At 37.5% G+C, this 72,089-nt stretch overlaps 2 protein-coding genes across 2 annotated transcripts; one reads left to right on the top strand and one right to left on the bottom strand.

The window, feature by feature from the left end:
- The first annotated feature begins 21,520 nt into the window (after positions 1-21,520).
- LOC122042445 (probable protein phosphatase 2C 24) lies at positions 21,521-50,546 on the top strand. The gene is made up of 4 exons (XM_042602574.1): positions 21,521-22,250; positions 22,416-22,754; positions 23,456-23,561; positions 49,972-50,546. The coding sequence occupies exons 1-4, from the start codon at positions 21,738-21,740 to the stop codon at positions 50,349-50,351; spliced, it is 1,338 nt and encodes a 445-aa protein (XP_042458508.1). The 5' UTR covers positions 21,521-21,737; the 3' UTR covers positions 50,352-50,546.
- A 53-nt stretch (positions 50,547-50,599) lies between these two features.
- Positions 50,600-52,418, bottom strand: LOC122042446. Its single transcript, XM_042602575.1, has 3 exons — positions 52,036-52,418; positions 51,448-51,572; positions 50,600-51,354 (listed from the first exon to the last, which is right to left on the bottom strand). The coding sequence occupies exons 1-3, from the start codon at positions 52,231-52,233 to the stop codon at positions 50,760-50,762; spliced, it is 918 nt and encodes a 305-aa protein (XP_042458509.1). The 5' UTR covers positions 52,234-52,418; the 3' UTR covers positions 50,600-50,759.
- Positions 52,419-72,089: the final 19,671 nt, after the last annotated feature.

The following is a 72,089-nucleotide window of genomic DNA, read 5'->3' as shown; positions in this document are numbered from 1 at the left end:
GGATATCCTACTCCATGGAACAGCTAGCTCAATTGTATCTCAAGGAGATCGTTAGATTACATGGAGTCCCACGAACCATTATATCAGACAGAGACAGTAGGTTCACGTCACACTTCTGGGAGTGTGTACAGTCAGCTTTGAGCATGAAGTTAAAGTTCAGCACAGCTTTCCATCCTCAGACAGATGGACAGACGGAGCGAGTAAATCAGGTACTCGAAGATATGCTCCGCGCATGTGCCCTAGATTTCAAAGGAAGTTGGTGCAAATATCTGAGTCTAGCAGAATTTGCATACAACAACAGCTATCAGGCCACTATCGGTATGACACCTTACGAGGCTCTCTATGGGCGGAGGTGTAGATCTCCAATCTGCTGGTATGAGAGTGGTGAACAGAAAGAGCTAGAGTTTTAGACAGATCTAGTGGCAGATACCACAGCAGCTATACAGCAGATCCGCCAGAGGATAGAGACAGCTCAGAGCCGCCAGAAAAGCTATGCTGATACACGACGCAGACCTTTAGAGTTTTCAGTTGGGGATTCAGTGTTCCTCAGAGTAGCTCCCATGAAGGGAGTAATGCGTTTTGGGAAGAAGGGCAAGCTAAGTCCCAGATATGTGGGACCATACCTCATCAGCAGAAGAGTGGGCAAGGTAGCATATGAGCTAGAGCTACCCCAGGAAATGTCAGCTGTCCACAATGTATTTCATGTCTCTATGCTGAAGAAGCATATCCCAGATGCCACCCAGGTGATTGAGCCCCAGTCGGTACGGATCCGTGAAGACCTCAGCTATGATAGTCGGCCTATTCAGATAATAGACCGAGCAGTTAAGAAATTGCGAAACAAGGAAGTACCATTAGTCAAAGTTATTTGGCACAGTCACACAACAGAAGAGGCAACATGGGAGACAGAAGCTAGTATGAGACAGAAGTACCCAGAGTTATTCTAAGTTCGAGGATGAACTTTTAATAAGGTATGGGGGATTGTAACGCCCAAAAATTCTCAAAATAATTATTAGAAATATCCTAGTATTTTTCTGGAATTTTAGGATATTTTTATGGAATTTTTAGAATAACGGAAGTAGCAAAAATAAATAGAAAACGAAAATAGCCTACGCGGGAATTGAACCCGAGACCTAGCGAACCCTATGACTTATAGATAGCTTTAGTAAACCAAGTGAACCCAGCAGGGCCGTGCTGAAAGGAAAGGGAAATAATTTTATTTAAGTTAGAATTAGGTGAATTAATTCCTAAATATAAATAGGGATTTAAGTCAGGAATTGTTATTTTTTCTTAAACGTGGAAAAACCTTTCCCTCACCCTAGTCACGCCGCCCTCTCCCTCTCCTCTCCTCCTCTCGGCGCCAACCACAAGAACAAGCAAGGGTTCCATTCCAAGGGTTCCAAGGGCAAATTCCGGCGACGACTTCGACACGTGGACCCTCCCCTCCGCGAGAGGAACGCTTAGACACGAGAAGATCGTCGAAAGGATCGTCTCCTCCGGAAATCTAGCGATTAGAATCGTAAGAAAATATAAACAGGAAGTAAGAAACCCCTCACCTGCAGTATAAGTAGCTTTCGTGTGAATTCCATGTCTTAGTTTGGTAATATGTAGACTATCGACACAAAGGATGCGAATTAGCGCATACCAAGTGTTCGATTAAATGTTTAGCACAGAAAAATACAACTTAGGCATTTTAGTAACTTAGATAAATGCAATAGAAGCATTTTATAGCTTATTTAGTCTTGCTCTAGCTTTTACAGGACTAGATGTTCAATGGGTGGGCTCCCACAGTCGCCTCTAGGTTTAGATAACCTAGTTCTAGGTTTAGACAACCTAGTAAAAGCAAGACGAGAATTTATTAGCTTATGTTCAGTATTTTACTTTTCAGTGGCACTGTACTGGATTAGATATCCATTGGGTTGGGCTCCCACAGTCGTTCCTAGGTTCAGATAACCTAGTAGCCCTACTAAATTCGGGACTTGCAAACCCGGGTCTAGTTAGGGATGCGCGCATAGCACGTACAGTTGTCGGGCCCAAACAGCAGCATGATTATGTATTTTCATCTATTATATGTATAGTTTTTAAACTCTCACAAATCAGTTGTGTATACGGTTTAAATTCAGTACTAGCTTAGTTTAGTTTAGCTTAGTTCATACTTCAGCTCAGCTCTTTCCTTTGATTATGTATGATAGTTCTATGTTTAGCTTCTGTTACACATATTTAGATGACAGTATGCCATGATCAGTTTAGCTTTCTATGTGTTGTATGCCATGCCATGTTTAGCATATCCAGTACATATTTCAAATGACATGTTTTAAAAGCATATTGCATCGAATGCATGTTTTAGTGAGGTAGATGGTTTCTTACTAAGCGAAAGCTTACAGATACTTTCTTTTCCTAATACTGCAGATAAAGGTAAAGGAAAGATGGACTAGCGGAGGCTGGAGGGCAATGCTACGAAGATGTGTGTGGATGGAACTTGGAATAGAGATCCTAGGGAATTTCAACAAGCTTGGTTTAAGCATTAGAACCTTTTAGCGTTTTGGTTATTTTGCACCTTAGTAAGTTAAATGTTATGAACTAGTTAATCATGCATTCTATCATGTTAGAACACTATTTTATGATGTTAGAATGTTTTGTATTTGGTTTAGAATGGTTATAAGTAACTTTGGCACGAACAAGTGCTGAAATCAGGCCTTTGGCACGAAATTAGAAACTCGAATCGATCAGCTGATCGATTCGGGAGTTTCCAATCGATCGAAGGATCGACTGGGTAATCGGACTCGCGAACAGTAGGCCTCTGGATCGATCAGCTGATCGATCCAGCAAGTTCTGTCACGAACAGAAGGCTCTGGGATCGATCACTGGATCGATTGGCCAGTCTGGATCGATCAGCCGATTGATCCAGAATATTGCCCCGAGCGCAGTAGCGTGCTGGATCGATCACTGGATTGATCCAACCCACGTCCCGGATACAGTAGCCCTCTGAATCGATCGTCGGATCGATTCGACCATTCCAATCGATCGGTGGATCGATTGGGAGGCCTGATATTAGCTAGAAACTCTTAGTTTGGTTCCTTAACCATTGGGGGATGTAATAGATGTCATGAATAGCTTAGATTACACCCCTTAGCACATGGAGAATAAAGAAATGAATAGTGTAGCAAAATTTTGATCAGTACAGCTTCCGCATCTAGATTTAATGATGGTCATGGATTAGTTAGCACAGCATAATGTGACGGTCCGACCTTACAGCTTAGTTAGTAGAAGGCGGGTCGTTACAGAATGAGTCTGATCAGAGCTCCTAGGTCCATCAATAAATTTTAATTGAAACCTATTGATCGATCTAGGAGACTTGGATTTCTAAAATTTTATAATGAAATAGAAGTGTGGAGTATGTAGAAGGGATATATGGTGAGAAATTCTAGTCCTAAGTCTTCTACATGAAGTTATAAGCTCGTGACAATTTGCATAAAATCTTAAACTTTCTAAACCTTTTGAGTAATGTTAGAAATCCTTTAAGATGATAATAGAGGGCATATTTAGACTCTTAGGCATTATAGAAACATACATTAGTTGGAATGAGCCCGATTAGAGCTATCTAAATCTATCAATAGATTTTAACCAAAATTCATTGATGGACCTAGAGGACTTGGATTGCTAAAAACTTGAAATGAGATGGGAGAGGTTTGTATATAGAAGATATATATAGTGTCCAAAACTGGTCCTAAGTCACATAGGCAAAATCAAGGTCACGTGCCAACTAGAATAGATGTTAGTGTTGATTTTCGAAGATCAGCACTATAGTGATGTTGGTATTCAGAAACCAACACCACAATATTGGTTCTGATCATAGATTGTGATGTTGATTTATGAAGACTAGCACCAAAAAAGTGTTGGTTTCGAAAGACCAGCATCAAAGTGGTGTTGGTCTTTGGAAACCAACACTATAGTATTATGAAGGTTTCAAATCATTTTGAGCACTATTGGGAGAGGTTTAAAAGACTAAATAAGGGCTTATTTGGACTCAAATTCACCTAATAAATCTATAGGAGTTGGAATGAGTCAGATTATAGCTCTCTAGATCCATCAATAGATTTTAACTGAAACTCATTGATAAACCTAGAAGACTCATATTTCTAAAATTTTACAATGAGATGGAAGCGTGAAGTGTGTAGAAGGGATATATGGTGAGAAATCCTAGTTATGAGTCTTTTATATAAAGTTATAGGCTCATGTCAATTAGCACAAAGTCTTGAACTTTCTAAACATTTTGAGCAATGTTGGGAATCCTTTAAGATTATAATGGATGATATATTTAGACTCCTAGATATTCCAGAAACCTACATGAGTTACAATGAGTCTAATCAGAGCTCTCTAGGTCTACCAATGAGTTTCGACCAAAACTCATTGATGGATCTAAGGGACTCAAATTTCTAAAATTTTACAATAAGATGAAAGTGTGGAGTATGTAGAAGGTATATGGGGTGAGAAATGTTAGTCCTTAGTCTCCTAAATAAAGTTATAGACCCATGCCAATTGATACAAAGTCTGAAACTTTCTAAATCTTTTAAGCAATATTGGAAATCCTCTAAAATGATAATGGAGAGTATATTTAGACTCCTGAGCACTATAGTAACCTATATGAGTTGGAATGAGCCTAATCAGAGTTTTCTAAGTTCATCAATGGATTTTCACTGAAACTTATTGATGGACCTAAGAGACTTGGATTTCTAAAAACTTGCAATGAGATGGAAGTATAAAGCATGTAGAAGGGATATATGGTGAAACATTCTAGACCCAAGTCTCCTACATGAAGTTATAGGTCTGTGTCAAATGAAATAAAGTCTAAAACTTTCTAAACCTTTTGAGTAATGTAAGTAATCCTTTACAATGATAACAGAGGGTATATTTGGACTCTTAGGAACTGTAAAAAATCTACATGAGTTAAAATAAGCTCAATTAGAGTGCTCTAAGTCCATCAATGGATTTTGATTGAAATCTATTGATGGACTTAGGGAACTTGGATTCCCAAAAACTTAAAATGAGATGGGAGAGGTTAGTGTGCAGAAGGTATATATGGTGTCCAATATTGGTCCTAAGACACATAGGTAAAATTATGATCATGTGCCAACTAGAACAGACATTGGCATTAGTTTTCGAATATCAGCACCATAGTGGTGTTGGTCTCCCGAAACCAACATCACAATGTTGGTTTTGATCATATTGGGGTGCTGATTTCTGAAGACCAACACTACAGTGTTGGTTATGGGTGAAGCATGTGAGAAGGGTAGAAAAAGGGACACTAAATTTTTTGTACTTTGGACTTCAACTAATTATTATTTTAGTGTCAATACATATCATCAAACAAATTGGAATATAGATTCCCCTATAGTGCTACATAAGAAAACCAATGAAAGAATAAAACATAATTTTGCATGTAATGTAGTACGTCCATTGAGATCTAAAATGTTTCACTCACCACACTACTAGCATCCCTTCCTCTAAGCAAAAGAGGACCATCAAAGAGTGCACTTGCAGTTTAAAAAAAAATAAAAAAGAATAGAGTATCAATTAAAGTTTAAATAATTAATTTTAAGGAAAGAGAAGCAAGGAAAGATATTACATGCAACAACAAATTAGAAGAGAAGAAAGAGAATAGATTAAATGGGAGGAAAGAGAAAACGAAAAGTCAATAGTTGACAGAGGGGTAAAATTGGAATCAGTTGAGTGTCTTAGGAATTCTGAAACTTAGGTACACTTTTTGGTAAAATCAAACTTGAAATACTAGCTTGGGGAAATTGTCGTAAAATAATTGAAGGATTCCTAGCAAAGTGAAGAAGGTTCTAGGGAAGGAAGTATAGACTAATTCTAAGTATTAAGATCGATAGAGTATGTGGTCAAATGGCCGTTGAGTAGTGCTTGACATGCAATTTGTAATTATATATTATTCTTTGATACGGGATGTTATGGACGAACCCAGGTATGAAGTGGTAGTCAAAGTCAAGGTGACATGACAATCAAAGTCAAGGGGAGGTGGCAGCCAATGTGTCACTCTCCACAGGACTTTGCTCTTCACCCATCGCTAAGGCCTTTAGTACGAGGATGACCAACCCATGAGCCTGTTAGACCTAGAGGACCTAGTGCTTCATTTTTGTATTAAGACATCTATTATTTATCCAATCATTTGATAGCCGATCGAGCGGCTTAAAAGAAGTACGACTATACAGTTAGTCGATTTAAAGATCTGGTTGAGATACACTTAGTAGATAATATAGTTAGAGAATCACAACAATCTATCAGAGTAACAACCGTTTATCAGAGAATAATCCTCTATTGTAATATGAGCATTCACTACAACCTTCTTCGAAGGTAACTTTATACTTTCCATTAACTGATATATTATGACAGCATAACCTTCAACCGCCTCATTAATGGTGTAAGTTATAAAGAGGTACAATTATAGATAACAGAAAATTCCTCGGACGATGATGATGTATCTACCAGGTCGTACATCTTCCCATACCCGACAACCTTTGACACTCAAGATTCTTTGCCACCTCATGATTGTAGAGGTTATAAGAGGTGGCATATAAAGGGGGTTCCACTCTGTTGGCTAGGTACACGTCTTACGATAGTCTTACTTATGCACACGTATTTTACTATTCATCTCTCCATTTTCCTGCTCGGACACCGTATTGACATGAATGTCAGAGAGCCCACGCCCAGGCCCAAAAATGATGCAATAATAATAAGAGGCAATTGGTAGTACTTTATTGCACAACCATGCTGCATCAACAACATGCCCTTACACTGAACGAGGAGCTCGAGTGGGAGGCCCAATAGGGCCCTAGCCAATCCCTCTGCCGGTTGTGTTAGTGCCACCACATATTCCACTAGTCAACTTGCCGCCCGTGCCACCCTTGCCTACGCACCGTCGGGCACTATTCCGTATGCCGCTCAAGGGTATGGGCCGAGAGGAAAGGCCCTAAGCATTGCCTTCTAGGGATGCCCCTACATGGGATCTATGTAGAGGAAAATCCCCCATGGTTAGCAACTCCCCTGAACGCGTTAGCATGCCATTCTCACAGGGGATACTGGAGGACAAGTTGCCTAAATACTACTGTCCCCTAACAATAGGGGAATATACATGGGCAACTAACCCCGAGGATCACCTCCTCAAGTTTGAGAACACCGCCCTCCTTCACCAGTATACTAACGGTGTGAAGTGTCAAGTGTTCCTCACTAAACTTTCTGGCTTGGCACAGAGGTGGTTCAAGCGATTGTTGACCGAGTTCATCTGTTGTTTTAAAGATTTTCGCAAGGATTTCCATCATCATTTCTCTAGTAGTTGTCGTTACCACAAAACCCCCTTAGCCTCTTTTCACTAAAATAGGGGCCCAAACATATGCATAGGGCCTACATGAAGAAATTCGATTAGGTGGTCATGGATGTCCCCTTGACCACCCCTAAAATTCTTGTGAGCACCTTTTCTCAAGGGCTTGCAGATAATGATTTCTTTTACTCCTTAATCAGGAGGCCTCCTAGAGACTTCCACCATCTACTCGGTCGAGCGATCAAGTATATCAATGTCAAAGAGGCGCAGTTCACCCGGAAGAAGAATGCCACCACGCCTGCTCTGGGCTCAGCTCCCGAGTATCGAGTGCCACCACCTCTTCCATATAAAGAACCCCGGGTGAGTCCTCAACCTCATCATCAAGAGCTGTGGCCTTATGCTGTAAGCACATTGAGGCCAAGCGGGCAAGATCTCCTGAACCCCCTTGATCATGGGCTCCGTGAAAGTTTTGTACATACCACTGATCAGAGACCCATAATACCCGGGATTATTACAGTATGGGGAATTGCCAAGCAGTCAACCAAGGGTTTCGCCAGTGCTCACCATCACCCAATCATCATCATTACCAGCAGCTGAATGCATCTCCACTAAGAGACTACTAGGGCACTGAGCGGTGTCAAAGAATGCCCTAATAGTAAAAACATCGGGCCCAGACCCCTGCTTGAATCCAACAGGAGCACCCCTCGACGCGGCAAGAGGAAAATTACAGGAATTCCGCTCAGGGAGATATTGGCATAATCGCAGGAGGCTTGGCTGATAAAGACTTCATCCATGTGAGGAAGTCTCATGGCCATCGACTGGATATCCACACGATCAGTTGCAGTCAAGAGCAGGCCTAGGGGCCTAAAATAATATTTGAACCCAAAGATTTGGAAGGGGTCGAAGTACCCCATGACGATGCTTTAATAATTAAGACTATTATAGCCAATTATAACATCTATCACACCTTTGTCGATATAGGTAACTCGGTTAACATCATCTTTAAACAAGCATTCGAGTAGCTGCAGATTGACAAAGGTGAGCTCCAGCCCATGATGACTCCGCTATATGGATTTACGGGTAATGAGGTCCAACCGCTTGACCAAATTAAACAGGTCATATTGTTAAGGGAGGAGCCACTAATAAGGATACACCGATCAACTTTTATAGTGGTCGATGTGCCCTCAGCCTACAATGCCATTTTAGGTCGACCAAACCTAAATGAATTATGAGTAGTCGTGTCAACCTTCTGCCAAAAATAAAGTTTCCCGTGTATGATCAGGTCAGGGAAGTTAAAGGAGATCAACTGTCAACATGAAAGTGCTACGTTGACATTATCAAGACGAAGACTAACGTCGCTCAGAAGATTAACGGATGGAGGTTAACACCATTCGTGAAGCTCCTCCTACACTCATCTATGAAGAAAAAGAAGAGGTGCAAATTTGACCAGGCCGACTCGAGGCTACTACTCAAATGGTGGTTAACTTGTCCCCAAAGCTTAAAGCAAGACTCATTGTGTGTCTAACACACAACAATGATGTCTTTGCTTGGGAGCTCAAGGAAATCATAGGCATCTCACCTACGGTCATGGAGCATGTACTCCTTGTCTATCCAGACGCCTAGCTAGTCAAGTAAAGAAAGTGGGATTTTAGAGTTGAGCAGAATAAAATCATCTAGGTAGAGGTGGACAAACTACTGGAGGTCAGTTATATTCAGGAAGTACAATTTCTGAGTTGGATAGCAAACATCGTCCTAGTGTCTAAGCTAGGAAATAAATGACGGATCTACATCGACTTCAGAGGCCTCAATAAGGCATGCTTTAAGGATTTTTATCCCCTAGCTCACATCCACTAGGTAGTGGATTCAACCTCTGGATGTGAACTGATATGCATGCTAGACATGTATCAGGGCTATCATCAAATCTCGCTCGTCAAAGATGACCAAGAGAATGTTAGCTTCATAATCGCTTAAGGCACTTACTGCTATAATATTATGTCGTTCGAATTAAAGAATGCAGATCCAAGCACAAGAACCTAAAAGCAACGTGGAACAAGTCCTCATCCAAATCCTAGCTAGAAGAATATGTTGGGTTAGCACTAATGGCGGATCACCATGAAGACATTGAAAACTCATCCAAAATGTGCATCGAAGAAGGAGGATATATGACAAAAGAAAGCGGTGATAAAGGAGAAGCAACAGACTACGAGAATAACACAGTAAGTAAGGTATGCCCCTTACCTTCTGAAAAATTATACAAGTTTATAAAAATATTGTCTAGAAGTATGTATAGATTAAAAACAAAGCATGCATAATTAAAAATAAAAAAAATATCAAATTAAAAATTACCTTAGCAAAAGCATGTTTATTAGAAGATTATGATAAATTAAAAATTAAAAATGATAAACTAAAATAGAAAATAGAATTACTGAATAATAATAATACATGCTCAAATTTTTCATCATCTTCAAAATTTAGAAATAATGTAGAACTAGATTGATATTTTCGATATCACAAGGGTTAAATTATAAAAGTAACATGAAAAAATATTATAAAATTTTATCTAGTTAATCCAATAAGTAGAAATTTATATTGGGTGCCCAAATCAAGTTTCGTTTGATTTAATTAATTTTTATGAGTGTTAAAATAAAAACTTAGTTTAATCCTATTATTGATTAGGAAAATTAATTATTTTATATACCTATTCAAATATTTTTCTGTGATAATAGAATTCATTTTCTATTAAATTAATTTTTTTTGATAATTTTGGCAATTATCTTATTTTTATGAATTTTTTAATCAAAAATGTAATTTAAATTTTAAATTTCTTTCAAAGATTAAGTTTGAGCTTTTTGATTTTTTTTTTTTTTTTTTTTTTTTTTTGAGATTACCGCTATATTTTGAACATTGAGAAAAATCAACAATATTTTTGAGTTAAAAATCTATTTTTAAATATTTAAATTCAAAATCATTATTTTTGTTTAAAAATAATTATTCTGGTCAAAATAAAAATAATTTTATCGTGAAATTTTTTTCTTGATCCCACTTTTTCTCTTTGACCATGACAAAATTTTCAATATTTTTTAAAAGTTAAAATAATTTTTAAATTATTTTTACTAAAACTAAGGTTTAATTGATAAAAATTATTATTTTTGAAAATTAATTTTGAGAAAAAGTAATATTCCTGAAAACTCTATTATACACCCAAAGAAATTTTCTAAAATTTTTCTATAAGTTTTTGTATTTTTTTTTCTCTTATTTTTCATATGATCAAGGGGGAGAAAATGGAGGGGTTAAGTTTAGGAGGAGATATTGAAATTTTTTTTTTTTTTTTTTTGCATATCATGTTTGTATTATTGTAATTTCATTTCTATACTTAATAATTGTAAATCTTTTTACTTAATAATTCATATGTTATTTTATTATTTATTATCATGACTTAACTAGGATTGATGCACATCAAAAAGGGGGAGATTGTAAGTACCCCGAATTGATTTTGATATGGTCAACCAAGTCAAGTTAAGTCTTGTTATTTTTTATGTCTTGTGTCTAAGTGTGTAGGACTTAGTGTTGGTGCATTTAACACCAATGATCAAACCTGAGTTTTGATGAATGACAAATGTATTAAAGTTAGATTTATTATTGATTTAACCTTATTATTGAGTGTGCATGGTTGACTAACTTGACGGGTCAAGAGGACCTTACACCAGGTAGGAAGTCTAGTTGGGATGTGTGATTCCCGATTAGCGAAGTCCAAATGTGGGATTATGGCAGGAGGAAGTTTAGATGTGGGATTCTGATAAGAGGAAGTCTAGATGTGTGATTTCGACAGGAGATCGGGATGTTCGATTTTCGGTTGGCGAAGTCCGAATGTGTGATTCTGGTAGGAAGACCTGATGGATCAGATTGGATATTGGAAAGGTAACTCGATACTCGGTAAGTGAGGTAAGTTACTGGAGGAGAGTGACTAAATGAGAATGCGTCCCGGTTGAGGGGACAGTAGGTGTAGGTCCAATTTAGGTCCATTTCAAAAACTTAAATTGAAACATAACTAGATCCTGGTCTGGAGGACAGGATTTAAGTCATAAATTAATCATATTATTATTATTATGCTAACTTTATTTTACAGGATTGATATTATCGTGTTAGACTAACCTAACTTGTAGGGCAAAAGGAGTAAAAAGGCCTTGGGGTGAACAATACCCAAGACACTTTTAAGCCATTGGAAGAGGCCTTCGGACTATTCATGGAAGGCACATTTGGTGCTATGGAAGGTGCATTCTATCAGATAAAATATATCTTATTCGGCCATAAGGATTAGCACTTTTCGGGATAAACTTTTATCTATAGAAGGCACCTTTAGCTCTATGGAAGGCGCCTTCCACACCTTATAAAAGTGTTGCTAATTTTTTAAAATAATTTTTAAGTTAAAATAATTTTTTTAAAAATAATTTATAAGTTAAATTAATTTTTTAAAAAATAATTTATAAGTTAAATTATCTTTTAAAATAATTTTTAAGTTAAATTAATTTTTAAAATAATTTTTAAGCTAAATTAATTTTTTTTTAAAATAAATTTTAAGTTAAATTAATTTTTTAATAATTTTTATGTTAAATTAAAATAAATTTTAAGCTAAATTAATTTTTTAAAAATAATTTTTAAGTTAAAATAATTTTTTTTAAAATAATTTATAAGTTAAATTAATTTTTTTAAAGTAAATTTTAAGTTAAATTAATATTTAAAATAATTTTTAAGTTAAATTATTTTTTAAAAATAATTTTTAAAATAATTTTTAAGTTAAATTAATTTTTTGAAATAATTTGTAATATAAATTAATTTTTTGTTAAAAAAATAATTTTTAAGATAAAATTTAAAATAATTTGAAATTGAATTTTCAATTTAATTTGATTTGGTTTAATTTAATTAGATTTAATTTAATTTTAATTAGATTTAATTTAATTTTAATTAGGTTTGATTTACTTTAATTCGATTTGATTTAATTCTATTCGATTTGATTTGATTCGATTCGATTCGTTTTGATTTGATTTGATTCGATTCGTTTTGATTTGATTCGATTCGATTCCATTTGATTCAATTTGAATTACTTAGTCAACTCACCCGATCTATGTTTTCAATCAGGGAAACTTATAATTTTTGTGAGATAAAGTTAAGTTCAATTCTAGAGTTTGGTTTAACTTTGTGTTAGATTCAGGTTTAGCTTTGGGCTCAATAAATAGACATTCTCTGGATAAACTTCTGGGCTATGGTGAGTCACTTGGACATCATTAGAGTAACCATGCCTTCAAGGTTTTCCAAATAGTCCTATCTACTGAACTTAGTACAAAATTTTGGTCTAATTAATTAGAATCCGTAAGGGGTAGCTTCAGTTAGTACTCCTAAGCCAAATGCACCAGGTCGAAGTCATATCTTCCTAGACATGTATAGACAGAGTTTCTCTAATGTACTATTATCCAAAACTTCATCAGTACCATAGGTCAAGTTAAACTGTTGTCCCTTTTTAAACTAGTCCTAATTACCCTACCGGGTAGGTTAGTTTTTGGTTACCCCTGTCGGATAGATTATTTTTGAAGGTGCCAACTATTTTGGAGCCTCCCCTTGAATTATTAATCTGATTTAGATTTTAATTTTGGGTTTATGTCGATTACTTTTATAATTGTATTTAGTTTCATGATAATCTAATTTTTGGTAGGTTCTAAAATAATTTGTTTTTGATTTAGTTGGTTTAGGTTTGTATTTTAACTTTTGATTTGGTTTATTTGATTTTACATAATATATTTTATCTTTGGGTATATAATATTGGTTAATTCTTACTTGCGTGGTTAAGCACACTTTCGGAACCAAAGCTTTAATTGTTGTTTGTGTTGAGTTATTAGAGATATAAACGACTTATTTGAATTCAACTTGTATCCAAGTCCAGATTTATTGTAAATAGTTTTTTGATTATTTAATATAAGATCTAAATTTTTAGATCTAGTTGTAAATTTCTCTAAAAGCCTTTTTAATTTATTAATTTCAGCTTTTAGTGTTGAATTTTCCTCCTCAAGTGTTAAAACTTGAGTTGGATTAGAATTTGTGATTTGTTCCTTGAGGTTTTGGTTTTCCTCAAGGAGTATTTTTTTTTTCATTTTCAATTGCAGTTAAGTTTCTATCTAAACATGCAATGATTTTAAAAAAGTTCTTATTTAAACTAAGGTATACCTCTTTGGGACCTTCGGAAACGAGTACGGACTCGTGGCTCGATTCGGGTTCGGACCCGTCTTTCGATTCGTCCTCTAATTCGTGGGCCATTAGCACGAGGTGGCTTTGGTGCTTCTGATCTTCGGCCTCCGATTCTGTAACACCCACGAAATTATAAGATAGGTGTATGAATATTATTTTTTTTCCTTAGAGCATAGAAATGAAAAGAATAAGAGAAAAAGAAAAAGAAATAAAAAAAACAAAAAGAAGAAATATAGAATAAGAAGAGATGAGGTCAAGGATTGAACCTTGAACCTCCCACAAATGATGGAGATAGATTTATGAATGATAACCATTAGGATAAGAAGAAATAATTGGAATGAAAGGAATGAAAAATTTAGTTAAAGAATAAAAGAAAACTAAGCAAAAGAGCAAGAGAAAATCAAGTTGCTTACCTCCTTTTCTCTCATGGTTAAGAAAAGGGAGCAAGCAAAAGAAGGATAGACTACTTTCCTTCCCCTCTCTATTTTCGTGGGAATTAATGGAGTGAGGGAAAAGAAGAGTTGGGGGAAAGAATGGGGACATGTCTCATTGGCAAGGGATAAATAGGATTAGAGAAGAAAACAAAGGGATTTAATTCATTTTCTTCTTCCTCCTTCTTCTTTCTCCATTCTCACCGAACCAAGAAAACTCCTTTCCTCTCCTCATACCAATTTCTAAGTTAAGTTCTTCTCCAAGAAAGCTAATTACCGAGAAGGAAACTTCAAGTTCTAGCCCTTACAAGCAAAGGAAACAAGAGAAGATACAAGAAGAAGAAGCTTCCACCTTCCTTATCACTAGAACACCTTTTTCTCTAAGGAAAAACCACAAGCGAAAGGATGTAAGTTCCCCTCACCTGTGGTACAATAGCTTTTATTTTGCTATGAAGGTTCGGTTGCATATAAAAAGAAAGAGAAAGCTAAGAAAACATCATGAAGGAATTCTAACCAAGATAAGATCAAAGGAAGGATATAGAGAATGAAAGGATCTAGATTTAATATGATTGAATATTTCTCTTGTAGCGTGTATTTTATGGTAAGGATTTATCTATGTTAAAAATGTTTGGAAAAACCTAGATCCATGAGTATTCGGCCATGGTAAAAACTAAGGGCCTAGGAGAGCTTTAAGTTAAAATTAAGTATGCCGAGATCCCCTTAAGGTAAGTCATGAAAGTATTATGATATGCCATGATTATATGTTTAGTTAAACTCTATTCATGTCCATGAAGGTTCGGTTATGTTGGTTTTTTTTAAAAGCCTAGGAGAATTTAAAGCAAAACCTAAGATGCTCATGATCTCCTTGATGAAATGTTATGTAGCTAATCTAGTAGGCTCATGTTTATTGTTGTAAGGAAATTAAATTCATGCTCTATATCATTCGGCCACTTCATGATTTAGTACTTAGGGAACTTAGAACCTAACCCAACTATGCTCATGTTATTCCTTGATATATATGCTATGGAAGTTGTTTAAGGTTTCCATGCTTTTAGGACACTTGAACCTAAATTTTTAGTCCTATAGTATTCGGCCATTACATGATGTATAACTTAGGAAACCTAGAACCTAACTCAATTATGCTCATGTTATTCCTTAATATTTTTTCTATGAAAGTTGTTTAAGGTTCTCATGTTTTTAGGGCACTTGAACCCTAATTTTAAACCCTACATGTTTCGGCCACATCAAGACCTAGGGCTTAGGGAACTTAGAACCTAACCCAACTATACTCATGTTATGCCTTGATATATATGTTATGAAAGTTGTTTAAGGTTTCCATGCTTTTAGGACACTTGAACCTAGGTTTTTAGTCCTATAGTATTCGGCCATGTCATGATGAAGGACTTAGGGAACCTAGAGCTTAACTCAACTATGCTCATGTTATTTCTTGATATTTTTGCTATGAAAGTTATTTAAGATTCTCATGTTTTTAGGGCACTTGAACCCTAATTCTAAACCCTATATGTTTCGGCCACATCAAGATCTAGGGCTTAGGGAACTTAGAACCTAGCTCAACTATGCTCATGTTATTCCTTGATATATTTGCTATGAAGGTTGTTTAAGGTTCTCATGTTTTTAGGGCACTTGAACCCTAATTTCAAACCCTACAAGTTTCAGCCAATACATGATGAAGGACTTAGGAAACTTAGAACCCAAACTCAACCATGCTCATATTATTCCTTGAAATGTTTGCTATGAAAGTTGTTTAGGGTTCACAAGCTTGAATGATAGTCTTTAACCCAATGCATGCTTGATAAGGTTCGGCCATGATAAGTTGTAAGTCTAAGTAACCTAGAACTCTACCTAAACTTACTCATGATAGTTCGTATGGTATAAGAAGTGATGCTTGCTTAGGGTTCACATGTTGGGATGAAGTTTTCACCATAAACCCAACCTATATGGTTCGGCCACAAAGAGACATTAGGGTTAGAGATCGAATTATGTTTTCCATGTATCTTATATGCCATGATTGTAAGATTTCCATGCTTCTATGTTTAATTATGCACACTTATGATCTATACATGATGGAAACCCTTATGCTATGGTGTGTATTATTTATGATGAAGCTATGTGCCCAATTTATGCATGAAATATATGATGTGCTGTGTGCCCAATTTATGCATGAAATATATGATGTGCTGTGTGCCCAATTTATGCATGAAATATATGATGTGCTGTGTGCCCAATTTATGCATAAAATATATGATGTGTTGTGTGCCTAAATCTTTACATACCATTATGATGAGCTGTGTGCCCAAAAGTCTATATGGTATGATATGATAAGTGACATGATGTACAAGAAGAGATAAGAACCATGATATGTAAGAACATGCTATTTTACTTTATGTATGACTTGTACCAAGGGTGGGCTCCATAAGCGCCCCGGGGTCGATGGACTAAGAAACGGGCCTCGTTAGGGATGAGCTCCTAAGTGCCCCTAGGTCGATGGACTAAGAAACGGGCCTAGTATGTATGCCTTGTAGGGTTCAAGACTTGCTACCTTGGACCTACATAGGACGCACACATTTATGTATGTGGCACAAGCCAGGGCCCTAATCATGTTAAGATTATGTTTAAGTATGTATATTATAATTTTTCAAAGGACATATTACATATGTTTTCATGATACATGGTTAGGAATTTACCTTGCATATACCTTATGATTATGCCATGATATTTATGATGATGTTATGATATGTCAGGGTGAAATTGATGATTTTGTTATGTTATGCCATGATACCTTACGCTTATGTTATGATATGCTATGATATGCTGCATGATATAATGAATTGCCTTCATGTGTTATGTCTTGTGATTTTGATATATGTCATACGGTTTTTGTGAGTAGGAAAGGAACTTACTGAGCCATGAGTGCTCACAGCTTACTTTCTTGTACCACAGATAAAGGCAAGGAATGGATGAACTATGGGAGCGGAGGGGCTGGAAGGATGTGTGTGGTAGTGTCCTGGCAAAAGGAGAAAGACCTGTTTTTGTTTAATAAGAACCATGCCTAGTTATGTTACTGCTTTATGACTCCATGACATTTAATTTTATGTTTGGACATTATGACTTACAAATCATGTTAAGTATGCTATGTGATTTCTATATGTCCAGGTGATTAGTCATGTTGATTCATATAGAAAAAAAGAAAGAAATGTTTCTAATCTTTATAAATAAGACTTCTGCTGTAGTAAGTAGGTATGTATATGTATGTGTAAGTAACCCCCGTCTCCTTAGCAGGAGGGGCGGGGCGTTACAGATTCTTCTGAAGATGAGTCGTCCCACGTCACTTTGAGTGCCTTCTTCTTGGTCATTTTTGACTTCTCGTTCTTCAATTTTGGGCACTCGTGCTTGTAGTGGCTCTTCTTGTTGCACTCGAAGCAGGTCACATTTCTTGGTTCAGTTGTGGAGTTGATCTTCTGCAAGTCTTTTCTGCTGAAATTCTTCTTCCTCCTGGTGAACATCTTCCTTACCAAGTTCACCAGGTACTCTTCGTCTTCTGAATATTGGTCAGAATCATCTTCTGGTTCAGGCTTGGTCTTTGTCTTTTCCTTGGAGGAGCCTGCAAACAAAGCGATACCTTTCTCGGTTCTGACATTAGTTTGCTCGTGTAGCTCAAGTTCACAAAATAGCTCGTCTAATTTTAACTTAGAAAGATTCTTCAAAATCTTGTAGGCATCCACAATGAATGCCCACAATGCATTTCGAGGAAACGAGTTTAGAGCGTACCTGATCAAATCGCGATTCTCCATTTGGTGGCCTATCACGTGAAGTCTGTTGAGGATGTCGTTGATTCTCGCGTGAAGTTGACTTGCTGTTTTTTCCTTGCTACATTTTAATATTAAATAATCTATTTAAAAAAGATCACGTTTAGTTACCTTGGCGTCGTTCGTTCCTTCGTGTAGTTCGACGAGATTGTCCCATAGTTCCTTCGCATTTTGGTGTGGGCCCACCCGGTTCAGCTTTTCCTTCGTCAACCCGCATTGTAGAGTGTTGAGTGCTTTGAAATCCATCTGAGCTTTCTTCTTCATGTACGGATTCCACTATTTCGGGTCCAGTGGATTTCTGGAGTTGTCGATCGACGCCTTGTATCCTCTAGTGACGCTAAACCACTGGACAAAGTCGGTCTTCAGATGGACCTCTATTTGCTTCTTCCAGTAGAGGAAATCGTCACCGTTGAATAGAGGGAGACGAATTGTGCTGAAGCCTTCGATTTGAGACATTTTACCTTACACACAAAAAAACAAGAAAAGAGAAATCCCAAGACTTAGTCTTAGATTAGCAGTGTTGGAGAAAGAAAGAAATTTTAAGACTGAATTGGTGTTGCACCAATTCAGTTTAACTTGCTACGAAAAAAAATCCAAAAAGGCAATAATACCAGTTTGGATTGTTTCGAAAAACTCAAAATCGAAAAAGAAAAAAAATTCACCCCTTTTGTCTGATTGGTAGTTGCACCAAATTAGAGCGGTACTTACTTTAATACCACTTGTTGGATCGTGAAAGCGCTAGAAGGAGGGGGGAGGGGGTGAATAGCGATCGAAAAAATTTGTAGTTAAGTAAGAGTAAGCAGCGGAAAATTAAAAGAGAATACAAACGCTAACACAAACAAATTTACTTGGTTCGGAGCCTTCGTCGACTCCTACTCCAAGGTCCGCACTCGTCGAGTGCTTTCGTTAGACAATTCACTAGTAGTTCGAAAAGATGATTACAAAATTAAGTATAAGTGTAATTAAACAGAAATACCGACAACAGAAAGAAAGAACACTTTAGCAGCACATTGTCGGAGAAGCAGCGTTATAGGAGCGCAGCGCAGTAGAGCAGTCGTTGGAAGACGTTGGTGTATTTTGCTCCAGGGCAAGACCTCCTTATATAGGATGCTCCGAGCACCCGAATCCCTTCCGGGCGCCCGAACCATGACATAGGCCCAGCCAATCAGCGCGCTCCCCGTGACGACAGGATAGATTTTTGCCTTCCGGACGCTCGGACTGACTCCAGGTGCCCGGATCCCTTCCTGGCGCCTGGACCACCTTTCTCCAGAAAGTCCTCCTGCAAGAAAGAGTTAGTCCGAGGCAAAATAACAGCTAAACTACCATGCAAAACAGAAGTTAGCACAATTATAGTAAAAGACTAGTAATTAGATTCCGTCTCACTGAGACCGGAATCTAGTCACGATCTCAACTTAGATTCCCGAAATGGTTTTAAGTTGGATTGACGCCTACTGTTCCCTCGAACGGGGAACGCATCCTCACCAAGTGCCTCTCCTCTAGTGACTTACCTTAACTTACCTGTTAGACGTCTGGTCAGCCCGTCGACCTATCTGGACTTCGTACCAGCTATCAGGTCAACCCGTCGACCTAACTGGACTTCGTGCCAGACATCAGGTCAGCCCGTCGACCAGTCTGGACTTCGTGCCAACTATCGGGTCGGTACGTCAACCTAGTTGGGCTTCGTGCCAACTATTAGGTCGGCCAGTTGACCTAGCTAGACTTCTCCTGCACACTTATTCAAAGTATTAGATCATAATGAGACTAACTTAATCTACTTTGTCATTCATCAAAACCTGAGTTAGACCTCCAGTGCTAACCACACCAACAGAGGTGACCAAGTCCATGGGCCTGACCAGGTCTAGGCGTCAAGGAGCTGCCACGTCAACCAACGACTACACTTGACCAGTGGGTTATAAATATAGTCCTGGTCTTTGAAGTTAGAACAAGACACTCATTTTAAATCTCTGTATCCTTTTTTTAGTTGTTAGTGCTTTCAACGGTTGTAAGAAGTTACTCCGTCTTCATTGAAGAAATTCTATTTAGTAAACTTACACTTGTCTTGTATTAATAACCATCCAGATTGTAACCAAGTAAACCTTAAGTCTCTTACTTTCCTTTTATATTATTATTTTTTATTAATTAATGTGTGTTCGTTCTTGCTAAGTTTAGAAGTGAGAGAAAGTACTAATTTATTATTGTAGGCTATTCACTCTCCTCTAATCGTCCTCATCGGGACTAATACTTAACACCCATGTTCCTGATGAACCTCCTTCCAAGGATGTTAATATGGTGGTTTACAAGGATATATATATTAGATTTTTAGATTTTGTAGCCTAAGGAGGCTTGTGTCAAAATTGTAATATTTTGTATTTATATGACGTAGAAATATTACGATGATAAGATTTTTTTTTTTTTAAGGTAAAGAGCATTATCTAGGGAGTTTCATCGTAATCCTTAATTATTAAGCAACCTATGTCTTAAGCAACCTCTAACCTTGGTCTTTGTTGGGTCGACTTAAGTGATTGTTTCCAAGAGCCAAGTTGACGATTGCCTAAAACACACTTTTATCGAGGTAGCTAGTAGGTTAACTTAGGGCTAGATCGGCCTAAGGAAGCTAGTAGCTCGACAAAGGTTGGCAATCTTAACAAACTAACTTACGGAATACAAAACATCTTTGATCTACCTCCATCTTTGTGTGAGTGTCAACGATTAAAGACCATGGACTATGCTTTATGTATAGGGTAGGTAGAAATTGAGTTTTATCAGCTCGTAGTTAGTGTAGAAAGTTTCTTGACGTCATTTATTCTATTAATTATATTTTTATTCACGGTTTAACTTTTTAAAATTTTCATTTCACTTTAAAATTCTGCTTATATTTTTTAAATTTTTGCAAAATTGCGTTTATCTGACATTCACCTGCACGGTTCGGTGCGGGAAGGGGCAGATGTTTTGCCCGATCCGAATACATCCGACCCGAATCAGACACGGCCAAAAGGTTAAAAAGGCAAATCAATTCAAATTGCAATTGTTTCGGGACGTGCGAAGCCACTCCGTTGAGATTCGAGATCGCCGCCTCGCTTCGACACGTCGCCATGCGCGCGACGCTAAGCATTCGGGAGGCAGCCACGTGGTATCGGCGACGGCGGACCCGGCTTAATTGAAAGCAAACGCGGGGTTCGGAAAGTGGTGGAGCGGGTCCCACCATCCCTGTCTCGTGGAGCGCTGCCACTCGCCGCTGCAAGAATACGCGTCGCTCATCTGATGGCCAGCAGAGTCGTACAGCATGCAACGGTCAGTTATAATTTAAGACATCGCTGTCTGTGTGTAGAACATAGAAACAGAATGAAACTTCTCTTCACATTATTATGATTTACTACTTAAGGAATAAGGAGGAACTAGAATTTATTGAATTAATTAACTTAACAAAGTTAAATCCGGATTTATTTATTTATTTATCGTATTCATTTAATTACATTAATAAAAGTGAGAAAGAAGAGGCGTCTAAGCAGTTGCAGTTTCGACGTGCCACGAAAGAGGACGACGACTGACTTTTACACGTGTCGCAGCATCGCGGTTCGGGAAAGAGCCACCTCGAGCTGGTTTCCACGAACAAGGCCGCCCTGGTCCCACTACTCTACATTTCTCTTCCTCCTTTCCTAAACCCAAACTAAAACGGAAATCCAAACCAACAATAATCATGCTCTCGTCTCTCTCCCTCTGTCTCAGTTGGGTCAAGTCCATGTCCTCCTCCTTTAAATAGAAATAGAACACAGGTAATCAACCTCTCTGCTCTCCCCCTTCTCTCCCACTCCCCACCCCCTTCTCTCTCTGCTCACCTCGCCAGATGATCGACGACGGAGATCGGAGTTACTCGCGGCTCTCGGTTTCTCTGGCCGATCCCAGCCGTTAATGGCCGCTCACTTCTTGGTGATGGCCGGCGAAGGCGACTCACCGGAAAAATGCCGCGAGCCGCGCCGGCGGCGGATCGAGACGAGCCCCCTCGAGCCCGATAGGGCAATTGCATCTTCTTCGAGCACAAGGGCTGCGGTGAGGAGGCCGGAGATCGGAGAGGTGGTTGAACTGCTCTGTCCAGGCGATGCGGGAAGCGGGAAGAGGTACCGGGCTGGCCGTAGCGACCAAGCACCACTTCCTGTATCTCTCTCGCCGCTGCATACCTCCTCGAGTTCTTCATCGTCTACTTCTTCGCCATCTGGCGGAGACGCTAGCATTCCGGCGATCGCTTCTAGTTCTATGTCGGCACCGGCACTCGTGGAGACCTCCATCATGTTCGGATTTATATCCCTCTCCGGTAGGTCTAGAGAGATGGAGGACGCTGTATCTGTCCAGCCGGGATTTTTCAGGCGTGATGGACGCGCTCCGCTCCATTTCTTTGCTGTCTTCGACGGTCACGGCGGCTCCCATGTAAATATTGAAACCTTTACTCACCTTTCTTTCTTCGTTCCTTTAAACTAAAAGTACTGTAATCCGCCCTTTAAATGATCGATCGACAAAGTTCGAGGCTTTATGTTTTTAAAATCTAACTCGCCTGAAAACTAATTTGGTTGCTTACCGAATCTTGTGGCCTAGGTTTCGGCTCTGTGCAAGGAACGGATGCACGCCATATTGGCTGAGGAGCTAAGCCAGGGGGAGGCGACCGACGGCGAGGAAGTGGCTTGGATGAGGGCAGCAGTTGAGAGGAGCTTCGCGCGGATGGAAGACCTGGCGCTGTCGGCGTGCGCGTGCGGGAGGGTCGGGCTTCCCCTCTGCAGGTGCGATCGCTCCGGGATCGAGTCTGACATCGTCGGATCGACAGCGGTTGTGGCCCTACTCGACGGGAACAGGAAGCTCGTCGTGGCCAACTGCGGGGACTCGCGGGCGGTGCTCAGCCGCGGGGGTCAAGCGGTGCCTCTCACCGATGATCACAAGGTAAGTCCAGTGACACCTCATGTAATTATGTTGCCACGAGTATTGCGTCTTCAAATTGGGAGCTAAAGTTTCTAAAAGATGATTCCAAGAGCGTGACACGTGTTAAGTTGGGACACGTTGGACTAGAGTGGGCAGTCACGGGCCCGTGTTAAACTTTATGGAGCTAAATATTAGAGGGAAAAGTTCAAAGATGCTAACTTCTAAAATCACTAAAGTACCTCTTAAAGTCACCTTAAAACTAAACTTTTTTTTTTAAAAAAATATTTCTATAAATATAAAAATATATTATTTAACTAGTTTGATTCAATAAAAAAAAATTCTAAAATGAATAAACGAATTCTAATTTTGTAAAATAAAAATTATTAATAAAGGTAAGATAAAAAAGTTAGATTTAGGATTCTCAATGATAAAAAAAAAATCAAAAGATGTATCCTATAGTGTTGTTAAATGCTAGGGGTGCCTCTTTGCTTTTTTACATATATGGAAAAAAAAATGTGTGGTTGCGCGTCTCATTTGGAGAAAAAAATTCCTCCACATGCGTCGTAGATGTGGATCGAACATAGGTACCTAAGTAATAACTTAACGCCTTTCTATTGCACCATAGCCTTGAGGCCTTTTTTACATATATGGGATAATATGAAAGATGGTATATAATAGTTTTTTTGTATTATTGATTGTTATTAATGTTTCTTGTTTTACAGCCCGATCGCCCGGATGAGCTGGCAAGGATAGAAGGTGCTGGTGGGCGTGTGATTTATTTTAATGGAGCTCGAGTTAGTGGAATGCTTGCTATGTCACGAGCATTAGGTATGATTTTCTCTCATTGTTGCCCTTTTTTAAACTATGATAAAATATTAGTAGATTTAAATTTTATTAGTTTCTCACAAAATCATATTCCATTGTGTACATAACATGTGGCAAAAGGCAATTCGCTCGCCCCCAACGCCCTCGTCAACCCGTCCCTAAGCCAACACGGAGGAGGTAAATCACGGGTGGCTACTAGCCATTAGTGCAAATGGTCAAGATATGAGGGAGGTTATGCTCGGTCACGCCGAGTTTCGACCCCAAGACCTCATGTGGCAACTCCTCGTGTCTTAACCATCGCACCGCCCCGAGGGGACCCATTGTGTACATAACATGATCTTTGTAATAAATGTTGAAAGTAGGGTGATAAATTTGCCATGAAAGGGTTCTAATAAAAGTTTTAGAGCTTTATTTTAGTAAAACTTATAGGCGAACAAAAATGATTAAGACTAGTATTTTTTTTTTTCCATTTTTACTAGTCCAATTGTGAACTTATGATTATAAAGAAAACCTTAAAATGATTTTGTGTGAGATAATAAAAATATGAGTAATAGCAACCGAAAACAAACTAGTATTAACACTTGTTAAGGTCGAGATCAATATATAATTCACACCTTCCAATTTTTTTCACTAGAGCAAGTCTTCCATAGGGCCAAGTTGGAGGAATATGAGCAAGGGACTTGAGGCAACTAGAACTAGTGAATGAATGAATGTTGGTTCGAGAAGGATTGGTTAGGGGCATGACTAACCATTAGGGTATTGGTTAAATTGGTCAAGTTGAAGTTCATGTTGCTGAGGTGGATTTTCTCAATTTGAGGTCGAGATTCTATTGTGAAGCCTCTCTTTTTGTCTGTTTATGAAAAGGAAAAAAAGGTCTCCCTCTCTTTCCCCCTCTAAGGTTGTAGTTATAGGCCTTGGAATTTGTGATTACATCGTTGGGTGTCACCATATATCCTAATTGTGGCATCACCCTTATGTATTTTGTCGATGATGTGATAGGTTGTCAAGCTAATTCCCACGGTAATGCCCATGTGATCTAACAAGGATAGGGTGGGGCATGCCTTGATAGTTGGTGGGGTGCGATAACCCTGCATCCGTTACTCCTCGCATCGAGGCTAATCATGATGGAGTTTGAAGTGAAGAATCTTATGTGTATATTATTCGGCAATTGATCAAAGGACGCACTTAAAGTAGCATAATTCCTAAAGGGCGCACTTAACTTTTAGATTTCCCAAATAGCACACTTATTTTTCATTTTACCCCTTCTGCCAACAGCCGACCAAATTTCACTTTTTCCAAAGCATCCAAGGTGGTGCTGACTTTCTAAAAATAGAACCACACTCCTCTGACTTCTCTGTCTTCAAAAATAGGGAAGTACTGGTTTCAAAATACAACACTGTGGTGGTGATGGTTTTAGTATTTATGCAGCACCACAGCAGTGTTGATTTTTTAAATGCAGCATCACAGTGGTATTGACTTTTGAAATTCAGTGTCACAATAGTGTTGATTTTTGAAATCTAGAACCCTGTTGTTCTGAATACCCAATAGTAGCCATAGGGTGGTGTTGTTCTTTGAAATCCAACACCAAAGTGGCTAGTGGGGGTAAAATGGGAAAAAGTGCGCCCTTTGAAAAATCTATAAGTTGGATACACCCTTTGAGAATTCCACAACTTTAAGTGCGCCCTTTAGTCACTTATATTATTTGTTAGGCACTAATTTATGGTGCCTTAATGATGGTATGTTCACTGGCTTGTGCCATACTTGCCTATCATATTTTTGCCTATTATATTGGGATATTTTTGACTTTTTCGTCAACAAACTATCGACCTATTGCTTGTAGGTTGCTCTTATATCTCAAATATTTTTTAATACACTGTAGTCATCTTGCTTAGTCCAAACTATGTTTCTTTCTTCCTTTTGTTGCCTCTCCTAACATGGGCGCTGGAACCTTTATATAATTATATAGAGTAGGCCCTTGTTGTTTAAAGGCCCTGGGTGAAACTATAAAATATGCTCCAATTTTATCTTCCTAATACTATTTCTTCCAAAAAGAAACTTTTACATCATCCATCATAGAATATATATACACTAAAAAAACAGAGGTAACTCATTTAAAGTGTCTTCGTGATGGATACGCTTTTAAAGGCAAAATCATCAATAATAGTTCATATTCAATGTTTTCCAAAATATTCTTTTCAATGTATAAAATTGCCTATCTTGAGTCATTATGGTACGTAAATAAGATTTTATTAATTTTAATTTTAAAAAACTTCTTTCGGCAAATGCCACTATTATGGGTATTGTCAGTAATATCCTATAAGTAATCATCACATTTGGAAATATATCCATTGTTTTTAAAAACTCTAATATTTGAATGGAAGACTATTTTTTTATTTGTTTCATGAGATTCACTTGGTAACATTACTTGTAAAACTTGTAGTTCTGAAAATAAATATTTTACATCAATATTAGAAGTGCCACCATTTCTTATAGTATTTTTAAGATTCACACAAGAACTCATCAATTCATCATCCAATGAAACTAATTTTGCAACATCATACAAGCATCCAAATATAGATTCAAAATATTGTAACGGTTCAAACCTACCCTTCAATTGTCCAAGAGCAATATCTACCACTAAGATAAAATAATCTATTCGAAAAGATTCTTCCGATGATTGATTTTTCCTTTCAGTGTAAGCAATCTCATCAAAATACCTCTTTCTACAAATTTTATGTTTTGTAGAAAATACAAGATCAATTTCCATTTCTTTTGCATCAACCATAGCAGAAGTAAAACCATTTCTTCTATATTTTTCAAAAAAAGAAACAAGACTAGACAATTATTTTACAACAACATCAAGATGCATATCCGATGCATATACTTTAACTGTAATTTTTTGCTAACTAAGTTAATTTTATGCAAAATATCATGTCAAATAACAAGGCTTAATATAAATTCAAAACTTCAAAGTTCACCAGATGCTAAAGTTTCAGCATCTCTACTTAAGCCCCTAGGGAATAACACAGACGGTGGGTGCATGACATCTCTGGCGTAATGGCCAGGGGTCGATTCTCAGGAATTGACGATTTGGGGTTTACACCACTATGCACCTGATGTCTGTGTATCTGCATGTACCTCCCTCCATATCCGTGGGGTCGGCACTAGGGGTCTTTAATGTAGCGGATCTACATTCAGCATCTCTACTTAATTTGCTGTCTTTACTTATTTCTGCTAATTTGAACAAAGCTTCTTTGATTTGGGAAGCTTGAGATAATATTGCTTTGATTGTTTCAATATGACTTTCCCATCTTTTAGTTACAATAATTTTAAAGTTAATCCATCAATATATTCAAGTAAAACATTCCATCTATTTGATGAATTAAAGAACATGGTATACATACATTGACATGCTCCAAAAAATGATTTTACTTTAGTACAAGAATTTGTCATGTCACAAACAACTAAGTTAAGAGAATGAGAACCACATGACATGTAAAATGCTCGAGGATTAATGTCAAGTAATCTCCTTTGCACACCTTAATTTTTGCCTTTCATATTAGATCCATTATCATAACCTTGCCTTCTCACATTATCAATATCAAGTTTTAAAGATTGTTAAGCAACTTGCAATTAATTGAAAAAACCTAAACCAGTTGTATCTTCTACATTTACAAATTTTAAGAAGTACTCTTCTATATTAATTGGAGTCTCTTAAACATCTACACATCTTAATATGAGAGTTATTTGTTCTTTGTGACTTGCATCCAGTGTATAATCAAGAATTACTGAAAAATATTTTACCTCTTTTACATTTTTAATTATTGCATTCTTGACTTTGGAGGCTAGAATAGATATTAACACGTTTTTTTCTTTTATGACTAAGATAATGATAATAAATCTTTTTATCTTGAATGAATCAAAAATGCTCTTGCATTATTGGATCAAAATTTACAATCATTTCAAGTAGATCCAAAAAATTACCATTACCATCTTTATAAATTTTATCATGTGTACCACAATGTCAAATTAGGTATAGCAAGACATTTGACAATAGCAACTATTCTTAGCATAACATGTTTCCAATATTTTGTTTCTTTTTAATTTGTTCTTGCATTTCCTTATCAATTGTCAATGTTTTCTTTAATTTCATTTGTAGTTCAACAAAAACTCTCAGATTAGTCAGGTGTTCAACACTATTTTCATGTTGTTTAAATTTGTCACATAAATGTTTCCCATCATTAGCTCCTCTTGCTAAATTACTTTTAGTGTGTATTACTTTAAATAATTTACAACAAATACAAAATACTTTGTCCAACTCCTTCGAGGACACTAACTATTTTCAATCACGAGTCTCACCATTTGGTAACATTTGAATATAGTAAGTATAAGAAAAGTGTCGAGATTCTTTATCTAAAGGAAACTTGAGAATATCTTCTCTTTTAGGACCTCTTTTCTTGAGTAAATCTCTCATTTTTGTATCAAGATTATCCCAAACTCTTGGATCAAATATGTTCAAATCATATCTAGGTGTTGAACATTGATATTCGTTTGTATGTTGATCATCACAACTGATGCAGTGATAAGGGAGGCCCACCAAGTGCGGGTAAAGAACAGAGATAGTAGCCGACGTGGAGGTCAAAGTCAAGGCGGTCAAATGTCAGGGAACCACGGGCTCACCAAAAGTGGGCCGAGCGGAGGTCGACTTCAACGGCCGATCTGGCTTGAAGGGTTCGATTGGCTAGCAGGTTCATTGGAGCAGATTGTTCATCCGGATGGGTCATATAGAAAGAACATCATATGACACACAACTGACCAGGCGAGTACCGAGCCGATCGTAACTCATGTCCAGTCGGGTAGAGACAATCAGCTGAACCAAACTACAATGAAGAAGAACAGCTAAGATCGACTGGGTAGGAAGTCCCGACCGAGCGGCTACCCTGCTCGGCTAAACAGTGGGGCCCCTCGCATATCTCATAATATCCCTTTGGGAGGTAATGTCACCGACAACAGGGCATGATCAACAGGCAAATCGTACGACGAAAGCTTCTACGGTCATGTTAGGGATTTGCATGCCCTGTTAAAGTATGGTGTTAGAGACACTTTTCTAACATGTCCTTTCACAGGACGGTTGGAAAAATATGCTCGCGCCTTGAGGAGCATGCACATCGCCTACTATAGCACTATATAAAGGGGGTTCATGCACCAGCGGAGGTATGTGCTATTCATTATTCACGCTTGTTCTTTCATTGCTTTCGCTGTTGCTCTGTCTTCTTCTACTGTTCTGGTGACTGACTTAAGCGTCAGAGGGTCTACGTTGGGGACCCTTTCCCTTGCCCGACACTGACGTTTCTTGTGTTGTAGATTAGAGTCAAGTCTTCACGAGGTCAATTGAGGAGCCACATCCCCAATCAGTCTTTTTCACGATTTTCAGACAGGATCATATCTTTAGTTTTGTCAATTTCAATTTCATCTAAATCATTAAAATTTGTATTATTTCGTTCTCATTTTCTACAAATTTTCCATTCTCATCACTTTCATTTCTCATAAATTTTTCATTTTCATCATTCTTGTTTTTAACAAAATCTTCATTTACATTTGATTCATTAGTTAAAATCTGAACTAAGCTTTCTATTTTGTTATATGATTTTTTTACTAAAATATTTATTCAATGAACCTCTCAAGATTTGGGTTATCTTTTTTTTTTTTTTTTTTTTTTTTTGATATCCATAGAGTTGTTTTATGATAATAGATAATTATGAACAATAAGCAATAAACAAAGAACAATAAAACATGATATGGAGAATTTTTCTTCGATTCGTAATCCACTTATATATGACCTTACACAAATATCCTGTAAGTTATAAAAACCACAACAATTCAATTATTTAGGAGATAGGACCTTATTCGTGCAATTAAAGACACGAGTACATCAACTTTATTATAAAAAAATCAAAATATGAATATACCTGAAAACAATAGTGATTAGATGAAAATCGACAAAAAGTGGATGTGTTTTCCTGCTCCTTAAGATTTAAAGGTTCCTTAAGTTGATATAACTAAAAGCAAACAGTTAAGAATCATGCAATTTCTAAAAATGATAAGTGGGAAAAAGCAAGTACGAAGGAATTATAACACAAAATGATAGAAACAAAACATGATTAACAATAAAATGAAAAGCATGAGTGTTTATCAACAAGGGAGCTTCGTCGCGACAAGGGAGACCAGGGCATAGCGGGGAAAATCAACAGGGGAAGCAACTTTTTGATCTGCAAGTTTAAATTCAGAAAGAAAACTTGCAGATCAAAATTCAGCTAGTTTTGTCCTTTAAAAGTTTTTCCTATCTGAAATTTATGTTTACCGGCAATGGAGCTTTGTCGCGGTGAGGGAGGGAACTTTGAAGATGGGATAGGAGAGATAGTTCTTCTATATAGGTTATCCTGAGTTAACCATCCCAATCCACTAGGCACATTCTCCTCATGTTGGAAATTCTCTTCACTCCTTAACCGAGAAAGAAAAGTTAGATGCATTGAGTTTGCAAACGCTCATCACTAAGTCCAAGCTCCTTAAGTAGCTACACTAGGAGGATCTAATTGAAGTTGGCCTATGAAGCTTTATAGATGTGCTTTCTTTTTCCTTGGTTGTATCACTAGGTTAACATACTAATTCTCTATTTCATGGATATATATATATATATATATATATATATATATATATATATATATGTATATATATAATCACCAACTTTAATGATGTTCTCTCTTGGATGAGGAGACGCAATGGTTGAGTCCTCTCCCGAGCTTAGAAGGCTTGGGGTTTGCATGGATAAAGAGGTGGGCTTTGTGTGCCAAACTATAGGTCCTTCAAGTTTAGTGGGTTCTTCGAGATTAATGGACATATCTGACGTTATGTGCCCTTCAAGCACCATGAGCCCTCTACTTAATATTTTACCTCCCTTTGAGAGTCAAACCAATTCATGATTATCTCCTCTCAAGTGGAAATTGAGGAAGGTGTTGGGGAGCCTAAAGAGGCCTTGTTTGCAAGCATGATGGAGGTTGAAGGATGACTATCCAATTTGGGAAATCTTCAAACACTGTGAAGAGTACCTCATGGGCTTTCTTATCCCTGGGTTTGCCATTGAATTACATGGAATAAGCTAAAAAAAGGTCAAATCAAAGAGTGTTGCAATAGTGGTCTGATCACTAATAAGAGGTGGCTTCGTAGAATTGAGTTTGTGATGTTGGGTCCTTGCCCACTTTCAAGCTGAGGACCTAGAGAACTAGAGAAATTAAGGGTTGAGAACTTGGCCTTAAAGATAGGGAGGGGCATAACCAACTATTGCTCTGAAATGATCCAAACTAGCTTAGATTTCATTCACTTGTGAAGTAATCAACTCCTACAATTAATTTATCCTATCTTTCGCTCAGTGGAAAAGGACTCAAAATGTCAATTCATTACTAGTAAAATGGATAAACACAATCTATTAGTATAACTTCCACTACTAATTGTTGAAATCACCAAGTATTTCTAACATATAATGTATTTCTTTACTAGGCTAGATGTATCTCTTTAAAGAGCGGGCCAAAGTATCTAGCCCTCACCACTTTAAATCAAAGGCTTTGGGCTCCACTTGATTTCCACATATTCCTTTATGTAAGTCCCTCAAAACTAACTAGATTTATATTGGGTGCAAACAAAACTAACTAGATCTATATTGCATGAAAACACTTCAAGTAACTCACTAACTAGGAATGTTTATATAGGATTCCATTGATTAAGATATAATGGCTTTGGCCTTTGATAATTTACTGTAAACTTGGGCTTTACCGTATGATAACTCCCCCCATCCAATAAGTGCACATATCTACCTCTAGAAGTATCTAAATGTTGCATTTATTGACCACTTCGATACTAACTAGGGCTATCTCCAAAGGAGTGAGGGTTGCAACTTTTGGTAGGACATTGACTCTTGCATTATGCTAGGGCTACCTCACTGTTTGTTTGCATCGATTGGGAGTTCCCGAACACTTTAATCCTTTCTGTAGATACCTCAATCTCTAGAGTTTGACCTATAGTGAGAGCCATATGCCATTCTTCATTATTCGTTATCATGAAAGCAAACCTTGGGTTCATTTCGAGTTTTACACTGTCCAAGCTGATAAGTTGCAACACAATGCCCTTGTATTTCCTCATAGATAACCCAACACTTCATTTCTTACACTTCATTTCCATTTGCATATAGGAAATTACGTTGAATTCACCTAACTCAATTGCCCAACACAATATCCTGCCTACCACATCTGGGTGTTGCAGCACTTGCCTTAACGAGTAATTCATCATCATATGAATGGCATGACTTTGAAAGTATGTAATTTCTCAACGACTGCATATCATAGTTTAACCCCTTTCATTGTGCAATTTACGAATTAAATAAGCTTTTCCTTTCCTTCCTCTTCAACAACACAACACTTGAAGCATGCTTAGGTACTAACATCTAGAAGATCAACAATTCTCTTAGTGCAATTTGGGATAATGGAGGTAGTCCTTCCAAGGCCTCTTTTATCCTCAAAAGCTTCTCGTTATCCTCTCAACAACTTTGATGCATGGTTGATTTACTTAGAGAAGAAAACACTTAAGGCTACTACTCAACGGTTTAGCTTTTCAATTTGACTTATTGTGAGGTTGTCGCATAACCAGAATTTTCCTTTTTGGGGTTTGCTTTAATTTCCCCTTGATGAACTATGTAACCAAGGAACTTGGCTAAGCCTACCCTAAAGTTATTTTAACAAGTTTAACCTTATTTGATTCCTCATTTCAAATACCTCTCTAAGGTTCCTTATGATCTTTGTGAATTCTCTTTACTACCATGCGATCAATGTATGCCTCCATGTTCCTCTCAATCTGACCACCAAATAACTTGTTAACTATCCATTGATATATTGCCCCTACATTTTTTGAATTGAAAAGATATGATTTTACAGTAGAATGTACTTTGGTCAATTTTAAAGGAGGTGTAGGGCTTGTCATCCTAAGCTATTCTGATCTGGTTGTATCTAAAGGAGGCACTCAGAAAGCTCAATAACTCATAACTTGCAGTGCTGTCCACTATTTCATCTAGCTTATGAACTAGGAAACATCTTTCAAGCAAGCTTTATTAAAGTTGATGAAGTCCATGCACATCTGCCACTTCCCATTTTGGCTTCTTCACTATGACCATGTTGGCTAACATTGTCAGGACTATATTTCTCAAATAATTGCACTTTTATCCGTTTTCTCACCTCTTCCTTGATAATTTTCCATGTTTGTGAATTTTCTTGCTCTTTGTTATACTAGTGGCAGACTAGGTTAGAGATGCAATTGGTGTTCAACCATACGACCCGGGATCCCTAATATATCTTCGACTATCCATGTAAATATGTCTCAGTACTCTATGTAGAGTTGGAGGATGTTTCGCTTCCTAGATTTAATGTCTGATCTAGTCCTTCCTCAAATTCTCTAGGTTATTCCATAGGCTCACGTCTCAAGAATGAACTGGTCCTTGGATGCCTTGCCTTCAGCTTTTTTGTGACCTTTTTTGCATCGGTTTGGGTGGCTGCGTCTCCTTGTTATGTTCAAGGCAGTTTTATAACATGCCTTTGACTCTGCAGAGTCAGCTCCTATCAATTTGATCCTAGTGGGGGTTAGGAATTTCATTGCGAAGCTACTGATGCCAATTGATACTAGTGGGGGTTAGGAATTTCATTGCGAAGCTACCGATGCCCACAAGTATTCTCTTTACTAAGCAGGTGAAAATCTGAAACTTGACCATTAGAGCATTTTGATGGCCTGTCAACGTCTAAGAAAGTGATATCACAACTGTACTCGGGTGCTACACTCAAAGAGAAGTATGCAGGCCTCTTCTTTTCATAAGCCTTGACTTTTGTGCTGCTCGACTCTCCTTCCTGGTGAGCCACCAATGATTAAATTTTATTTTAAACTAATTCGACTATTTCCTCCTTTGGTTCTTTCCTTCTATGTTTGAGCAAACGATGCAGTCATCAATATCATGCTCATGCTCATTATAAAGAGGCAAAATTTATTGTGGTCCTTGTGAGATACAAATTAAGTTGAGCTGCAATTTAGTCATTACTAATCTTTTATCCCTAATCTCCACAAGAATTTTTTATAACAAAGCAATCCATGGGATTCTATTGCTTTTCTTGAATGTCAAAGGACCTTATCCAAAATTCAAAGGATGCATATCTAGTCGGGGCCTTCACGAATCATCTAGGCTTCGAGTCCTCACCTTTGAAGTTTTAGACTTTTTGAAGTGACGTATCAACTCATGGTGTAGGGCTGAAGGATTTTCTTGGGAGTTTATGGCTAGATGAAAAGGTGCCATAAATGAAGGTTTTTCAATTTGAAATTTTGAATGTTTGGAAGAAAAATATTCAGAAGATTGGAAAATATTCAGCAGATTGGAAAATACTCAGAAGACTAGAAAAGGAAATGGGTCTATTCTTTTTCTTTCTAATTTTTGTGTGTGGCATCTTTGTCTTTCAAATATCTTTTCTAACTCTCTCAGTTTCCTGCACCCAGAATATGAGAAACCTTAGTGAAACAATGCAAAAATATTGGGAAAAGCAAATTGATACATGGTTCGTTAGAACGACCGGAACGGGTGTTCCGCCACGCCAACGCCTCATGCCATGTCAAATTTTTAATAAATAACATTAGTTGTTATGGGACGTCGTTCTTGGACGTTATAACAGCAAAAAAAAAGGGCATGGAATGGAACGAAACAGCTTGGAACTTACTGAATTTTTTTTTTTACTACTTTGTTTGCATGTAAGGTAGATTTGATGTTGCTTTGCTTTTTTTTTTAATGTTTTTTGTTATTCAAAGAAGAAAAAAGACATTTGATATGTGCATCACATCACTTCAGCATTTTGCAAATAATGCAACACTACAGATCTATCATGCATAAACATATTAAAATTTGAATATATTCATTTTTGACTTACAGAGTGACTGAGCTCTTCATTTGATTTCTTTTATCATCATTTCCAACATATTTGGCAAACAATCTTGGTTAAAGTAAGTTTTGATTTTTTTGGTTTAATCTACTAAGTTATTAAGAATTTTTTATTTTTATGTGGTTCAAAAAGAAAATATTTGCTATCATATTAGTATGATTGTATCAAGTTATTACTTAAATAGAAATGTCGTGCAGTCTTTGAAGTGAAGGATTAGGTTATGATTGTTTATCATTTATTATTATTGTCTTGTTTAGTATTTTAGGCACATCCTCAAACTCATCATTAATTATTATTTTTAGAAAATGTATTAAAAAGAAATTGAAAATTAAAATGATTCATTATACTCATAATTACTAATAAATTTAAGATCAATTTAATCAGCATAATACTCAAGGAGAATATAATGAAAATTCTTCGTGGTATTAGCTCCGAGAAGGTATAATTTTCATTATATTTTTCTCATTATTATTGTATGATAATTGATGTATTGATTTTTTATGGCTTCATATATTTTATTTTTTAAACTAATGTAATATATATATTTATTTAAATTTTTGCTAATTCTTTGTTTAAAAAAAATTACAAATCAGCGTCGTGAGCGTTCCGTGAAATGATATTGGAACTAGAACAATAGAATCTGTGGCAGTCGCCATGACCGTTCTTATGAACCCGGGATAAGTTACTAAGAAATTTTTTTGATAAAACCTATATTGTGTGCTGTTTTAAGCTCATGAAACATACAACATGATAGGATCGTTGGGCATTTCAAAACATTCACAATGATATTTGTCAAAGAAGTTGTATATGAACTTGTTTAACCAATCTATCAAGACAAAATGGGCATTGTGCCCGTCGTGATTTACCTCTTTCCAGGAAGTGTGGGATTGTTCTGGAGGAGTCGCCAAGGTGACGGTTTTATCTTTTGTCTCAGAAAACGGGCATTGTGATGACAATGAAATTCTTAGAAGTCAAGGAAAAAAATTGTTGGTTCCTTGGCGGCCGACAAGAAAGGGGTGAATTGCCCTGAAAATCAAAATCAACCTTTCTCGACGTTTCATAAATTAAAAAGCAAAGGCAAGAGAATTTACTAGGTTTATAATCAGAGGATTGCTAATCCTAGACAAATGAAGTTCACTCAAGTCTCTTTTGGGCGGAGTAGCCTCTTTACAACGTTGACAGCTCACAAAAGTAGTAGAAGTAGAATAGAAGTCGTTTTTCAAATGTTGTTCTAACTATAGAAATCAAGGTTGCATTTATAGGCCTGATCCGAGCGCTTAGAAGGTTCCAAGCACCTGAGTGTGGATAAAATTTTATCTGCGTCGCAACGGATTGCGACGGAATGGATCTAGATAAAATTTCCAATTCGGGCACTGGAAGGGTTCTGGGCTCTCGGATCACCTTCACACAGGGGTGCCTTGGCAAGGCGCCCTGGCTGAACCAGACCGGTCCAGGCGCTCGGAATAGCTTTGGGTGCCCGGACCAAAGTTGACTTTTCATTCGGGTCTTCCTCTCCGGCTCCGCTCGCTTGGATGATTTCGGCTATCCATAATAGGGTTCACCCAAACTCATTTTCTGACCTTCTCGAATAGTCTTCCGCTTTAGCTTCTCGTCCCTCGGAAATGCGACGCGCCTCCTCGTCTGCCAGCGTACGCTTCTGCAGTGCCTTGTCCCTCGGACACACCGAGCCCGTTGGTTCTCTCCTGTGCCGTCCTTTTCGCTAGCTGCGTCTTTCACTCGACTTCCTATGCTCCTAAGTTCTTGCACACTTAGGCACAAGGTATCAAAATAACAACAGACCTAACTTGACTTGGTTGATCACATCAAAACCATCACGGAATACTTACAATCTCCCCCTTTTTGATATGGATCAACCTAAGTTAAGTTAGGGTAAAACAAGATAAAACATTAAATAAAATTGCATGTTTTGAAACAAAGCAGTAGATATGCAATATTTTGAAAAATATACCTCCTCTTAAACTTAACTTCTAACTCTCTCCCTTTGATCACATTAAAAATAAGGGTTTTACTAAAATAAGTTGAAATTAAAGTCTAAAGGATTGCATACTCGAAATTAAAAATTAGTGACTTATACTTAGGAAAAAAATTTCCTAAATTTTAAAAATTGATACTCAAAATTCTAATTTTTGTGATTAAAAAACAATTTAAAACAAAAAAAATAATTCTAAAATTTAGTTTATTTGTTGAAAAATTTTGAATATTTTTATAAAGGTTAATCAGATACATCGAAAGTAGGAATAAGATTTTCATAAAAAATGACATTAATTTAAGCAGTGATGATTTATTTATTATAGAAGGAGGAATTTTGATAAAAAAATGCTCAAAAATAGTTTAGAGGTTCAGAAAATCATGAGAAATTTTCTGAGAATATAAATGTATACGTATATTTGCAGAAAAATTACTTTTTCGAAAATTAAGTATTCAAGAAATTTTTTATTTTAAATTTAGCATTTATCTAAATAATTCATAAAAAATCAAAATACTTTAAAAATATTTTGTTGGACAGAGAATATTATAAGTAAAATATCTCTGCAATTTTTTTTTAAAATTGAAAATTATAATATTTGAAAAACAAATCATTACAGTAAAAAAAATTGAAAATTTTCTATAAATAGGAAATTAAGTCCTCTTTTTCAAAAGTTGTATAAAGGAATTTATTTTAGCATATTAGGTAATTAAAAGGCAGATATTAAAGTAAATTAAAATTAAAAATATGCACAAATTAAACTAAGCATGATTTTGGAACTCAATATAAGTTCCTTCCTACTAAGTTAATCAAATATTTTCTAGGGATGCATGTTTTCATTATTTTTTTGATTTGACCCTTGTGAAATCTATAATACCAATTTAATCCTTTACAGTTCCTAAAATTTGAAGCAAAAAAATTTGAACATTTTAAATTTTTTATTTTTTCTTTCAAATTGGCATTTTAAATTTTTAACTCATCTAGATCCTCTATTAAGCATGATTTTGCTAAGATTCTTTTTATCTCTAAATTTTTAGTTTTTAATTTGTCATATTTAGTTTTCAATTTGTGCATTGATTTTGCCATTGATTTAATGTCGAAATACAGTTGATCAGGTTGTAAGAAATAGGGGTGTAAATGAACTAAGCCGCACATGAGCTCTTCGAAACTCGATTCGATAAAAGCTCATTTGAGCTCGTTTAACGAGACTCGTTAAGATAAACAAATCAAGCTCAAGCTTCATAATATTCGGCTTGATAGCTCATGAACATGTCCATTAAGCTCATGGATCAACTTTTAAAAAAAATAATAGTTTTGATATTGAATTTATAGATTTTACACTCTACTTTTAAAACATATAGACATATATTAAATTTATATATTCGAATAAAATTATAAATTTTAATAAGAATATTATAATTTTCTCTAAATATATAATTTAGTTTTTAATGAATATTTAAATTTATAATTTATATTTATTAAGCTCGTTTAGTTTCGATAAAAGTTCGAATAAGTTCGTAAGTCATAAATATATTCGTTAAATAAAGCTCGAGCTCAACTCGATTATAAACGAGCAAAACTCAAACATTCAAGAGTTCGGCTCAGCTCGGCTTGATTACACTCATAGTAAGAGGCATACCTCACTTATCATGTCAGATCTGAAGCTTGATTCTCCCCCTGCTTCGCTGCATTCGTCTGAAGTTGCTCCCCCTTCATCATTGCTGGCTTCTGAGGTGCTTTGTTCTTTATGGTTAGCCATCAATGCTAGACCAGCGTATGCTTCTATTTCTGACTCGGATGATGAGCTTTCGTCCCAAGTGGCTTTGAGATTATTGTGCTTGTTTTGCTTGTGCCTCTTGTCTATTTCCTTTTTGAGTTCCGGGCAATCTTCCTTTATGTGTCTTTCTTGACACTGGTAGCATTGAACCTTTCTTCTATTTCTTAGATTTTTTCTGTTCTGCATTTCTTTAAATTTGTTAGATCTAAAAATTTTTCTAAATTTCCTTACCATATAAGCTTCTTGGTCTCCTTCCAGATCTGAGTCTGACTCAGGTTTGTCCTTTTTGGTGGCTTTTAGTTCCAAATTCTAGCTTTATTCTTTTGTTGTACCTGCACATTTGGTTTCATTTAATTATAAAGTAGAAAAGAGTTCCTCTAGGTTCTTATCTCCAGATTCTTCGAGATGTAGTAGGTGTCGATTGTCGAGGTCCATTCTGGTGTCCTGGGAAAAGCGTTGTGCGTAGCGTACCGAGTCCCGGTTGATTATCGTTTTGCCGAGGGTGACTAGTCCGGCGAGCTCCTCGATCTTTGTGTGTAGTTCAGCTACCTTCTCACCTTTTTTCAGATGGATGTTCGTTAGCTTGTTCCGAAGAATATCCCATCGTGTTAGTTTTGCTTCGGATGTTTCTTCGTGGAGTTCCAAGAACTTCTCCCAGAGGCCTTTTGCCGATGTGTAGCTTTCGATGTGATTTACTTCTTGAGGCGATAATATACTTAGTAAGTGATATTCCGCTCTACTGTTGGTTACGAAATCGCTTTGCTCCTTCGTTCAGAGGTATTCTTCTTTCTCTACGCCTTATTGATCTTTTAGAACTGTAAAACTGTACTTAATTATTAAAAGAATTTTAAAGTCGGTTTTTAGAAATACCTCCATTCGGTGTTTCTAGTGTGCGAACTCCCCCTTGAACTTTGGTGGGATAAGGTTTGGTCCGGCCATTAATTTTACTTCGGTCGAAATCAAAATCAACCTTTCTCAGCATTTCAAGCTAAATTAAGAAAATACTTGTATAAAAAAAAACGTAAATGCATAAATTAAAAAGTAGAGGCAAGAGAATTTACTAGGTTTGTAATTAGAGGATTGCTAATCCTAGAAAAATGAAGTCGGAGTAGCCTCTTTACAATATTGACAGCTCACAAAAGTAGTAGAACAAGAATAGAAGTCATTTTTCAAGTGTTGTTCTAACTATAGAAATCAGGATTGCATTTATAGGCCTAATCCGGATACCTGAAAGGGTTCGGGGCGCCTGGGTGTGGATAAAATTTTATTCGCGTCGCAACGAATGACGATGAAATGGGTCTGGATAAAATTACGGGGTACTTACAAAGATAACTTGTGATAATCTTAAACAAGGTTCGCAAGAACGGTTGCGGCGACTATCATGGTTTCTACCATTCTGGTTTCAATATCATTTCACGGAACACTTACAATGTAAATTATATCTTGTATTAATATCACGAAGAGTGACGGAGAGGGAACCAAATTTTCATTATATTCTCCTTGAGTATCATGTTTGATTAAATCGATCTCAAATTTATTAGTAATTACGAGTATAATTTTCAATTTATTTTAATATATTTTCTAAAAAAATAATTAATGATGTGCTAACAATTTATGGATGTGCCTAAAACACTAAACAAGATAATAAAAATAAATGATAATCATACCTTAATCTTTCAAATAAAAAATTGCATTACATTTCTATTTAACTAATAACATGGTTATAACCATGCTTATATGATAAATATATATCGCTAATATTATATTTTTGAGCTACATAAAAATAAAGAATTCTTAATAACTTAGTAGATTAAACCAAAATATTTGAATAAACAGGTTTGTTTGTCAAATATATTGGAATGATGATAGAAAAAAATCAAACAAAGGAGCTGAGCTGATGGCCATAAGTAAAAAATGAATATATTCAAATTTCAATATGTTTATGTATGGTAGATCGATAATTTTACATTATTTGTAAAATACTAAAAAAAAGAAGATAGTGATGTGATCCACCTATCAAATTTATTTTTTTTCTTTAAATACAAACAAAACATTAAAAAAAATCAAAGCAAAGTCGACTCTGCCTTAAATGCAAACAAAACACTAAAAGAAGAATCCAAAGTTCTTTCTAAGTCATTTCGTTCTATTCTATGCCTTTTTTTTTTGTCGTTATAACGCCCAAGAATGCCAGCCCATAGCAACAAATGTTATTTACTAGAAATTTGACATGGGATGAGGTGTTCCCGTGCCAGAACGTCGGTTCCACATCCGTTCCGACGAACCATGTATCAACTTGCTCTTTCCAACATTTCAAATGCATTGTCTCATAAGGGTCACTCACAATATATGAGTGTAGGAAACCAAGAGGGTTAGAAGGCATATTTTAAAGACAAAGATGTCATACAACAAAATTAGAAAGAAAAAGAATATAAAACATATCTTTTAATGTCAACTTCCTTTAATAATAAAGTTCATTTCCTTTTCTAGTCTTCTGAGTATTTTCTAGTCTTCTGGATATTTTTCTTCCAAACATTCAAAATTTCAAACTGAAAACCTTCATTTATGTGACCTTTTCATCTTTCCATAAGCTCCCAAGAAAATCCTTCAGCCCCGTATCAATACCCTGTTTATTTTTTAAAGGAAGTTCATGTTTCAGCATCCAAGTTGGAACAAAAAAAAAATGCAATTTTAAAGTTCAGTATCTGAAATTTCATTCATCAGCTCAAAATAATCTGTTATCCAAAACAGATTTCTAGAACAGTAAATGTTCAGCATTTTGATCTAAAGTAACTACAATCTCAATAGTTCAGAGAACAAATAGCCTTTACAACTCATCACTAAAGCAGCCAACTCCAGATTTGGAATGACAATAAATTTAGAGCCCCAAACTTGGTACAGTCATAAAGCCTCAGGGATTCAGCAGGATGCAGTTTTCCTGTTAGGAAAGGCATTTTAACCTCCACATCTAGAGGATACGAGCTGCCACTAGCTCATGCAATTTATCCAATTTTTGGAAGATCCTTTCATTTCTTTTCTTCAAAATATACCATATGTACAGAGTGAACTTCAGTTCGTCATAGCAACAGATAACTTGCTACATTGTCATGATTCTAACCCAAAGGCTCTTCTGTTACTCAAATCATATATTTGCAGCGATCTGATTTCAAACCAATGTTGAGCTGTCACATTCATAAAATAGATGACACATTGACTCAGAAGCATTTTTCATTTTTTTCACAAGGCACAGCTATTTTTATCCAATTTAATCATAGGTTAGAAGTCTCATATGAAACATCAGCCAACAGCCAAAAAAGCAAGGAGCATGACCAACAAACCGAATAATATAGTTGAATGATGGTACTTGATGAAAGTATAAGATGGTTTGTTATCTCAATTTTATGGAATTTATGCTATCATAAATCGTAAAGGACACTCTTTAGTCAGATTACTTAAATCTATTCAGATTTATAAAAGCAATTCTTGAGATGCTTACTTAGTGGTGTGAAACGTGAAGTGATAATATTAACATTTGAGCTGAGTTAGCTAATGTTGGCCTAGTATAGTCTTGTTTACTTCAACATGATGTCTTTAGACTCCATGGCATTGCCCACTCAATTTCAACTCAATTCTTGAATTTCAAGTGAAGACGTGGTATAAATGGAAAGGTAACCTTCAATTTGCTTTTTTCGCAAAATATTGCTCTCAACATATGTACTAGTTTAGTTCGTTTGCAACTACATCACTTTTCTCACAATATACATTTTTGGCATCAACTTCCAAGGCAACAATGGTTAAATCTTGTGATTATAGTGTGAACCCTTGTGCCCACTTGCCCACTCTGATCTCTCATAAAAGCCCAATTCAATGTGCATTGTCAATTTTGAGATCATTCATCTTGGACACATCAACATTGTGATTAAAAACATACAATAGTGTGTTGATGGAGTGACAATTGGGAGATGTGAGAAAGGGTGAATGTTTAAATGCAATGCTTTTGTTGTTTATATGTGGGTGGGTGTTGTATAAGTCTAATTGTCAAGTAGGATTAAAACTTGGTTTGATTTGGGTCACTTCAATTATCAACTTTTATCAAGTTTATTTAGTTTTTAATAATTGAGTTCTGATATGCATTAATTAGGTATTTCATTCTATTCCATACTGGACTAATATACTTGTCCTCTACTTATTTTAACAACATTGCCCACTTAATGCTTTGGTAATGCTTATATTGCATGATGTTTAATGTGTTACTTTATTTTCAACCAGATCTTGAGATTGCTATATCATCTTTATTCATCCTCACATTTTATGAAAAGCTCTGAAAATGTTTTGATGCGCTAGTTTCTTTTCAACTAGCATCTTCATTATCTCATTAATGAAAAGCTTTAAGATTGTTTTGATGTGCTACTTTTTTTTCAATTAAAAAAATGATTAACGAGGCTGGGTAACGTCGAGCCTGGGTGACCGGTCCGGCCCCACCGAAGTTTCCCACCGGTTACTAGGGTAAATCGGGAAGCGCTCGCAGCGGGTAGCCCAGGAGCCCAACATCCTTTAGTTGCGTGCCCTATTTGGAGGAAAAATTCATACAAATTCGTCATAGCTGGGGCTTGAACCATGGGTGCCTGGATGACAACCTGAATGACCTACCGCTGCACCATAGTTCCGGGGGCTACTTTTTTTCAACTAGACCTTTAGATTAGTGTATGATCATTTATTCATTCGCTTATTTATGAAAAACTCTGAAAAATCTTTAATGAGCATTCAATGATATTCTTCATGTGTATAATATATTAAATAATTGGACTATTGAACCATTGAATTGGATTGTGCTAGTTACAAGACATGGTCAATTATAATTGCTAGCTTGGGGATTTTAAAAATATGATCACCCCTACCTTGTATTTTCAGACTCTTCTTATTACTATTGTATTTCATAGTCACCATCGACCAAGGTTTGCTTATAGGCGTTCTTTGGCATCTTTAGGTTTACGGAATTGTGGGTATGCTTGGAAGTAATGATACCTTGTATTTTCAGACTCTTCTTATTACTATTGTATTTCATAGTCACCATCGACCAAGGTTTGCTTATAGGCGTTCTTTGGCATCTTTAGGTTTACGGAATTGTGGGTATGCTTGGAAGTAATGATACAACTCACAAGGGTGTATTGTGGTGATCAGCTAGCTTAGATATGAACCTTATTGGATTGAGATCAACAAATAACTAGTGAAAACCTTGATCGAGTTTGAGATGAGCTAAAAGTAAGACAATGATCCTGCTCAATAATAAAGGAGGTGACAGCACTTGTGGATGACTGAAGTAGCGGCACTACTGTTGCCAGCCATTAAGCAATGTTAGAGGGAAAGATGATTGGTTCTCATAATACACCATTTTGGTATATTTAAAGTGGGAATGGAGCAATGTGGTTGCTAGTTCATTTGTGCAAGTTCTAGGCGGTGATGAAAGCAATGAGAGGGATTATACTAAACAAAAATAGAGATGATATCTATTGAAAGTGACGCATTAGGGGCACCAATGTTTATATTCCACCAAGGAGAGACATGAATAGGTCGACCCTCAAAGCATATTTGATCTAAAAATGGTCTCTAAATCATCGGTCTTGAATAGATTTACAATCATCCAAGTCGAAATACAATATAGACGGTGATTATCAATGCAAGTGCAATTGAGAAATCTTTAATACATCTACTATACTATACATTCAAGGTAATAAACATTCCTCAGTTTGCATCACTAAGGCAACATGCTAGTTACATGTATCTCATTCTCATGAGATCATTATCAAGCCATATTTTGGGTCAACTACCTGAGTGGTGTTCCCCCATTTAACTGATACAAAGTCAATTCACTAATGATATTTAAAGTATCCAATTATTTTTTGTTATATTAGTTGGAGTTCAATTTCAATTTGTCTAATTATAATATATTTTTAGCCGGCCAAATATCAATATCCCATGAGATGAAAAATAATCAAGAAAGGGAAGGTATAGAAATTTGAGAACTCGTCCTATTACTATTCCTGTACATTAACATTGTTTACGAACAATTTGTTAAAAACTTGTAATTGTTCATTAGGGTATTCATATACATCTTTTTTTGTAATTTTGAAATGTCTAGTGCAGATATACAAGTTCACACACAAACTAAATATCTTAATACAAAGAAGCATACAGTTGAATTGAGCAATTTTACTCAACTTTGCTGATCTCTTCTAGTCTAAGTTGATTATGATTGATTCCTCATAAAATTCTATCAATTCCTCATTGATTATTCAAGATTTTGCAACTTCTCTAATGTTTGTCATAGAAATTACTTAGAATATACTTGTTTATATTTGTAGGTTATCTTCATCCCAATGGTTTTGTTCCTTTCTGCTCTTGCTCTGTTTAATTAGTGTATATTTACTCAAATTTGAAATGACAATTTCTACTTGAGCAATATATACAATAGCTTCATTCATCGCCTAAAGAGTGAACTCACCTCTTTAACCTATCAAAAGAGTCTTCACAGGAAATATATTTAAGCAACAAAGTTATGGATATCAACACTAAATTTTCACCTGAGATCTCCATTTTAGTTATCCACAACCTAGCAACAAAGTTATATGTTCCTTTTAAGTCCTTGTCATCTATCATATGTTACTTATGTAGCTGCCTTTTGAGATGAATCTTGTTAATTAAATTGTCACCATGTGACATGCCTTCAGATTTTGCACAAATGTAAAATCTTATTGCCACCATATACATGGCATTATTTGTAAGACTTAATCTAATGGTATTGGTATTAACTTCTTTGCCTGTTTTTTCTTTTTAGTCACTCTCTTTAATATATAATGCCTTTTTTTTTTGTCATGCACATTACAACTCCTATTGTATCAATGAATATTTGATATATCAATAACTAAAAGGAAAAGAAAAATGGACTTCTTATCAAGCCTTTGAACATAAAACACCTTTGTTCCAATTTGAGAACGGAGGACAGGTCAACTCCTTGCTGAGTTGTCACGTCCCGGGGGAGTCTTTGTCCGAAGAAATTTCAACAGCACCTCCCCTGTACGGGTGACAATCTGAACTATTTCTACAGACACAATATATACCTCAGCCACAGACGGTTGGAATATACACACAATCACGCAGTTTATATGCAGCCTACTCGGCTAATATAATAAAATACATAACCACGCAGTTATATGTAAATCTAACAGCCCACTCGGTTGTACCAAAACCAAACACAGCGGAAATACAATGAACAACACATACAAACTAAAAACGAAGACTGCTAGCCGGATAGACTTACACCACACAACAAAACAACACTCCAGAAATAAAATCGGAACACAAAGCTAAATACACAAACTAGAAATAAACATAAGCGGAGGCAGGTCTTCTGATGTGACGTGGGGACCGGCAGGCAGGATACTCCAAGCGTCTCCATAAACAACCTGATACCTGAAAAAGATATTGTCCATGGGGGTGAGTTCAACAACTCAGCAGATACCTAGTTGACATGTATAGTAAGCTATAACAAATACTAATAACTATGAAGTACAGTCTCCTAGACAAAAACTGGAAATGCACAATAGAAAAGGGCTGAAGAGGCTGTACTCACCAGGGCCTCCTATCAGAATAGTCAGGTCGTCAGACCGGGAGTATCATAAATCCTGTATGCATGTCAAACATATGCATCCATCCAAATGCAGCATATAAGTACAACAACCACAATCAGTAAATGCATCAATGCATATGATGCCAATGACATGGTCACCCCTGACGCCAGTCAGCCACTCACATGATGGTGAGACCGAGTGGGTAGGGCTGTGACAACCGTGCAATTTGCTGTCACTCCTCCTGATGAGTAACCGAGTGGACAGGATGCTGTCGGAGTACACCTATCCTCCTACCTCAAACATAGTGAGGGAGCGCAATGCTCTCATCTCCCGGTACACGATGACGGGGAGGGATCTCTGCCGGCTACCACGCTGCGTCACACTACCCATGAGCGGACCAACGGAGCTAAACAGAGCAAATCTGTCATGCCGGCTACCACGCTGCGTCACCACTACCCAGCGGAGCCTAACAGAGCAACCTGTTTGCAGGCTATCACGCTGCGTCACCACTACCCAAGAGTGGACCAGCGGAGCCTAACAGAGTATAGCTGCCACACACCCTGCCTGAATATACCACTAACCCATGAGTGGTGGTGTGTGTAGATCCATGTAACTGGCGATGCGCTCGACAATAATGGAGCAAACTATCGAACAACATGCAATCATGAGAGATGATGCATGACACTAAGCATGACAAAATCCTAAACAACATAGCAATATATATATATATATATATATATATATATATACATATATATATATATATAAAATGTGTCCCATAGGACAATGAACCAAATCAAAGGTACACAGATCAGATAAGGTATAAAAACCTAGATCCTGAACATAATAAACACATGGTTATGTCACTACCCTATAAGCATGTATAATCAGGTAGGTACTAACATGAAGTACATAATAAGTAAACAAAACAAGCATGTAACAGGTATCGGGTAGTGACCAACCGAAGCAAAGACGAGCATAATTATTACTAAAGGTTATAACCTACTAAACATATCAACATGACATATCAACATGACATTATCAAAGATAAGTCAAGGTACCCGCCTCCAATAGGAAGGTCCAATCCAGTCCAAATCCGACGTCGAGATGCTCGTCTCGTGTCAAAGTCCTGTGATACATAATATCCAGATTTAGCTAATTACATATAAATAAATTAGCTAAATCAAATCCTTGAGAAGCTAACATAAATCCAGATCCAATTATAAACCCTAATTGGATCATCTAACTCCTCAATCGATTCTACAAATCCATTCGAATTAGGACTTACAATAAGCATAATCAATCATAGCATCTTCCCAATTTAGCCCTAATTCAACACATATATCAAATCTCTACCCTTACCTCAAATTCACAACCGTTCTCGTTGTTGGAATCCAAGAGGTGCTGCCCAATAGGGTTGTTCGCCGCTAGAAGGTGGCTGCCAGAAAACGGGTGGCTGCTGGAAGACCCTCCTCACTGCCCGGATCAAAAGAAAATCATAAATCAACCCAGAAATCCATTCACCGCTACAATTCAGCCACAAAAAGAAATGTTTTTCCTTACCCTTCTCTGGATTTGGTGAAAATCTAGGGTTCTTTGGCGTAGTAGAAGACCGTCGGCTGGAGACCTCACACAGAAGGCGGCTGAGGAACTAGGGCAGAGGAAATGCTTAGTCGCCGGCTCTTTGTTCCCTGGCGTCGTCGGCGTCGGAGAAGAGAACGAGGACTTAGGGCACGGCGATCGGGGGTCAGCGTTGGCTTGATTGGCGCTGGCGACCGGTGTGGCGCAGCGAGACCACACTGCTAGGGCACAAGGGAGGAATAAAAGGGCTGCGCCACTGGGATCTCCACGGCAAGGGTCGACGGGTAAGACAGAGGAGAGGTGGCGACTGCTCTAGGGCAGAGACGCGATGCTCGATTTCCGACGGTGATCGACCGAAGCAGGCTGCGATGGAGACGACTAGGGCAAGAGGGAGACGGCGGCCAGCAATCGGGTGGCGCCGGGCGGTCAAGTCGGCGTCGCTGGAGGGGAGAGGGAGGCAGCGGCGCGAGAGGGAAGAGGTGGGAATCGGCCGGCTCCCCCCTCATTGCGGCGGCTAGGGCAAAGGAAATTAGCCGACGACCGACGCTCGGGAGAAGAGAGGAGTCGGCGTCGGCAAGAGGAGAGGAGAGGTGGCTCTCGTCGCCGGCGGCAGAGGAGTGAGGGCGTGCGCACGAGGGAGATGAGGAGAGGAAAGTGATTGGTTGGGGGGGGGGGGGGGGGGGGGGGGAAGAAGAGAAGGAAACGGCGTCGGGGAAACCGCTCGGGCACACGGCAGAAATAAAAGAAAAGGAAAAGGAAAAATTCAACTTTTCCTCATTAAAACTGGTAGCTTAAACATGCTTTCCCAGGGGCCCAGTTTTTATCCACGTAACCTAAGCCATACGGACTTCGAAAATTTCCCAGAAAAATTTCGGAAAATTCCCTTATCATTATTCGCCATTTTTTCGGTATTTTACACGAGTTGTCTCAGTTTGACTTCTTGATGCAACGACTTCTGCCCTTTAATCGAGCCTGTCTTCGACAAGTTGAATTCTAATGGGTCGGCTATCGTCAGGTCAGCTGTCGATCGGTCAACTATCGATGAGTCAGCTTTGACAAGTTAGTTGTTTGCAGATTAAACTAGTGTTCGCTGAGAACCAACAAGATTCCAAGGGCCTTGTCCTCTCTGGAAAGGATTAACATGGGATTAGAAGGGGGTCAAGACGTACCTTGGCATGACTCCTTTGACACTCAAGTCAGGGTAGGGTTGGAGAAAAGAACGGAGAATAGTAGAATAATGGTTTTGTGGTTAATTGTGCATACCTTTGGAGGTTGGAGCAAATACCTTAGAAACAAAAGCGTCCTTTTCCTGTGATGGCTCTAATTCTTATCCCAACTACATCAATCCAAATGTACCCTGGGACTCAAATGACCTGGACCTCCTTTGACCGAGTCAAAGGGATGCCACATAGAGTCTACCTCAACTAGGTCAAGGGCTTTCTACATGGAGTCTATGTTGATCGAGTCAAGATTACTAACCTCCGCATCAACTCTATTGTTCACTAAAGTCCATGTTGCTTGTCTAAAAGAATTGGACGCCTTGCATATTGTTTTTCCTAATACAAAGTCTACTACAAAAGTAGGTGACTTCAACTTTGATATCACTTTTTGGGATCAGGGCCTCTAGTACTGCTAGATGGGTTTGCAGACTACTTCAACATAGCTTACTAGTCTCTAATGTCTTAACTCATATATTTATACATCTAAATCTAGTCTATGGAATGTAGAATGATCTCTGCCACAAGTTCATATGATGGAATATTCAACTCTCTTGGTATATATAATAGTACAAATATAACAAAAGACGAGTAATTAATGTAGTTCACCACAAATTTACAATCACTTAGAGAATCCCAAGTATCTAGTAAATAGGTATAATGAAATTCAAGCAAATCCACCGCACATTTTGCAAGATATTTTTCAATCTTTTCTGAAATTATCTCAGCAATACCAAAAATTGACAACACCTCTTGCGCTGCTGGGGTATTAAAAAAATTGCAGAAAAATTTCTTTCCTCTATTAGGTCTATTAGACCCCCATCGTCTTTAACTTCACTCCTTAGTATCTTTTGGGCTCTCGACAAAGTGCAACAGGTAAAGTCTCAGCTGTCATGAAATTTCAACCATAGCAATGTTTATGAAAAGTCCAAGTTAATATTAATTTGATACGAACATGAGCCTAATAAATTGGTTTTGGCTCAGTGAACCCAACAACAATTGCTGAATTCTAGAACTGATTCTACTTGCTTTGTCGTGCTCAGTCTCAGTCTTGTGAGAGATTAGACATTGTTAAGAGATCTTTAGAAATTGATGTGCATCATATGGGGAATGATTTGTAGATTCTTCACATGCTGATTTCCTGTTTAATTCATGCCATCGATGTGCTTGTATGCTTTTAATTGTTTCACATGATGATTTTGTTACATCAGGAGACAAGTACCTGAAAGCTTTTGTGACATCCGAGCCGGAGATCTGCGCGTTGGATAGATCTGCCGAAGATGAGTGCTTAATCATTGCGAGCGACGGGCTATGGGACGTCATACCTAATGAGGTAGCATGCAATGTGGCTCGACAGTGTCTGGCAGAAGCTGATCCACCAAAGGATTCTGAGATCCTCAGTGGAATAGGTGGTGGGGATGAAGCTGGTGGTCCAGAGAAAGAACAAGCATCTGATGCAGAGAACAAGCAACCATCTGACTCACGCTGCTCTCTCGCAGCGGCGCTCTTGGCAAGGCTTGCATTGGCACGGAATGCCACTGATAACATAAGCGTAATCGTGATCGACTTGAGGAGAATAAACCAAGGGTAGTCTGATAATTTCTAGTGTTTTTCGTTGATGTTTCTGTTGCAGAAGTCTTGGCGGGTACTGAAACAAAATGTGTTTTTGAAGGCCCCCCCTCAGACGAGAAAAGAAATGTGTCCAAGGGATGATGTTTGTACAGACGACATGATACACTAATGCAAACCTTAGTAGTCCGAGATGGTTTTATTTTATTATCTAAAATCATATTTTGGAAGATTTAGCTATTCTTTTGTGCGTGTGTGTGGACTAAGATATCTGAAGAATCCACGTCTATATTTGCGGGCCAAATTCAGCTATCCATGGGCTCTGCTGGTTAAATGTTGCAGCCGTGTCTGTGCCAGGCCCATGACATGCAGGCACAAATATTCTACGCATGCAAGTGTGCATGTCCAATTACAAATGATCGTCTATCAGTCAAAGCAAAGACTTGAGCGATCTAGCTTTCATTCTCTTCCTTCCTCTCTTCTTGTAGCTCTTATGATTGCCACGATTACTGGCGTTCCTCGACGTGTTATCTTCCCGATTACCACCGCTGCCTCCGTTGTTGTCGACGTCGCTGTCCTCTTCATCCCCACCAGCAATCGTCACGGCTGCAACCTCGTATACGATCCCATTATCCTCTCTATCTTCCTCCTTGTCGTCTTCATCTTCGAGGGCAAAGCCGCGAACACAGATATGGTCACTTCGACTGCCGCTGCTTCTAGTCTTCCCGCGCCAAGGGCCGAAGCCGGAGTAGTAATAGTAGAAGTTCGAGTCATCGGCAGTGCCACCGGATAATAGGTCGGCCTGCTTCTTCCTCCCCGCGCGGTTTTCCTTGCTTACCTCGACCTTGCTGGCATTGTATGACCGGAGCTGCGCGAGATGGTAACTGCAGAGGGAATGCGGGTGCTGCGCCAGCCGCTTGCAGTGCCACCCCCTTCCGTCGCTCTTCTTGCATCTCGCGCCGGTCTTCTCCTCATTCTCCTTCTTCTTCTTCTTCTTCTTCTTGGGCTCCTTCCTTGCTTCCTCGCTGCCAAGAAAAGGAAAAAAAAAAACAAAGCTTTTCCTTTTGGAAGAGGAGGAGGAGGGAGAGAAGTCGAGGGTTAGGTCAGGAGAAGCATACCGCTCGACAGTGGCAGTGGAATCGGCGTCATTTTTTAGGTGATTTCCAAGAATACCCGTGTCCTCTCCCGCTTCTGCTTTCACTGCATTCCCCATAATGCCCTCGCCGTCTTCCTCCTCTTCATCCTGCCAATACTTGGATTAAGTTAGGTCGAATCGTTGCACCGATCCAGTCGCAGAGACCGACCAAGAATCACAGAGATTGAATCAGGAATGAGATTGGGAAAACTTAGCACTATTGAGATCGATGAGAAGCAAACTAGCTAGGGTTTCCTTTGCCGAATCTATAAATGCGGAGGGTAATTAGTTGTCCAGTGGACGCGGATAGCTAAGCGAATTCACTTCAGGGCATCGACTCCGCTATTGCTTGTATATTAATTAGGGTTCAATCCCAGGTTTAGGGAGAAAGTTGGGAGGCAAGGAATAAAAAACCCTAACTGTTGGAGGAAGCGATATTTAAGCGACGAGGAGCTAAATAGAGCCGAAGCCATCCGAATTTAGATCTTTCGAGCTGGTTCAGAAGCGGAAATGAAGCTCCTTCGGAGCTAAACGAAGAGGACCGCGACAAGTGCGGATCGATAGGCCGTACCTGGTCGAAAGCCGCCACGAGGTCGAGGCACATCAGGTCGTCCCAGGGGGCGCGATTCAGCTCGCAGAGAATCCCGCAGCCGTCGGATGAGAAGGCATCATCGGCGGCCCGCGGGTGCTGCGGCGGCGGAGTGGGAGAGGAGAAGGAGGCGGCGCAGACAGTGCCAAGCAGCCGAGCGGCGCATTTGCGGATGCGCATGGCAGGACTCCCGCGATGAGAGAGAGGAGGTAGACGTGAGAGGAGGGAAGGGATTCGGGCGGCGCCGCCGAGAAGAAGCAAATGGGAGCGCGGCGGCGGGCTTGGCAGAGGCCGCCTCCTCCTCGCCTGCGATGCGGACACTTTATGGGTGACGATCTCGATCCCTGGAAACTCTTTATTTAATTTATTTTCTTATTTTTCTGTTTATTAGTTGGAATAAATATAGACCCAAATATAAGCCTACGGACGCGCCCTGAATTCGAATACCCTCTTTTCTTATTCGAAGCTACACGGGACCCAGGCAAGTCCTACAAGGGAAAGGAAAAGATTGCGATGGTCGTTCGCGAGGGTGCGCTGGTGAAGTGGGGTGCACCCCAAGGACCGGACGGAATTACGTATATGCCCTAATATCTTCTGTTATTTTAGAGCATTTTAGCTTTGGCATAATTAATCTCATGTTTGTTTTTTCTTCTAGAAACATCTTTAGATTCTCACATTTCTTTGTGATTTTTTACCTGCAACGGCTGAACCAAGTACCGGTTCATCAGAATTGTCCATTCGAACCAGAGGAAACCCTTTGAACCGCCAACTAACAGCTCTTTAATTATATATATATATCAAGGGTAATAGGATATTTGATAGGATATAAATATATGATTCTCTGGTAGATATGAAAATCAGAATGAAAATTAAAGGATGAAATAATAAATGAGAATGAGAAAAGAGAACATGTAATACATCCCTAGTGAACGGTGTGAACAATATGAATTGAATATGGAAATAACTTACAAGTGAAAAAAAAATCCCATGGAAAAGTAAGGGAAAAGAAGAAGCAGGGGAAAGAGAAGAAAAAAAACGAGAAGAAATTGTAGTGTGTCCAGTAAATTTACAGTGGCTCGCGGCTGCCAAGCTAAACCTTATGACCGTGAGTTCCCTTACCGCCACTACTATTGGCGTCATGGTATCGCTATAAGAGATTCGAGTGAGGCTCAGGCCACGAGTTTGAGGAAGAGGGGAAGAAATGTTAGGTTCCCTTATTGATTTCGGACGAATGAAATAATAACAAAAAATTGATCTATTATAATTCGTCTGTTCATTATTTTATATTAGCTAAACAGAGCAAAAGATTTTGATTTCTATGCAATTTACCTTTTTTTTTTATATATCCATGCCTCCAAAAATAAATAAAATAAAATAAAACAAATAAGACACATTCTTAGTTTCTCAACCATCTAATTAAGTAAAACTCAATTTTAGAGAATTAATGGATAAATTTTTTTTAATGGATGATTAATCTAAGAATACAGGACTAATGGACCACCCGCTGCGAGCATTTCTTAATTTATTCTAATGACCGATGGAAAAATTTTATAAGATCAAACTAATTACTATAAAAATAATTAGTATAAACTAGATATCTCATATCAATTTAAAAAACTTTAAAATCTCTTATTCTCGTAGTTGCTCATAGGTCCAAGTCTAACAAAAGCGTGAGGGCATGTTTCACTTTTTGGGAGCTCCAAGAGCATATTAGTGGTCTCGTACTTGTATTTTATGAAATAATAGATCATACTTATTTCTAAATAAACATGATAATTAAATGTGAAAAATAAATTAATTGTTACCTTCAGCCATTGATATTTGAAAAACGTTTAGCACCCCTTTTAACGCTTAATGCTTTAGAGCCACACTCTAAATCTCTTCTATATTATTATTCTTGAAAGGTATGTATGTTTAGGAACCTAGAGACCACTATTCATTATCATCATTGAGTCAACTTTTAATATTGTGATAAATCATGATGAAATAATCATATCATATTAAAAAATATGATAAAATAATCCTACCATATTAAAAAAAATATAATATTTATTAAGGTAAGATTTTAATTAATTATGCACTTTTAAATCTTACAATATATGACCTCTTTATTAAGATAAAAGATTGTATATAAATAAATTTTAACAAATATGTGCAACTTAATAAGAAAAGATTCATAATCAAAATAAAATATTTCTAATATTTTCTCACTTGACACATATATATTTCATCATTCACTAAATGAGTGTACATGATACATGAATCATAGTGATAGGTCCTCCAAACGCGAGTATTATCTTCCATGTATTGCATTGTATCATAATTCTCAACCAATATATCTTAATGAATAAACCTTATGTATTTTATTCAAGGTCCAACTTTAGTGATATTTCTCAAATTAATTAATGTGTACACAAATATGAGAAAATATCATAATTGAGTTTCATTGATAACTAAATTGTTCTAATAACAAAAATTACATAAGGGAACCAAGTCTCATCCTCTCTACTTGATTCCTATATTTCAAAGGTGGCATGCCTTTAGTCAAAGGATCAACAATCATCAATTTAGTGCTAATGTGCTCAATAACCATTGTCTTATCTCTAACACATTCTTTTATGACTAGATATTTAATGTCGATATGCTTAGTTCGACTCTTACTTTTATTGTTCTTAGCCATAAGACAATAGTTGAATTGTCATAATATATCCTCAATGACTTAGAAATAGAATCCATAATTTTAAGCTCCAAAATGAAACTCTTCATCTAAACACCATGCGAAGTCACCTCAAAACAAGATACAAACTCAGCCTCCATAGTAGAAGTGACAGACAATATCTACTTTGCACTTCTCCAAGATATAGCTCCACCGGCTATCATAAAAATATATCCAGAAGTTGATTTTCATGAATTAATGCAGCTAGTGTAGTCTGAATCAAAGTAGCCAATCACTTCTAAATTTTTAGCTAGTTTTAATACAAGCATGTAGTCTTTAGTCCCTTAAAGGTATCTCATCATTTTTTTTGTAACTTTCTAGTGGTCTATACTCGGATTACTTTGATATCTTTCCAATATACCAACATCAAATGCAATGTCAAGTCTAGTGTAGACTTAAGCATACATCAAGTTTCTGACAGCAGAAACATAAGGAATGTTTTTTAGTTGTTATCTTTCAAAGTCATTTTTCGGACATTGATCCATATTGAATTTGCTATCTCTCACAAAGGGAGCTATATTTGGTGAATAATTTTTCACCTGAAATCTCTCTAAAACTTTGTTGATATAGGTTTCTTGAAATAGGCCTAAGATTCCTTGAAATTTGTCTCTGTATATCTTATTACCAATGACATAAGAAACATCACCCATATCTTTCATATAAAAATTCTTAGAGAGAAATTATTTTATCTCATATAGTAACCCCTTATCATTGGTTGTAAGTAAAATATCATCCATATAGAGAATAACGAAATAAATCTTGCTCCCACTAACCTTCTGGTATATACATTGATCCATGACATTCTCAAAAAAAAAAAAAATGAAGAGATAACATAATGAAATTTCAAATACTATTAACGAGAAGCTTGTTTCAATCCACATATGGATTTCTTGAGCTTGCACACCAAGTGCTCACCATTACTAGAGAAAAAACCTTCTGGTTGTTTCATATAAACCTCTTTCCCTCGATCTCCATTAAGAAACATAATTTTTACATCCATTTGTTATAATTCTAAGTCAATGTGCAACCAATGCTATAATAATGTGAAAGGAATCTTTCTTAGAGACAGGAGAAAATGTCTCTTTGTAGTCGATTCCTTCCCTTCGGGTGAATCCTTTAACCATGAGTCTTGCTTTATATCTCTCAATGTTGCCCAATGAGTCCTTTGTTTTGACATCCTATGGTTTTTGCATTATCAGGCAACTTGACAAGATCCCAGACTCCATTAGATGCCATAGAATTCAATTCTTCTTTCATAGCATCATACCAAAATTTTGATTCACTACAACTCATAGCTTGTGAAAATGTTTCAGGGTCATTTTTGGCTCTAACATTAAAATCCAATTCTTGTAGATACACAACATAATCACTAGGTATTGTTGACTTCCTTATTATAGTAGATCTTCTTAAGTTATCCTCTTGAGAAACTTGTTGTTCAATTGGTTGAGCAATTCCTTATTGTTCCTCATTAACCATTTGATTGACTAGATTTTTATCAATATTTTATGGAATCTCCTCAATTGATTGTCTAACACCCATTTATGCTTGAGGGGTGTGAATGACAGCTCATTCATAACTTGAACAAGGTGGTTGATCATTAATATGATCTTTCTCAAAAACTATGTCTTGAGAATGATCACTCACACTAGTCAAGTCATTCTCAAGAAATTTTACATTTCTTGATTCTACAATTCTAGTGTTATGAGATGGACAATAAAATCTATATCCATTATCTTCATGATGTGCTCTCGCACACCTTTCACGCTGGTGAGTCTTAATGATGAGAATTCCATTATTAGGGTGCTAGCAAGGGCCTTGTTTGAAGTTGCAAATTGTTCATCAATTGTCTTAAATAGGTCCTTGACATTTCCATGCTCCTCAATCGAACCACGAATATCAGTAGAGATTTTAGTCTTTATGAATATTACACAGAGACGATTAGATCGCTCCCATTTTTCATAAAGGTCAATCTCATTGGGAATACTAAAATCATTAATAGCAAGTGATTCATCTTTCCTTATGGCATAGTCAATGTCCAACCATCTCAAATGAAGGAGAGCTCTTTCCATCCATACTTTATAGTTATCACCCTTGAGTTGGAGGATATCACAATGCATATTAGAGAAATTTGAAGATTGTGCTGCATAAATTAAATACATGCTTATTTTGTACATGCAAATTTTTCATAATTCTAAATTCTAATATTTTTTTGTTTTAAAAAAATAGAAATTAGAAAATTGCATAAAAAAATTTGATTGATTTATAATTATATCAAGACGAAAGTAAAAGTTGCTCTAATACTAACTATTATAAATAATAGGTCATGCTTGTTTTTAAATAAACATGATAACTGAATGTGAAAAAAATAAATCGATTATTACCTCCAACCATTGATATTTGAAGAATGCTTGTCACCCCTTTTGATGCTTAATGCTTTAGAGACTTTTAAACACTCCAACCCTCTTTTATAGATGGTGCTGTTATTCTTAAAAGGTGTGTATATTTAGGGACCCTAAAGACCACTATTTATAGGGAGTCATTACCATCATTGAGTCATTCCTTAATGAGTAATGATACTCAGAGGGAAAAAATCTCATAGAAAAGCGCAGGGATAGACACATAAATTAATGACCCACCATTTTCACTTTTGTGAGCCCCATCACTTTATGTGTCTATCCATAAGATTTTTCCTAAGATCTTTTCCTCTATATATCATTTTCTTCCTTAATATTATGGCAAATCATGATTAAATAATTATACCATATTAAAAGATATGATAAAATAATCATACCATATTAAAAGATATGATATTTATATTAAGGTAAGATTTCAATTAATTATGCACATTTAAATCTTATAATATATGACCTCTTTATTAAGACAAAAGATTGTGCATAATAAAATCTTAACAAATATGTGTCACTAAGATTCATGATCAAAATAAAATATTTTCAATATTTTAATCTATATTAGTTCAACAAAATAAAATATTATTTCATCTAAAAGGATTTATAACACTTATAGGTGTAAGTATCCTGGGGTTTTGATGTGATCAACCAAGTCATGTTAGATTCTGCGTATTTTGATTTCTTGCGTATGAGTGTGAAGGGACTTAGGAACGCAAGAAATCGAACAGAAGATGCAGCGGACGAGAATGATAATACAGAAATCGAGTCAATGGACTCGGTGCATCTGAGGGATGAGAAGTTGTGGAAGAGTGCGCCGATGGAGCGAGAAGGACGCGTGCATCGCATTCGAGGGATGAGAAGCTAGAGCAGAAGACTACTCGAGGAGAAAGCCAGAGTTGGATTCGGGTGAGCTCAACTCTAGAAGGCTAAAGCATCACTCAAGCGACCACAGAAGAAGCAATGATTGTTGGTTGCTATTCCGGAATATCGTACTGGTTCCCCTGTACAAAAATTTTGTACAAGTCCTGAACCATTCCTAACAACCACTTGTGTTCTTTAGAAATTAAATTTGGAATCACAAACAGAACTTAACATTATTGATTCCAAATTCAACTTATCTGTTTTTAGAGATTTAGACTTGGATTGCAAACAATGCTTAATATTATTAATCCAAATCCACCTATGTTACAAATTTGATTAAATATTAATTTCAGAGATCGACTTCCAGGTTAAACATGGCGAGGCATTAGACCTTCTTGGTTATGGGAGCATCCACCACTTCTTAGACAAAGCCTTTCAACGAAATTCAATATTTAATCTCCTTATAGTAACCCTAGGTTTAACCAGTAAGAATAATCGAATCACAAGATCGAAAAAAACAAAAGAAACACAAACTCGAATCATAAATTTGAAACCTAGAATCGTTAGCCTCTTGTGTTTGGTATTTCAAAATTCATACAAAGGAAACTAGTATGATGCGGAATAAAACTACTAGTTATACCTTTCTTTGTAAACAACAACCTCTTGATCTTCTATTGTATTCCTCTTCTTTTCTTAGACGTCGTGTGGGCGACGATCTACCAAGAAGAAAACCACCAAAGCCTTCCTTGCTTCCAAGTTTCAGCCACCACCACAATGCTCCAAGGGATGCTAGAAAACAATGTCTCCTTTCTCTACTTCTTTACCTCCAAGCTACTGGCCACCAAGTGCTCCACAAGGGAAGATGCCGCCGGCCACAATGAAGAAGAGAAAGAGAAGAGGTAGGGCCGACCACCAAGGATAGAGGAGAAGAACAATAGAATAAGTTGTGTGTCTCATGAAGGCACCCTCTCCCCCTCTTTTATATTCCTTGGTGAATCCAAAAAAGGAAAGTTTTATAACAAAAATAAAACTTCCTTTTATTCCTCTATATTGGCCGGCCACCATGTGTTTAATCATACAAGGAAATATTTTAAACAAAAATTAAAAAATCTCTTTTATAAATCCCTTTTGTGGTTGGCTATAAAAGGAATGTTTTATAAATTAAAATCTCTCTCTTTTAAATCCTTTTATAGATATCTATAAAAGATAAGATTTAAAAATAAAATTCCTTTTATATCATGGTTACAAAAAGAAAAGTTTTTTCAAAAAATTAAAATCTTTTTTTCACATTATAGATAACTACAAATAAGGAAATATATCTAATCTCTCTTTTAATCCTTTGTAGAAAATCTATAAAAGGAAAGATTTTAAAATTTAAAACTCTCTTTTAAAAGCATGTGGATGAAAACATAAAAGGAAAGATTTTATAAAAAATCTATTTTTAATGAAATCCCTCTTCCCTTTTCACACTTGGCCGACCCCTTGCTTGGGCACCAAGCAAGGCTTGGCCGACCCTTGCTCAAGCACCAAGCTTGGCTTGGCCGACCCCTTGCTTAGGCTCCAAGCAAGGATAAGGGTTGTCCCCTAGCATGGGCTAAGAGGCTAGACTTTGGGTGGATATAAGGCTATATATAAGAGGCTACAATAAGGACCGAGAGGAGAAATTAGTTATGGTCTCCTGATGAACTTGAGCTTCCCGTGTTCGCCCCGAATACCTAACTCAAGTTCATCAATAATAACTTATACCACTAAAAAGCTATTATTGAACTACCGCACCAATCCCAAATTACATTTTGGGCTCCTTCTTATCATGAGTGTGTTAATCTCCCTGTATTTAAGATATCGAATGCCCACTAATTAAATGAGTTACTGATAACTTACTTAATTAATATCTAGCTCCAAGAGTAGTACCACTCAACCTTATCGTCATGTCAAACTAAGTCCACCTGCAGGGTTTACATGACAATCTTTATGAGCTCCTCTTGGAGACATCATCAACCTAGATTCCTAAGACACAGTTTCATTCTATAATCAACAACACACATATAAATAATATCATTTCTCAACTTATCGGGCCTATTGATTTATTGAACTAAATCACACCTTTTGATAAATTAAAGAAATAAATATTAAGTATACGTGTTTGTTATTATATCATGATTAAGAGCACACACTTCCATAATAACAGAGGTCTTGTTCTTTTATATAGTCAGTATAAAGAGATACTTCCTCAAATGGTCCTGCTCAATACACTCAGAGTGTACTAGTGTAACTTTATAGTTAAGATAAACTAATACCAAATTACACTACGACTATTCCAATGGTTTGTTCCTTTCCATCTTAGTCGTGAGCTACTTTTTATAACTTATAAGGAACTGATAACATGATCTTCTGTGTGTGATACCACACACCATGTTATCTACAGTATAAATTAATTGAACAACTACACTTAGCATATAAATATAGACATTTGACCAATGTGATTCTTTATTTCAAAATAAATGTTTACAAAAAGCTAGGCTTTTAGTATACACTCTAACAATCTTTCACTTATTCTAAAAGACTATGCTGTCATAAATGCTGTCATACATATGATTCTCATTCCTTCAACATGCCGATCAAAAGCTTTCGCCGGAAGGGCGTTAGTGAAAGGATCTGCCAGGTTATCTGCTGATGTAATCTTGGCGACAACAACTTCTCCTAGCTTTACGATGTCTCGTATCAGGTGGTACTTGTGCTCTATATGTTTACTCGCCTTATGGGCTCGTGGTTCCTTCGAGTTTGCCACCGCTATTATCACAATAAATTGTGATGATTTTGGGCAAACTAGGAATCACATCTAAGTCCATTAGGAAGTTCCTAAGCCATACAACTTCTTTGGCTGCCTTAGAGGCTGCCACATACTCAGCTTCCATGGTTGAGTCTGAAACGCATTTCTGCTTAACACTCCTCCATGCAATGACTCTACCTCCTAAAGTAAACACATAGCCTGATGTAGGCTTACTATTGTCCCTATCTGATTTGAAGTCAGAATCCGTGTAACCCATAGGGAGCAAATCATCTGCTTGGTAAACCAGCATATAATCTCTAGTCATTCTCAGGTACTTTAATATATTCTTTACGGTAATCCAATGTCCCTGTCCTAGATTACTTTGATATCTGCTAACCATGCCCACGGCAAAACAGATATCCGATCTCGTGCACAACATAACATACATTAGGCTTCCTACTTCTGAAGCATAAGGAACTGCCTTCATTTCTTCTATCTCTTTTGATGTCTTCGGAAACATCTCTTTAGATAAAGATACTTCATGCCTAAAAGGTAGAAAACCTTTCTTGGAGTCTTGCATGCTAAAACGAGCTAGGATCGTATCGATATATGAAGCTTGGGATAAGCACAACATTCTTTTCTTGCGATCCCTTATTACTTTGATCTCGAGAATATGTGCACATTCTCCCAAGTTTTTCATATCGAATTGCTTGGACAACAATACCCTTACTTCCGACAATACTTTGATATTGTTTCCAACTAACAAAATGTCATCTACGTATAGTACAAGAAATACCACCACGTTTTCATCACACTTCTTGTATACACAAGACTCATCCGGACACTGAATAAATCCATACGACTAGATTACTTCATTAAACCGGTTGTTCCAAGACCTTGAAGCTTGCTTCAGTCCATAAATTGACCGATGGAGCTTGCACACTAGATGCTCTTTGCCCTTTGCAATAAACCCCTCTGATTGCTTCATGTGGATGTTTTCTTCAAGACTTCCGTTAAGGAAAGCTGTCTTGACATCCATTTGCCAAACCTCATAATCCATATGAGCGGCAATAGATAAGAGTATCCGGATAGACTTAAGCATGGCCACCAGCGAAAAAGTTTCCTCATAATCAATTCCCTCTTTCTGAGTGTACCCTTTCACAACAAGTCTTGCTTTAAAGGTTTCCACCTTCCCATCTATCCCTCTTTTCCTTTTGTAGATTCATTTACATCCAATAGCTTTTACACTATTTGATGGTTCTACTAGCTCCCAGACTTTGTTAGAATACATAGATTCTATTTCTGAATTCATTGCTCTTTGCCAAGATGCTGCATCTTTATCTTGGAGTGCTTCATCATAAGTTCGGGGATCATGTTCATGTTTACATGGGATCAAGTCCGATGACTTTCCCAAAAACATGAATCTTTCAGGTTGCCTAATAACCCTCCCACTACGACGAGGTACTGTCTGTTGTTGTGTATCATTTGTGATACGTGTTACAGTTTCTTGTGATATTTCATCTTACACTGTTGGTACTAAAGTAGGCATGTTCTCTCTCATTTCTTCTAGAACAATTTCACTCATGACTTATGGTTTATTACATACTCTTCCTCTAAAAATCGAGCATTGGTGCTAATAATGATCTTCTGATTTTTAGGATTATAAAACAAACCACCTTTCATTCCCTTAGGATATCCTACAAACAGACAAACTTCTGTACGTGATTCCAACTTGTTAATATCTCCCTTTAGCACATGTGTTGGACTACCCCATATCTGAATATGACTCAGACTAGGCTTACGCCCATTCCACAATTTCATGGGAGTAGAGGGTACTGATTTAGAAGGTATCATATTCAGAATGTACATTACTATTTCCAGAGCACATCCCCAAAACGAATCTGGTAATTCTGAATAACTCATTATCGATCTAACAATTTCCATAAAAGTCCTATTCCTTCGTTTTGCCACACCATTCTGTTGGGGTGTACCAGGTGTAGACAATTGGGATTGAATCCCAGCCTCTGATAAGTAATTCCTAAACTCTCCAAAGAGGTATTCGCCACAACGATCAGACCGTAGTGTCTTGATACTTTTACCATGACGTTTCTCCACATCAGCCTTGTACTCTTTGAACTTATCAAAGCATTCAGACTTGCGGCACATCAAGTAAATGTACCCATATCTCGAATAGTCATCTATAAAAGAGACAATATATTCGAAACCACCTTTTGCCTGGATAGACATAGGACCACACAAATCAGAATGAACCAGTTCCAACACATCTTTGACTCTATACCCCTTGGCCTTAAAAGGTCTCTTAGTCATTTTACCTTCCAAGCAAGATTCGCAAGTTGGAAAGTTTTCCAACACTAATGAACCCAAGAGTCCATCGACTATTAGCCTTTAAATCCTACTCAAGTTAATATGACCAAGCCTTAGATGCCAAAGATATGTTTGATTCATTTCCGAAGGTTCCTTTCTCTTATTAGAATTAGAAGATGTGTTATTAATTTCTGTAGGTCCCTTTGGAGGCCGGCAAGAGGGGAGGGGTGAATTGCCCTACAAAATAAAACCAAAAACCCTTCTCGGATATTCAACTAACTTAAAAGAACTTGTAATTAAAAAGGCAGAGACTAATTAAAACAGAAAATAGACACAGAGGAATTACTTGGTTTGCAATCAGAGGATTGTTAATCCAAGGCAAAGAAGGCGCACTAATTGATTCTCCTCTGGGCGGAGTAGCCTCTTACAGCGTTGAAAGCACAGAAAGAAATAACACAAATGAAAGCACTGGATTACAAGTAGTTGTTCTCTTAATTCATAATTGCTTCTGGACCAAGGCTATATTTATAGTCTTGGTCCGGGCGCCTGGAAGGGTTCCGGGCGCCCTGGGGGGGATAAATTTTATCCCCCAACGGTCGGATCGAGTCAAAACTCGATCCTGTTGAAAAGTCGATTCCGGGCGCCTGGAAGGGTTCCGGGCGCCCCGGTCGGTTCCGGGAGCCCGGAGCCCTAAGGTCAACATAGGTTGACTTTTCGACTCCGGTTCAGCTCGTCTCGATCCAGCTCATCTCGGTCCGGGTCTGTTCACTCCGGCTCCGTTTGCTTGGGTGATCTCGGCCTTCCGGAATAGGGCTCACCCGAACCCATGTTCCGGCCTTCTCCTCGAGCAGCCTTCCTTCCCGGTTTCTCGTCCCTCGAACGCCGCGCACGTTCTTCTCGTCCACCGGTGTACTCTTCCGCGGACACCTCGTCCCTCGGACGCACCAAGCCCGTCAGCTCTCTCCCGTGCCGTCCTTCTCGCTAGCCGCGTCTTCCGCTCGACTTCCTATGTTCCTAAGTTCCTGCACACTTAGACACAAGGGTTAAACAACGCAGGACCTAGCCTAACTTGTTTGATCACATCAAAACACCTCGGGGTTCCAACAATTTCTATTTGTTATTTTATGGGAGTTATTGGATTTAGAGTATACAAATTGCTAACTAATGTACCAGAACAGATAATTATCCTATTTTTCTTGATAATCACTTTGTCATCAAAAGAAACAGTATATCCATCCACAAACAATTTAGAAACTGAAATTAAATTCTTTCTAAAAGTTTGTACATAAAGATAATTTTTTAAAACCAAAGTTCTATTCCTATCAAATGATAAGTAGACGTCTCCCACTACAACAACTGCCACTTTCGTAGCATTGCCCATGTAGATGGTTATCTCTCCCTCATATAGTCGTCGGGTTTCCTGGAACCCCTGCAATATATTGCAGACATGATCAGTGGCTCCTATATCTACACATAGGTGCTGGTAGATAACACCGCTAAACATATTTCAACTACTAGAGAATAAGATATACCTTTATTATTCTCTCTCCTACGAGGACAATCCACCTTCCAATGTCCCGACTGCTTGCAGATGAAGCACTTGCCCTTTGGCTTCTTCACTCCAGCTTTAGGTCCAGTACCTAGAGATCTATTCACCTTCTTTACTAAGCCAACCTATTTCTTCTTCTTCTTCTGGCCTTTCGACTTAGAAATAGAAACATTTTCAGCAAAGTGAATCTGAGAACTATGACGAAATATACCTTCTGCTGCCTGAAGTTCTATCAGAAGTTCCGCCAACGTATAAGCTCTTTTGTTCATGTTATAGTTCAGGTAGAACTGCTCAAAACTTCTGGATAGCGTTTGGATAATAATATCGATATGGGTTTCCCCATCGATTTCAGCTCCAAGGATTTGTATTTCGATCAAATAAGCCATCATCTTTAGGATATGATCCCTTACGGGTGTCCCCTCTGACATGGTGGTTGTCATTAATTTTCTCATTGCCTCTTGCCTAGCAGCCCGATTCTGGTGTCCAAAGAGTTCCTTTAGATTGTTCATCATGTCATAGGTAGTTGGCAAGTCATGATGCTGATGTTGCAGTACATTTGACATTGAAGCCAATATGTAACACCGCGCCATCTTATCAGCCTTGACCTATTTCCTATGATGCTCAATCTCCTCTTCACTATAATCAGCATTAGATACATTAGGGCAGACCTCTAACAGTACATACTTATAGCCTTCAGCAGTTAGGACAATATCCAGGTTTCTTTTCCAATCTATGTAATTTGGACCAGTAAGTTTGTTCTCTTTTAGTATAATAGCCAGTGGATTGAAAGTCATCCTAAGAATCACAAAAAAACTTTTCGTCAAGACTCTAAATTTAGAATAATATTGATTCCTCAAATAATACTATTTAAATTTACCAACACCTCAAAACACCATGAATTTTGCATGTCATGTTAATGTGGACGTATACAAAATCAAACATTTATAAGAGGAGGGTCTTACCCATTAATTTTATTCTTGTCATCCTAACTTTATGACAAATAAAATTAATAGTTGGTATTTCTTTGACCACACAAATAATAGTAGTGACTCCGTTGGGGAGGATACTATTAAATGCGCCTAAATGTATACTATTACTTGATACTTAGTCCATTAAATAGGATTGTGCCCCTTCAATTGGAGAAGATCACACGCTCCTAAATAATATTTTATAACCATTCATAAAGGAAGTTTGACCTAGTGATCCGTAAACAAACTCATCCGTTGTGGAGGGAGACACTCAGAGCCAACACGCAAGTTTGTTGCATCACTTACAAACTAGTAATGGAAACCGTGGAATTTATTTACTAATCCCTCTCCCACTTGGTTATTTAAGGTGAGGAATTTTAACCATGCACACACACATCACAGCAAATAAAGCAATAAATATGGAAAACAATTTTCCAACTATTATGGCATTTTCCATCACTATCCTCCGTGTGCTGCCAACCCTAGCTGCTGCCATCTTTAGCCACCGCAATCGGGTCTAGTCGTCGCATCTATCTTGCTTCTTTTTCCGCTGCGCCTTTGGTCCACAAATAGTACCACGCCTCGCAAGGATACGATCTGCGACAAAAATAGAATTTTACATATATCGATTCTATATTCCACAAAGAAATGTACATGTAATCTAGATCGAAAAAAATGTAAAATCCTAAAACTAATACAACTCCTGCTGTATTTAAATACATATAATCATGCACACAAAAAATGCCCTCGACATGTCCAAGGGTCCAATCACACACAATCACATTAGGGCGATAATAGTTGGATCTAGGATGCCTGCAACCACAGAGTTAAATCTATTTACACATCCTACTATTATCCTACCTAAAATATGTATGGCATGTGCATAATTAAACTAAAAACCAAACACATAGAGGCAAACCCTAGCTTTGATACCAATTGTTGGTTGCTATTCTAGAATATCATACTAGTTCTCCTGTACAAAAATTTTGTACAAGTCCTGAACCATTCCTAACAACCTATTGTGTTCTTTAGAAATTAAATTTGGAATCGCAAACATAACTTAACATTATTGATTCCAAATTCAACTTATCTGTTCTTAGAGGTTTAGACTTGGATCGCAAACGATGCTTAACATTATTAATCTAAATCCATGTATGTTATAAATTTGATTAAATATTAATTTCAAAGATCGGCTTCCAGGTTAAACATGGCGAGGCACTAGGCCTTCTTGGTTAAGGGAGCATCCACCACTTCCTAGACAAAGCCTTTCAACGAAATTCAATATTTAATCTCCTTATAGTAACCCTAGGTTTAACCATTAAGAACAATCGAATCATAAGATCGAAAAAAAACAAAAGAAACACAAACTCGAATCATAAATTTGAAACCTAGAATCGTTAGCCTCTTGTGTTTGGTATTTCAAAATCTATACAAAGAAAACTAGTATGATGCGGAATAAAACTATTAGTTATACCTTTCTTTGTAAGCAACAACCTCTTGATCTTCTATTGCATTCCTCTTCTTTTCTTGGACATCGTGTGGGCGATGATCTACCAAGAAGAAAACCACCAAAGCCTTCCTTGCTTCCAAGTTTTGGCCACCACCACAATGCTCTAAGGGATGCTAGAAAACAATGCCTCGTTTCTCTACTTCTTCACCTCCAAGCTACCGACCACCAAGTGCTCCACAAGGGAAGATGCCGCCGGCCACAATGAAGAAGAGAAAGAGAAGAGGTAGGGCCGGCCACCAAGGATGGAGGAAAGGAATAATAGAATAAGTTGTGTGCCTCATGAAGGCACCCTCTCCCCCTCTTTTATATTCCTTGGTGAATCCAAAAAAGGAAAGTTTTATAACAAAAATAAAACTTCCTTTTATTCCTCTATATTGGCCGACCACCATGTGTTTAATCATACAAGGAAAGATTTTAAACAAAAATTAAAATCTCTCTTTTATAAATCCCTTTTGTGGTTGGCTATAAAAGGAATATTTTATAAATTAAAATCTCCCTCTTTTAAATCCTTTTATGGATATCTATAAAAGATAAGATTTAAAAATAAAACTCCTTTTATATCATGGTTACAAAAAGAAAAGTTTTGTCAAAAAATTAAAATCTTTCTTTCACATTATAGATAACTACAAATAAGGAAATATATCTAATCTCTCTTTTAATCCTTTGTAGAAAATCTATAAAAGGAAAGATTTTAAAATTTAAAACTCTCTTTTAAAATCATGTGGATAAAAACATAAAAGGAAAGATTTTATCAAAATATTATTTTTAATAAAATCTCTCTTCCCTTTTCACACTTGGCCGGTCCCTTGCTTGGGCACCAAGCAAGGCTTGGTCGGCCCTAGCTCAAGCACCAAGCTTGGCTTGGCCGACCCCTTGCTTGGGCTCCAAGCAAGGATAGGGGCCGACCCTTAGCATGGGCTAAGAGGCTAGGCTTTGGGTGGATATAAGGCTATATATAAGAGGCTACAATAGGGACTGAGAGGAGAAATTGGTTATGGTCTCCCGATGAACTTGAGCTTCTCGTGTTCGCCCCGAACACCTAACTTAAGTTCATCAATAATAACTCATACCACTAAAAAGCTATTATTGAACTACCGCACCAATCCCAAATTACATTTTGGGCTCCTTCTTATCATGAGTGTGTTAATCTCCCTGTGTTTAAGATATCGAATGCCCACTAATTAAATGAGTTACTGATAACTCACTTAATTAATATCTAGCTCCAAGAGTATTACCACTCAACCTTATCGTCATGTTGGACTAAGTCCACCTGCAGGGTTTACATGACAATCCTTATGAGCTCCTCTTGGGGACATCATCAACCTAGATTCCTAAGACACAGTTTCATTCTATAATCAACAACACACCATATAAATAATATCATTTCCCAACTCATCGGGCCTATTGATTTATCGAACTAAATTATACCCTTTGATAAATTAAAGAAATAAATATTAAGTATACGTGCTTGTTATTATATCATGATTAAGAGCACACACTTCCATAATAACGGAGGTCTTGTTCTTTTATATAGTTAGTATAAAGAGATACTTCCTCAAATGGTCCTGCTCAATACACTCAGAGTTTACTAGTGTAACTTTATAGTTAAAATAAACTAATACCAAATTATACTACGACTATTCCAATGGTTTGTTCCTTTCCATCTTAGTCGTGAGCTACTTTTTATAACTTATAAGGAACTGATAACATGATTTTCTGTGTGTGACACCACACACTATGTTATCTATAATATAAATTAATTAAACAACTACACTTAGCATATAAATGTAGACATTTGACCAATGTGATTCTTTATTTCAAAATAAATGTTTACAAAAAGTTATGCTTTTAGTATACACTCTAACAATGATTGGAGAAGACATCGAACAATCAACATCTGGCTGACTAGTTTGGGGGCATTGACCATCTAGTTCTGGCTCCTGGATCACCAGGGTGTCAAACAGTTGCCTCATCACATTGGATCATGTTTCGGGTCCACGTCAGCAACGGTCTAGGCACTCGAACATGAAAAAAATTATATCTTCCAACCATCGTGAAATCGTTACATGGAGATAGTGTTTGCCTCTCTAGAGGTGCCCGGATCATCATCCAAGGGCCCAGAGTCCGCCACATCAGAAACGGATAAACTTGACCAGAGCACTATAAATAGAGTCATGGTTCACTTATTTTCAACACAACACTTTTTGTACTTTGAATTTCTTACTCTGTCTTACATAATCATACTTTCAATGCTTGTATAAGGTTTCTCCACCTCTAAGGATTCGCTTGTAGAAGGAGATAGTAGTGAGCTTGAATTGCCTTGGAGTAGCAGTCTTCTGATTGCAAACCAAATAAGCTTGGTTGTCTCATACCTTCCTTTTATTTTGTTTTAATTTATTTAAGTGTTTGTCTAATTCTAGTAGAAAGAACAAGAAGAGTATTTTTGTAATTTTAGACAATTCACTCCCCTCTTGTCGGCCACACAGGACCAACAATTGGTATTAGAGTAAGGATGCTTCAGAAGGACTAACCGCTGACTGAAGCACACAAGAAATGGCCGGACCAAGCATCTATTCGCCTAAGTTCGAGGGGGAGTTAGCGACATGGAAAAAGAAAATGGAGGTATTTTTTAAAACAGATTTTGATTTATTTTTAATAATGAAATATGGTTTTATAGCACTTAAAGATCAGCAAGGAGCCAATAAAGAAGAATACCTATGGACAAAAAAAGAACAAGACGACTTCGTGGCAAACGGTAAAGTAGAATTTCATTTGCTAAGCATTCTACCACCATAAGAAGTCAATTGAATTGAAGCCTACAAGTCAGCTAAAGAGCTCTGAGAGAAATTTCTGGTGTTGCACAAAGGGACCTCGTAAGCCAAACTTGCAAGGCGAGATCAGCTGTGGAACTAACTCAGCAAGCTCAAAATGGAAGAAGGTGAAACAGTCACACATCTACACTCAAAGATCAAGGAGTTGATCATCGAACTCATGAATTTTAGAGAAATGGTAACAAATTGAGATCCATTAAAGTACTTTTTAAATGTATTTTCAAGAACATCCATAGTTGACTCCTTTTATATCTTTAAGGACCTCGAGGCGAGTATATTAAAAAAATATGTTTTATGTTGGTGCGATTAGCACTAACGGTCTAACTCATGTTTTGATGAATGAAAAAGTAGGTTAAGTTAGTTTCATTATGATCTTACATTTTAACTAAGTGTGCAGGAGAAGCCTAAACTGGTCGATGGGCTGATCAGATGTCTGACACGAAATATAGTTTGGTCAACGGGTCAACTTGATAGTTGGCACAAAGCCCAGACTGGTCGACGGACTGACCGGATGTTTGGCATGAAGTTCAGCTAGGTCGACGAGCTGACATGATAGCTGGCATAAAGTCCAGTCGGGGCGATGGGCTGACCGGACGTTTGACAGGTAAGTTAAGGTAAGTCATTGGAGGAGAGTGACTATGAGGACACGTTCTCGGGTAGGGAACTTAGGCGTCGATCCAACTTAGATCCATTTCGAAAATCTAAGTTGAGATCATGACTAGATTCTGGTCTCGGGGAGACAAAATATAATTACTACTCTTTTTCTATTGTGCTAACTTCTATTTTGCAGGGTAGTTTAAACTATTATTTTTGCCTCGAACTAACTTTTTCTTGCAGGAGAAAGACATTCTGGAGAAAGGTGGTCTGGGTGCCCGGAAGGGATTCGAGCGCTCAGCGTTGGTCCGGGCGCTTGGAACTGGTCTGGGCCCCCGGAAGGCAACTTGGAGCGCGCTGATTAGTTCAACGACGTCACGTTCCAGGCACCTGGAAGGGATCCGGGTGCTCGGAGCCTCCTATATAAGGAGGGTGAGTCCTGAATCAAAGAACAACAATGACATCTGCTCTACTGCACTGTGCTCCTGCGACGCTGCTTCTCCGATAACCTACGACTCAAGTTCTGTTTATTGTTGTCGGTATTGTTCATTTTTTTATATAGTTCTTGTACCCAACTTTGTAAACCTGTTTGCAAACTATTAGTGATTGCCCAACGAAAGCACTCGACGAGTGCGAGCCTTGGAGTAGGAGTCGACCAAGTCTCCAAACCAAGTAAATTGGTTTGTGTTAGCATTGTTTTATTTTTATTTTTTCGCTGCGTACTTGCTTCAAAATTTTCAATCGATATTCACGATCCAATAAGTGGTATCAGAGCAGGTACCGCTCCGATTTGGTGGTAACTTGTTTTGATGTGATCAAACAAGTTAAGTTAGGTCCTGTTGTGTTTAACCCTGTGTCTAAGTGTGCGGGAGCTTAGGAGCACAGGAAGTCGAGCAAAAGACGCAGCTAGCGAGAAGGACGGCACGGGACAGAGCCGACGGGCTTTGTGCATCTGAGGAACGAGGTGCTGAGGAAGAGTACGCGGGCGGATAAGAAGGAGGTGCGCGACGTTTCCGAGGGACGAGAAGCCGGAGTGGAAGGTTGCTCGAGAAGATCGGAAGTTGGGTTCGGGTGAGCCCTATTCCGGATGGTCGAAATCACTCAAGCGAGCGAAACCGGAGCGGAAGAGCCGGACCAAGGCAAGCAGCACCGGAGCAGAGGGCCCAGACAAAAAAAAGTCAATCTTGTTGACTTTTAGGGTTTGGGCGCCCAGAACCTATTTTTATCCACATCCGACGTGGATGTTGACTGTTACGTCGGGGATAGAATTCTATCCCACTCCAGGTGCCTGGAACCCTTCTAGGCGCCTTGACCAAGACTATAAATACAACCTTGGTCCAGAAGCTTAAAAACTACAAGCAATTTGAGTTCCAACACTTGTGCACTTCACTTTGTTAGTTTAGCTTCATCTTTTTGTGCTTTCACTGCTGTAAGAGGCTTCTCTACCTGAAGGAGATACTTAGTGCGATTCATTTCCTTGGATTAAGAACCTCCCTGGTTGTAA

The sequence above is a fragment of the Zingiber officinale genome, chromosome 2A (genome assembly GCF_018446385.1).
Source record: "Zingiber officinale cultivar Zhangliang chromosome 2A, Zo_v1.1, whole genome shotgun sequence".
NCBI classification, from domain to species: Eukaryota; Viridiplantae; Streptophyta; class Magnoliopsida; order Zingiberales; family Zingiberaceae; genus Zingiber; species Zingiber officinale.
The sequence above is the reverse complement of the archived record's forward strand: the minus strand, read 5'-3'. Positions and strand labels throughout refer to the sequence as shown.

Coding starts and splice junctions, on each gene's coding strand:
- LOC122042445 (XM_042602574.1), top strand. CDS start 21,738: ATGGCCGCTCACTTCTTGGTGATGGCCGGCGAAGGCGACTCACCGGAA. Junction 22,251..22,415: donor ACGGTCACGGCGGCTCCCAT/GTAAATATTGAA, acceptor CTTGTGGCCTAG/GTTTCGGCTCTGTGCAAGGA. Junction 22,755..23,455: donor CTCTCACCGATGATCACAAG/GTAAGTCCAGTG, acceptor CTTGTTTTACAG/CCCGATCGCCCGGATGAGCT.
- LOC122042446 (XM_042602575.1), bottom strand. CDS start 52,233: ATGCGCATCCGCAAATGCGCCGCTCGGCTGCTTGGCACTGTCTGCGCC. Junction 51,573..52,035: donor TCGTGGCGGCTTTCGACCAG/GTACGGCCTATC, acceptor AAGTATTGGCAG/GATGAAGAGGAGGAAGACGG. Junction 51,355..51,447: donor TCCACTGCCACTGTCGAGCG/GTATGCTTCTCC, acceptor TTTTCTTGGCAG/CGAGGAAGCAAGGAAGGAGC.